Below are 72,089 nucleotides of genomic sequence, written 5' to 3' on the forward strand. Positions count from 1 at the left end.
CCCCTAGTCCTTCTTTTCTCTAGACTGGCCATACCCGATTCCCGCAACCGTTCTTCATATATTTTAATCTCCAGGCCTTTCATCATCACGCCCCTGATACCTTTAATAAGAACAACAACTTTATACCTTTAATAAGATATACCTTTAATACGGTACCTTTAATAATGACTTTAATACCTGTAATAAGAACAGCAACTACTGCCTATTCCCAGGTCTTTGGGAAGCACTTGAGAGCTGGATTAAAATGCCAAGTCCCATCTGAACATCTGGCTGACTGTGCAATGAACCACAATAATAATCACCCCAACCTGCTTTCACAATTTTGACCCAATCATTTATTTAAGTGATGCAGACTGCCGCTTTTTGTAGCAAAGAGGAAAGCTCGCACAAGAGTTCAAAGAAGGAAAAGGTAGGCTTGCGGTGATTTGGTAAGTCACCCGGATCTTAGAGGTTTTGCTTCTTTGTCTTCTCTCCGAAATCAGTGCCCCGAGGTGTTCGCAGGGGAGAGCGAAGGAAGACAAAAACATCTGTGGGCCTCTTCAGCCTTTTTTTCAGCAGCTTTAGGAAAGAGGAAAGACCTCCGTTTTGGCAAAGATGGGAGGGAAATAACTGACCCCTGCACAACTGTTGGCCACTATCTCCAGGTCATGGAGGATTGTGACTCAGATTGTCCTCCTGGCCATCCCTCTTCCCTCCACGTCCCAAAGTCACAAAAGTTGAAGAAGGCAACGGCTACTTTCAAGTGGATAGGAAGGTGACAGGGAGACGTTAGACTCCTCTCCTCTATCTCCGACTTTGAAGGAGAAGCTCCTTGTGACCGGGACCTTAGGAGATTGTCCTACAGGTAATCCTCAACTTACAACCATTCATTTAACAACCATTCAGAGTCACAACAACACTGAAAAGAATGACCCGCAACTGGTCCTCACACTTATGACTGTCATGGGATCAACATTTGGGAGCTTGGCCAACTGGCAGGTATTTATGACAAGTTCAGCATCCTGAGATCATGAGATTGCCATTTGCAATCTTCCAGCAAACACAGCCAATGGGGGAAGCCAGAGCCACTTAACGACCGTATGTGATTCACTTAACAACTGCACCGATTAATGGCCATAGCAACATTAGGTTGTAAAATGGGCGCAATTCACTTGCTTAGCGAGGGAAATTCTAGGATGCACCCATGACATCGCAGGAGGCACAGATGCAAAAAAAGGGAGAGAGGGTCTCCATTCTTTACGCCTCCAAGTTGTCAGAGGAGGCCTAGCAGCTGCCCTAGAGCTTGGGCTGAAGAGCTGCCTGCCTGCCTGCCTCACATCAAGAACAGGAAGCTGGATTTTTAATACGGCGTGCTTGGCTGATTTCCTTCATGCAATATTGAAAGGGTGCTCTAGGAGATGCATCAGTGGCTTGGGCAGGGCCCATAATGGATTGCTGAAGTCTCTTAAATGTAACAACTCTACTCCAAGATCTGTTATGTAGCGTGGCTCACTCCCAAGGCAGCTCAGGTTTCCAGCGCTGGGTTTGGTTTAATTACTGGAGGTGAGTGAAGCCAAATGCGAGACAGGCTGGCATCCGGAGGGTTGCGCCAAGGCAGTCCGCGTTAATTTATCGATCCCTTAATTTGGAGTCTGGGAAGGCGACAGGGAACAAGCCTGTTTATTTAGGGTGTGTCTGGGTGGCCTTGTCAATCTGCCTCCCTCTCCCCTTCCTTATCTCCCAAGACGTGGGTCCAAAGTTATGCCTTCTGCTTTGGAGGTCCTATGCAGGAGGGCTGGAAGAGCTGAGACGCTTCGCTTCAAAGCTTCCGGGTGCCAGTTCAGGAGTCCATTAATTTGCAAGGCTGCAAGTCGAAGCCTTCGAAGGTGTAAAAAGTCATTTATTTCTTCTCCCTGGCAGCGGGCAATCAACTGTTTAGCATGACTTCATTCTTGTCTGTAATAAAGATTCTAATCGAGCCGAATCCTGTCTGGCAGACTTCTGCCAAGCTGGTCTGGCTGTGAAAGAGCAGGAAAGCAGTGATTTACTGCTAAGTCCAGATCCGGGAGGCTGATGAATGGAGTTATAAAATCCACCCGTTGTTTTGCATGGGAGAAAAAAAAAAGACCCGGGGATTGTAGAGAGCAAAAATGAAGGGGCGGTGGGGGGCTTAAACTTGCCAAGCTTTAAAGCCTCTGTTTTATCTCCTGGCATTCATGAAGCCTTCCCAAATGAGGTTCTCTGTAGGGCTAACTCTGCCCCTTTGTGGAATACCCCCTGTTTGTCGAGAGCTGTATATCCCAGCTCAGAATTATTGACATGATCCAGCTTGGCCTCAGAATAACGAAACCAATGTGGTCCCATTAGCTCCGCCTCTTGTGTGGGTGTGTGTCTGAAGTCAGCACATAAAAATGCAGTTCTGCAACGATGTTTGGGTTCCTTCTTCCCCTTTGCAGGGTGTCTGTCCTTGCCATAAATGAAACAGAGGTATGAAAAAGGAATGGACCCAGCCAGATGCACCATTAACATCAGATTGGTATTAATCAAGGGCAAACATAGGTATAGGTCCTCCTGCTTGAGCAGGGGGCTGGACTAGAAGACCTCCAAGGTCCCTTCCAGCTCTATTCTATTCTAAATTGGTCCAGGCAGAAAGGTAGACAAAATTAGTTTGTCAGATAGTTCCAATTTGCCCCCATCTCTCCAGGCTGCATAGGATGAGACATGTGCTACCTGAGCACGACAGGTGCGCAAGGACAACCAATGCATCAAAACCAGCCTTGTTTTGAATCATGTGGCTTGGCAGGACATGGAAGATGATTGATGACAAATTGCAGGCTTAGAGCAAATGAAAAATTCAGAAGGGTACTCAGCTTCTCCTGGACCGGGATACTTTTTACCCTAGGAGCAATTATTCTCCTCTGGGGAGGGTCCTCATTTAATTCAGTTGTTATCCTTGTTCTATTCTTTTCAACCTGCCATTTCTCAGTTAGATAGATCTTTTACCTAACTGAAAAAAGTAAAATTTGGCTATGTGCCTCTGATGAGTCCCCATCCAAGATGAAACAGCCCAGCATCCTGGTGGCTACTATCAGTGGATGAGGGAAGACTTCACCCTGGAAGGTTTTAAGAAGAGATTGGACAGCCATTTGTCTGAAACGGTATAAGGTTACCTGCCTGAGCAGGGGGTTGGACTAGATGGCCTCCAAGGTCCCTTCCAACTCTGTTATTCTGCTATTCTGTTACATCCACCTAAAGTCAGTCAGCACAGCTTCCTTTGTCACATTGTCATTCCCTGAAACTAATGCAACACCTAGCCATGGTTAAATTAATCTCCCTCCTGAGCAGGGGGTTGGACTAGAAGATCTCTGAGGTTCCTTCCAAGTCTGTTACTGCTTATTCTATAACGGTGGGGGGAGTGCAGTAAAAAGCAAGCCCATTGCATCAAGCTCCCTTCCTCTCTGCCCCACCCATTCATTTCAAGGAGCATCAAATTTATGGCCGGGACATTCTTGCTTGTGCATTCACGGCTGGGAGGATGGAGGAAGAAGAAAGGGGGCAGGGAGAGAGAGAGAGAGAGAGAGAGAGAGAGAGAGAGAGAGAGAGAGAGAGAGAGAGAGAGAGAGAGAGAGAGAGAGAGAGAGAGAGAGAGAGTGTAAAGGATGAAATGCAGACCTGACACCCATCACCCAATACAGGAGCTGCAGGAAATATCGATTTCCTAAGCCCCACCGCCCTCCAGCCTTGATCACTTTCACAGAAGGACAGTTAATCATATTGGCAGTGGTGTGAAGATCCTGGCAAAACAAATTAGATTCCCGTGCCCCACACGCACGTGTGCACAACACACACAAACACGCACACGCACACACTCGTTCGCAGAATGTCAGGAATGCGTGGGCAGAGGAATGTTGAATTGCTCGCCTCTTTCCTTTGAGTTTGGTTACTTCTTGTTGATTGCCTCTCCGTCCTCTGAGAAGGAAGGCAGGTGATTGGAAGCCCCATGGTTCTCACATCTGGGGGAGGGCGAGGCAATATCTTTTGGGGGGGGCTTTGGCCCCTTGGAAAATCTATCTATCTATCTATCTATCTATCTATCTATCTATCTATCTATCTATCTATCTATCTATCCATCATCAATTATCTTTCTTTATCTCTCTCTCATTTATCTCTCTATTATCTCTCTATATCTATCCATCCATCCATCCATCCATCCATCCATCATCAACTATCTTTATCTATCTCTATCTCTCTATCATCTATCTCTCTATCATTTATCTATATCCATCTATCCATCCATCATCAACTATATCATCCATCATCAACTATCTTTATCTCTCTCTCTCTCTCTCTCTCTCTCTCCATCCATCCATCCATCATCAATTATCTTTCTTTATCTCTCTCTCATTTATCTCTCTATTATCTCTCTATATCTATCCATCCATCCATCCATCCATCCATCCATCATCAACTATCTTTATCTATCTCTCTATCTCTCTATCATCTATCTCTCTATCATTTATCTATATCCATCTATCCATCCATCATCAACTATATCATCTATCTATCTATCTATCTATCTATCTATCTATCTATCTATCTATCTATCATCTATCTATCTATCTATCTATCTATCTATCTATCTATCTATCTCTCATCTCTCATCTATCTATCTCTCATCTCTCTTTCCAACCCAAAATAGCAGTCAAAAAAATAAAGTTTGAGGTTACTGTTGAGAACCTTAGAAGGTGGGTGATCAATCTGGAGATCAATAACTGAAACAATCAAAAATTTGAGAAAAAGAAGAGCGGGTTTCTCTCCCAAGGAAAGTCATCCTCACTTCCTAACTGGGGACAGAATGGTGTGCCACCATCCAACTTTTTGGAAACACGTGCAGATGCTCTTCTGAGTTTGTTTCATTGGGTGCCTCAGTTGGGGTGAGACAATTCACCCAGTGATGGATTTGGGGATCAGCTGGTTGAGCAAACAGGAGTTGGATGCTCTGTAGAAGCAGCTGCAATTGGGAAAAATGGTCATGCTTTTCCAAATCCTTTTCCCAAGAAAGCTGCAGGTAAGGATACAATAGGAAATAGCCTGTTATTATCATAAACTTTCCAGCTTATCTCTATTTTTGCACAATGCCCTCTGACTGACCTTGCCTGATCTTGAAAAAAAGATTATTGGAATCAGCTCTGCTTGGTGCTTGAAAGCAAAGCCGGGAGGAAACGTTAGAAGTGAAAAATAAAAACAAAATCCTGAAAACATGTAGCAGCAACCCATTTCTGCATGGCTGACGAGAACACGAGAACACCGTTCCATCCATTAGCTCCTCAGGAGCTGAGCAAATCCTGAGGCTGGCATTCCTATTCCCCTCCCTCCCAATTTGCAAGGGCTCTTCTAAGAAAACGAACAAATACAATTTAGAAAGTTAACTCAGGAACAGCCAAAATCTTGGTGAGCTGACCAGCTTTTCCTGCTACTGTTGCCCTTAATTCAGGTCCTGTTAATTAAATTGGCCTGAACAAAAAATCTCCAATTATATCTGAGACCATAGAGTATATAATTTGCCAGACTGGCGTGCCCGATTTCTCTTCCAGAATGCCGGATTGAACCCAATTGAGTGCTTATTTGATAGAAGAGTGGAGCAGAGCAATGTATTTTGGAAACTTGGAAAGCAAGTTATAAATCTGGCATCTGTTATAATCTAATCCAGCATCGCTCAGTCTTGGCAGCTTTAAGATGGCTGGAGTGCAACTCCCAGAATTCCTTACCCAGCACATTTCCCCAGTTTTGCTTGTAAGAAATCAGCTGGGAAGGCCACATAGGGTGATCACATGACCCCGGCATGCTGTAACCATTGTAAATACACACAGGTTCCCAAGTGCCTGAATTTCTGATCACCTGACTGTGGGAATGGTGTGACGGTTGTAAGTTTGAGGACTGATCATAAGTCGTGTTTTTCTACTGTAACTTTGAATGGCCACTAAACAAATGCTTGTAATTTGAGGAACACGTTTATATCAAAGTAATGTTGTTCATTCTTTTGCATAACCTAAGCGAAACGATACTTGAATCCTTGGTCTCTGGCCAAGACCTTCACACCTTGAGATACTAACTGGAGGTTAATGTCCATCCCATCCATCTAGCAATGGGAATATACTTGAGTAAATAAGCTTATTTGAAGCTTAGGATTTTTTATTTTATTTTTTTAAAAAGCCAACCTATCTTTTTTTTAAAAAATAAATAAATCTCAGTCTTGATACACAAATGAGAGCCAACATGAAGGATCAGAACCTCTTCAGATAGGCTGTCCATGCTGGTTAGTTTCCCCACTTCCAGTTTGGGTATAAAATAGATCAAGAGAAACAATATTTGTTTTTTAAAAAATCATTATTTGCTTAGAAGTACTAATTATATGAATAATATTTGACCAAACAGCCAAGGGCGCTGTTGTTTGATTTATTGGTTTCATTATGCTAATTAATTCCTTTGTTTTTAAAGGCTCTACTTTGTCCTCTTTTAGCTTCTCTGTAGTTTTCTTAGAAGAATTCTAGATCCTTCTTTTTCTCCCCAGAAAGTTCCATGCATAAAAAAGAAAATTGCTTTTGAGGAGGAAGGGAGGAAAAAAAAAGGGAGAATTATAATTTTGCTTTAAACATCCAGTCTTTTATCACCGGCTGTTTAAAATGTTCTTTGATAAAAAGAGTTTGTCTTAGCTCCTCTTGATTTTCCAGGCAGATTGGAATGGAGTCCTCCTCTTCCTTCCTAAGTAGGCAGCTGAAGCCGGGAGAAGCATCTGGGACTTGCTCAAAAAGATTTCTCTTATTTTAAACTCACACATCTGTTTCTACGGAAACTGCTTCCCTGGTGCCCTCTCAGCATTAACGGCTCAACTGCTAGGCAAGGATTTCCTCCCTGCTCTGGAACTCAAACTTAATGGACCTTTTGCTGGAAGTTATTGATAGAGCCGATACAGAAAGCAATCGCATTTTTCCAAATCGTTATTTCTCCTTCCCCTTGTAATTCTTCCTAACCTTGTTGCAGCATCACCTTCCCAAGACATGTTGGCTGGTCCTGCCTACTCTTACCTACATCCTCTTTTCTTCAACTTGAGTACTGAATGAATATCTTTGCTTAGGCATGAAAGCCCGTTGGGTGACTTTAGGCCAATCTCTAGGAGACGGTGAGTTCTAGTCCCACCTTAGGCATGAAAGCCAACTGGGTGACCTTGAGCCAATCACCAGGAGACTGGTGAGTTCTAATCCCACTGGCTGGGTGCATTCTCTCAGCTCCACCCACAGGGTGGTTATAATAAAGACAGGATACAAATAAAATACATAAAAATAAAATTGAGGAGGTCTTGGCAGGCAACTGCCAAGGGCTTTGCAGCATGTGTTTGTGAGGCTGCTGTTCAGCCATGAGGAGCAGTTGCCGTTACGGTGTCTGATCACTATCCTCTCCAATGCGAGGATGGCTTTAATCCTCTCTGGGATTCAGCAGCGTCTCTAAGCAACAGCGAGGGATGACTTTGCCAAGACTTTCTCTTTGGAAAGAGTCTCCCGCGTATCCATGGATGAACATCCTCAGATGTTGACTGTTAAGATTCCCATGGATAGGAGATACATAGAAAAAAAATGGGGCAAGCTTATATACAGATATACAGAGAAAAAGAAAGAAAGAAAGAAAGAAAGAAAGAAAGAAAGAAAGAAAGAAAGAAAGAAAGAAAGAAAGAAGGAGGGACAAAAGGAAGGTCTGTATCTTTCCACCTCCCTCTGTTTCTCTAATGGTGAGGACTTTCAGTGACCCCATGGCAAGGCCCAAATTCTCTGTGCATGGTGAAAAGCTACCAAAACAGAGAGGAGAGAGAGAGAGAGAGAGAGAGAGAGAGAATTATTGCTGTGCTGTAGGATAGATTTCCACCACTGCATTGTTTACCATCACACAGCAAGCTAAATTAGTCCAGTTTTTGGTTTTCCATACATAAGGAGGCTTACAGTAAGCTCACTAGAGAGATGGATGCACCCAGCTTGCTAAACTTAAGAAAGCTAGCCAGGTTTAACCCTAACCAAGCCTAGCTTCCAGCTCTTTCACCAACTGTGAATTTCCCACAGTACATAAGAGACAATATGTAAATATTATCCAGATTTAAGCTTGCTTATTTGCTCCTTTCCTTCATCAAAAGCAAGAAAACCAGAAGCTCACCATTTTGCAATGCCTAGAGAAGCTTCAAAAAGCAGAGACATCACCCTGTCAACAAAAGTGTGTATAGTCAAGGCTATGGTCTTCCCAATTGCAATGTACGGCAGTGAAAGCTGGACCATAAAAAAGGCCGAGCGCCAAAGAATTGAGGCCTTTGAACTCCGGTGCTGGAGAAGACTCCTGCGAGTCCCTTGGACTGCAAGGCGATCAAACCGGTCAGTCCTAGAAGAGATCAACCCTGACTGCTCTTTAGAAGGCCAGATCCTGAAGCTAAAACTCAAATACTTTGGCCACCTAATGAGAAGGAAGGACTCACTGGAGAAGAGCCTCATGCTGGGAAAGATTGAGGGCAATAGAAGAAGGGGACGACAGAGAAGGAGGTGGCTGGATGGAGTCACTGAAGCAGGAGGTGTGAGCTTAAATGGACTCCAGAAGATGGTAGAGGACAGGAAGGACTGGAGGAACGTTGTCCATGGGGTCACGATGGGTCAGACATGACTTCACAGCTAACAGCAACAACAACAAGAGAAGCTTGACGCTTGGACACAAAAGTACTTGTTCAAATTTTTGTCTGACCACCTTAACCTTTGTTTGTTCGGTAGACTGTTGAAAGTCTTGTTTTGTGAATGTTGTTTTTTCCCAATCCTGCTGATTACTGATACATTTGACTTGATGGGAGAGGCTTCTGGGGCTGACATCTTAAACATAGGATTGGGATGAGTTTTGTGTGATTTGCAGTGGAATTTATTCCCAGTTAGTGGGCAGGAGTTTTAGCCAGGCCTAAGGAGAATGTGAATCCAAATACTATAACATTTGCACTTTGCATGGGACATCCAGGTCTTGGTCCTAAATAAGGTGAAAGGAATAACATGCCCAAGGTCACCAAACTGGATTTGATGCCGAAATGATCTATCATCATGAGTCCTTTGGTTTTGGCTAATGTGTTGCATGACTCAACCATCTGATCATGATGGTCAATGCCTTAGCATGGTGTGTGAACCTAATCAAGTGCTTCTAATTCATCAAACATTGGATAAGCAATCTGGGACTTCATCGTATGTGGTGGATCCCAGATTCTTTGTCCATCAAGCCCACAGTACCACAGCCTCAGGCAGAAGCTTCTCCATCTATTTCTCCCAGCTCCATACTAGCTAGAAAAATCAGATGCAAAGGTCCTACAACTTGGCAGATCTGCTAAAATAAAAAATGTACAGAAGTCCTCTAGTGTCTACCACGGAGAAGTAACCTGCTTCTAGTTGGTTAGGGGACACAAGCAGAAGGAGATGTAGGAAATGAAATCTGGAACTGTTACAAGTATGGTTTATAGGATGCAATTTTCTGCTTCTAATTAGGGCTTTTCCAGCATCTGCAATCAACTAGCTTACGAAAGAACCATCTCTTTGAATCTTTGCCAACCTTTGAGTTTTAAATAAGAGGCTGAATGTAGCTTGTCAAGAGCCTTCCAATTAACTGCCAGTTTATGCATGAATATGACTAAGGATTTGAATTGTTGTCACATGTCAAAGAGTCTACCAGGGTCCTTCTTGAGATATTCTGGCCTGCTAAATTACCGATCTGCTCTGCCACCATCAAAATGTGTGAGATGCTGTGAAATTCCCACTCCATGCAAACAAGGATTTGCCTTTTTCTGATATTTTCTTAAGCCACCCCCAAGTCTTTGCTTACTTCTGTAGGACAAAGGTTGGACTGAGCTCAGTGGATGTTATATACTGTAATAAACAACAACATGAATACATTATACTCTCCTTAGATTCAGCTCATCTGGTGACTGTATTTGCACATATACGTATGTAGTTTTTGGGACAATATATAGAATGAGTTTCCCACAAAGTCTTGGAGAGTTTTCAACTAGCTATTACATCTTTTATTTTGTATGGGTGGAGAGTCAGCCAAAACTGATTAGGGATAATTATTTGCAATAAGGCTTGAACAGGAGCTAGGCAGAACAAGGAGAGCATCTACTCATATCAGATCTTCATTCTGGAGCTGAGGCCCCAAAAGCTCTTCTCTCTAAAAAGGCCCAAGTTTCAGGACATTAGTTCTCCCACGGTCATTTTCAAAGGAAGTTCTTCATGTCCCAAAGGTGCTTTTCCAAAAGGAAATAGGACTATCCTGGGTTTTTCCCCCCTTGAAAATGTTTCGCTTCTTATCCAAGAAGCTTCTTCAGTTCTGAGCTTCTTGGATGAGAAGTGAAATGTTTTCAAGGAATAAAACCAAGAAAGTCCAGGTACCTTTTGGAAAAAAGCACCTTTGACCTGGATGATTGAGAATCTCCCTAGATGTTCTTCATGCCACTCTTACTTCAACCTTCTCCAAAATCACCTATGAATGGGCTGGATTACAACTCCCAGAATAATGCTAGGATGCTAGCTGGGAATTGTAGTCACCATGGCTTAACACATCTAACTTGGGAAAGACTCGCTGAAGGAACATGATGAATTTAAGTGAATGTCAGCGGTTGAAAAGGAAAGTGAGTCGTACTTTGCAAAACGTATGTCGGGTTCCTTAGATATTGATTGATGTTGACTTATGAAGGTTTTTTTTCCCTCTCTCAAAAGTCAAGAGAACAAAGTGATTAATCTTTCTCAGTTCTCTCCTCCCCCGAAAAGTGACTCATGGCTTCTGATTCCAGGAGGCCACGTTTTGCTCTGGCCGGCGAAAGCTACAGCTTGTTTGAAGACCAAGTTGTTCCAGCAAGAGTGAAGATGTTCTTGGAAGTTGGTGGCCAAGAGTATGGAAGATCTTGGCTTCTTCTCCATTCTGCCATGTTTCTTGAAAGCTCTCCAGCCTCCTCTTAAATATGGTTTTAGTAATAATGAAAACATCTCCTTTGGGGTTGATGGAAGATGGGGAGATGACACCAAGTTAGGGGATTTGGAATTGGAAGTCTTTTGGGGAGGGAGGGTTTTTCTGCACCTGCCATCCATTCACACCTGAAGAACAGCTTTCCCCTAACAGTTACCTTAAAATGAAAGGCCCCCCCTTATTCTGTGTCCCCTATGGTTATTGAAACTGACTAACCAAGAGGCTGTGCAAAGCTTCTCAAGTGTTTTTCCAGCTCTCCTTGGAGATGTTGATGGAATTCATCTGCAGATCTTCTACAGCTCTTCTACTAGCATCTTGAAAGACCACAGGATTCCTTGCAGTATTCAAGGGTTTTCTTTTGCAAAGGACCCAGCCCACTTGAGAAGCAAGGAAAGTTTGAGATTGAAGTTCTGTAACTTACAAAACTGTCTTTCCTCTCTGATTTCTCCAGATAAGAAGCTCTAGACCTGAATGAATCCACGACCTAGGCTTTGTTATTCTTTGCTTTTCTTTTTTTTTTTTTAGAATGGACACCTTAATATAAATTCGTTTATTCAGTGCATGGTTGTATACAACAAATAATAAACATCTCCTCTGCACAAAGCGACAGGAAACAGCTCCTCCTGGCCCATATCTGCTTTGCACACATTATCTTTGACAGAGAGCAATGCACAAAATCTTAAAACAGGTCATGCAACTTCTGAAGCCAGTATCCAACTTCCTCTCATGCAAGAGATATGATGAACTAAACATAAACTTAACTTTCTCTTCCTCCCTGGTTGCATTACTTCTGTTTCCTTAAAAAAAAACAAAGAAGGAAAGATACAATTCCAGCCTCTTGCAAATAGAAAATAAGGATTCAGGAAGTGGAGTCCTTGGTGCTCTCCGAGCTTGTTTGTTTTCTTGTAGATGTGTCATGACTCAACTAGATAAGATCATTGGTGATGGATGATGGAGATGCCATCTGCCCTGATGATGTTACCAGGTTGGATCATGAAACGTCTGCAAAAAAAGCCCCACCAAGCTCAGAGAGCACTAAGCACCCCACAGTTCAACCCTGAGCTACAAATATTCCCTTCTCTTGGATTCAGAAAGATTCCATGTGGTGATGCTTATACCTTTTCTTCTTCCATCATGATCTACCCCATTTCCAGCCAGATGTCATGAAGTCCCCCAGTCCTTTCCTGTCTTAACAGCTTCTCCGCTCTCCAGGCAAGGCCAGGAGAGATTAACCACCATCTCATTTCCTTCCATCCCAGTGACCTCAACAGGCTGGATTGCAATTCCTTTCCGTGTAGACGTTTTTTTCCCAACTTATCCATGAATAACTCTTCCTTCTCCACCCACATTTTCAGGGAAGCAAAAGGAAAGATGTTTACAAATAAGGTGTCATGGTTTCCCTTATAAAAATGTAGTTAAGTCACTTTAGTTCCACAGTTTCTGTCTTTAGAAAAAAGAAGGTATATGTCCACAAGTTTTGCTTTTTGTTTTTTAGATATGATACACAAAATTTAATCAAGAGAACAGGAGGGGGGGGAAGGAATCTACATTGTGGGAAGAACTCGATTCAACCTGTTTTAAAAAAATAACTATTTTCCACAGACGGGGAAATTAACACACATCTCGGTTCCTACAGACTGGGGGTTTAGCATGAGGCCTTGAAAAGGATGACTACAAATCTATTAAAAAAAAACCTGTATATATCTCAGTTTGTGTTAAAATCACAAGAACACCTTTTTTTTTGCTGGAGCCTAAGATCTACTGCGATCCGGTTCCAAACCTGATTTATTGATTATTTTTTCCTCAAGGTTACACTAGCATATTAGCAGGATTTTGCTTGGCTTGTAAAGACACAGCTCAAAACCCCTTCGAGAGAAGAGGCACAAAATAATGCCAAAAAAAAGGAGATATATTCAGATTTCTTTTCCTTACCAAGCTTTATGATATATAAAATAGTAAGTTGAAAAAAAAGCAGAGGGTGTACAGAGTCCCCCTTCCCTTCTCTGAACCATTCATATATAAAACACTAAATATTGAAATTCCCTTCAAAGAGCAAAGAAAAAAAAAGAACAAACTTTGACAGGGCTTCTGTCTCAGTTTGGAAAGCAAAAATGTGTTTTTAAATGTTGTGGATTTTTTCTTTTTTCTCCCCAAGAGCGTACGTGAGGGGGAGAAGTAAAGGCAGAAGCAATGTGAGGCCATTGCTTTGTGTTTGTCTGGCTAGGCCTGAGTTTGCACAAGCGCATTTTACATCATGGGGGTGGGGTGGGGTGGGGTGGGTGGAAATCTTTCCTTTGACACGAATCATTTACGGTTATTTGGGGACCTCCGGAAAGTCCAAAGTCGCGGATAAAAGGCCAAGAGAGCTATCCCAGTTTGTTGGCTTGTCGGGAAGGGCTGAACGGTAGGTGCAAAAATCAGGGTTCCACAACGGATCTAGAGGTAAAAGTTCCCACTGATGCTGCTTCTCTCCTCTCGCTTTTCCGTCCTGGCTACGTCGTTTCGTTTTGGCTCATAGATTTGCCGCCGTTCAAAGCTCCGGAGACGCTTCTGCTTTTCGTCGGGGTGCCACTGCCAGACCGTGAGAATTCGGTAAGGTCGTGGAGGGAGGGTTCTTTGTACATGGCCACTGGTTGGAAAGGAAGAGAAAGGAAAGTCAGGGAAGAACCACAGACCGCTCTGCTGCTGGAGCAGGGATGGGGGTGGGTGGGGTTGGACTAGACCTCCAAGAGCCCTTCCACCCTTATGATTCTATGTTCTATGTTTTTTTAATTATCATCATCTTCATCATCATCATCTGAAGCCACCAGGTTGCATCCAGACCCCAGTTTATCCCCTCCAACCCAAATTGCCAAAATCCAGCGGTCTCCTTTCTTGCCCTTTTGAGCCCAGCCACAGACAGAAATGGAGGGTAAACAGCCAAACCTTCCCAACTTTATAGGAAAATGGCAACAATCCTGGCTCGGTCTAGGTGTGCTACATGTTGCTTCCATTTGGGCCTTCTCTCCACCCACTCATTGCACACACACACACACACACACACACAGAGAGAGAGAGAGAGAGAGAGAGAGAGAGAGAGAGAGAGAGAGAGAGAGAGAGAGAGAGAGAACAAGACTTGATGTCGCAGAAGACAGAGAGGCAGACTCTCCAAAAGGCCTCTAGGGAAATGCAAAAGGGATCCTCAAGCATCCTGAGAACGAAACGGCAGGAGAGAAAAAAACAAAACAAATGGTATTCAAAAATCCTCTACAAATAGCTGAGGAAGTCTGAATGCTGTTACCTTTGAGTGGTTTGGGAAGGAAGTGCGCAGCGGGTTTGTTTTTCTTGACGTGATTCCCTTTCATGACTTCGCCTTCTTTGTTGAGACCCAAGTACCAGCCTCTTCCTGACTGCATCTGCCGGTAGATCATGGAAGAATAGGTGACGTAATAGTTTTCAAACACGGATTCTTTGAACTTGCATTCTGGTGTGAAGTGTTCCTGCAGGGAAGGGTGGAGGAAGGAAAGACAGGCAGACAGAAAGAAAGAAAAGAAGACAGAAAAAAGAAAGAAAGAAAGAATTATATTTGCACAACGTCCCATGGCCGTAGCCTCTGCCCCTCTCTGTTCTGCTCTGCTTTCCTTTCACCATAATCTAGTTTGGGAGCATGTCGCCATTGCATCTTAAAGCAATCATAACATCTAAAGTGAAGAAATATCGATCTGGAGAAGAATTTTGCTACTCCAGCATGATTGGCAGATCAAGCGGGATCCTGTGTGGAGATGGGGAAAATGTGTTTAGTAGAAGGGCGGGGGGGGGGGAAATTAAGATCAAAGGATGGACGTTGAGAGTAAATGGTCTTTTACCAAGTGACTGATGTTAAAGCAGCATTTACCAGCTACCTCATTACATTGCTATTATTTATTTATAACGTTTTATCAGCCTGCCGCAGACCTGGGTGCTTTTGAAAGCTCATGACAGGGACTGGAAGCTGATACCAGGTGAACCATGATGGTTTTACACCATGGGTCTCTAGGAACCTTCAGGTTTCTGTAAGAAACAGTCTTAACTGGAAGAACCTCCATGAAAAATGTTTCATCAGACAAGTACTTATAAAGTCACCTCTCAAAGCAAAGGTTCTTCAAACTGGATTTCACTTGGCAATGTAATTCTAGACTTGGAAGGATCTGACAACTCAGTACTGGACATCTGTGTATACTTATCCCTAGTATTTAGTACTGGGAACATCTCCTAGATATTCTCCTAGAATCTTTACATTGAGGTAGATCTCACTGCTGTACATACTAAGGAAGGTGGCCAATGGTAACTTTTCAGAAGGTCTGAAGCCCAATTTCTACAAGTGTGTGACTCTGGCCTTAAGAGGATTGGAAGTTCAAAACACATATAGGACTTACTGTCTCCTGAAATAAGGCCTGAATGATATTCCTAACATTATCCCATGAAATCCAAGGACACATGGTTCTCTCAGAGCCAACCTTGTTGGATTGTGAAGTGAGATCTGAAAGAAGAACTAACTTGGGTTTCAAGGTTAAGAAAGCTCTCGTGGAATTGAAGATTCAGTGTCCTCACCTCAGTTATGTGGTGATGGCAGAAGTGGTAGAATTAGGTGGTCCATCAGAGCAAAAAAGTAGGTTGGCTGTCTTATCCATTTGGAAGCTAGGTTTTGGAGGTCTAGATTGCAAAAATCCAGATAGACATGCTGGATGGCCGTAATACCACTTTTTCCTCCCCAATTTATTTTCTTCCACTCCCAAAACAACCCCTACTGTATGTCTCAGGTGGACTACAGAAATTTTTAACTGTTCTCCAAATCACTCAATGAGCTTTTCTGATAGAATTGGACATTGTTCTGGGAGTCCTTGATCCTAGTCCAACAGCCTAACTGTACTCCACAAACATTTTAATTTGACAACATTTTAGATCCAGGGGTCAAATAATATTAGTGTTACAGGTTCAGATTTTGATCAGCCAGTCACAATGGGTTTCCAGCAATACAGAATGTTGATTAGTCAGACTGATTTTGACTTGGTACTTATAGGTGCAGTGTGTAGTGGATGTGCATATACTTCAAATGCTTGCAAGTAGATATTTCTTTAAGACACAGCATAAAGAGGTGATGGTGGTATTCTTGAAGTCACAAAAACAACAGAAGAAAGCCACGCACTGAAGTGAACTGGTGGGAAAGAGATGGGACACCATGGTGTTCATCATCCAATTAAGAGCAGTAAAAAAGAACCCTGGAGTGTGTTGAGAGGGTGATTATAGCTTTGGTACAGTAATCGGCTGTGTTTAGGGACTGCACAACTGGCTGCATTCAGAGATGGATGATCAAATTAGGAGCTGAGCCACTCTTCCATCATCAAGCCAATTCTTCCGAGGGCCCCTTGCAACAATTGCAGCCCAAAGAACCGTTTTTGTAGACCTGCATCATTTTGAGTTTGGTTCATGCCCAGAACACAAATGCTTGAAGGCAAAACTACTTGAGGAAAGGTACAATCCTGGCCACATTGGCTGGATTTCCAGAGGAGCTTTGGAGAGACTGACCCTATGAGCTGTCATCTGGTAGAACAGCTTGCCACCCAAAGAGGTGGGTTTTTTCTCTGTTGGGGATCTGAAGCTGGAGGCTGGATGGTCATCTCTCAGAAGTCTTCTGCAAAGCCTGGTATCGAGCTGGAAGTCATACTGGATGACCTCCAAGATTCTACCCGATGATTTTATGATGTTTGAGAAGAAATGACCAGGGAAGTTTAATTAGAAAGAGCCTATATGTCCAACGGGCTTTTGGAGCTGAACCAGCAGCAAAGGTCCCCCTCCAGACATTATTCTTTGAGTGGTGTTGGGACATCCTCCAAAGCTAAAATAAGCAAGATTTGCTCCTTTGGGGACACCCAACTGCTTCTCCTGATCAGTTGCCAGATTCCAATGTCAAACGGTCCAGCAGGATGGTTGGCAATACTCAAGTGCTTTAAGTCTGAGTTCCTTGAATAAGGTGGGAAGTGGTGAGTGGACCTCTCCCCCCAAAATCTGCCCAGCATAATTTTATGAACTTCCAAAAGATCACTGAGTAATCCATCATGGAGTATCAAGTAGCAAAGCTGATGTTCTCCACAGGATCTTAATCATGGTGGTACTTTGAGTCATTGGGCAAAAAGATTGTATATATGCAGTGTACTCTGAAGACGGTTGGCCAGAAGGTCCAGCATGATAGAAGTCAGGAGATTTGTAAAAGGAGAAATGGCTACAGTACTTATATACTGCTTCAGAGTGCTTTGCAAAACTAAGCGGTTTACAGAGTCAGCAGGTTGCCCCCAACAATCTGGGTCCTCATTTTACTTGACCTCAGAAAGACTGAAGACTAAGCCAACCTTGAGCCGGTCAGAATCGAACTCCTGGCAGTGGGTAGAGTTAGCAATATAATAGCACTTAGACTTAAATACTGCTTCACAGTACTTTAAAGCCCTCGCTAAGCGGTTTACAGAGTCAGCCGATTGCTCCCCAACAATCTGGGTCCTTATTTTACCGACCTTGGAAGGCTGAGTCAACTTGAGTAGTCAGGATCGAGCTCCAGACTGTGGGCAGTTATCTTACAATGCTGCATTCTAACCACTCTGTCACCAGGGCTCCTTTCCTGAAAGGTTGGAAAGCCTTAGACACTGCTTGAACATCTTCAAGGCAACAGACATTGGGAATAAAGCAGATCAAATGAAAGCAATGTTGGAAAAAGACAATTAAGAAAGCGACTGAAGATTCCTCTCACCTCACCTCGCCATATCTGATTTTGCCATGGAAAATTAGACAAAAACCCATATTGGGAAACAATGAGGGTGTCTCATGGCAAAAGAAGCCTCCATTGATATCTAGGAAAGAATATTTATGAGAGGAAAGGGAAGAGAGATCAAAGGTAACGGCCTTGATGTCAGATACCTTTGAAAAATGAGTCCACAGATAATCAAATCTTCAAAAGGAGATAGGTCACTGTGGCTTGCAAATTTGCAAAGGAGGCTAACCTGAATCAGGGAAGTTCTGATCGCCCTCATGCCAGCCTGGAAACATCTCCTTAAAAATGACTTCACCAAGTTCATTTGCACTTTTCCCCAAGAAGTACATGGTTGCCTTTCCAACCTCTTTTGAAAAAAAAATGCAACGTGGCTTGTCTGTTCTACAGTTCACGTGGCTGATTAACCCAGGCTCCTAGCCCTTTATTCATCAGAAATCAGACAAGAGCTTTAATTTAAAGTGTCACAACATTGCGCAAATGCTTTGACAGAACGGTAACAAAGCTGAGAGGTTAATGAGGAATAGGTTAATTTCCTACAGTAGCAAAACGTTCCATTCCCCCCCCCCCAAAGTGATAAATCCTAAATTAAATAAAGTGTGGGATGATAAACTCAAATGAAGAAGTCAAATTAACAGTCAAGAAAAATGAACGATAGAAGAGGCAACACAAGCAGAAACTTGAGATGTGACAATATGCAGCAGACAACCAGTTTAAATAATTAAAAAATGAAAAATATGGAACCCCCTGGCTTGGATGCTCTTTTTCCTCCCATTTTTCTTGGCAGTCCTCTGTAATCTCAAAAACCTATTTTCTTGAAAATAAAATGTTTCAATGGAGCTAGATTCCTGGTAGCTTAACCAACACAATAGCAGTAGAGAAATGGCTTGTCATTCTTTTCTGGCTGAGATTTTTGTGTGTGTGTGTGTGTGTGTGTAAAAAAAAAAATCATGTCTGTCAGCCCTGATATTTCTCATCCAAGTTCCAAACAAGGGTGAAAATCAGGGATTCTCCTTGGAATTGAACAACTGCTAAAGATCTGACTGCCTTTTCTCTTTAGAATTGTAAACCACAAGACACCAAAACTAAATTTAAGGAGCCCTTTCCTATTTCGTGGGCCATTACACAGCAATCTATAAGATTCTCCCTTTAAAAATTAGGCCTGCCTTTATCTCAGTGACATTTTAATTTCATTGTTCAGTTATATTCCAAACAACGGCACTAGACGGTTGAGGCGCACAGCTGAGGACCATTTGCCCAGTTGGAAGTTACAGAAGTGATTAGCAGATTCTGATGGAAAATGGACTGTTTAATACTTTGAAGAAGCAGAAGAGCCCTCCCACCCTCCATTCCTTCCTTCCTTCCTTCCTTCCTCTCCCTCCCTCCTTGATTTCCTTCTTTCATTTCCTTCCTCTCCCTCCCTCCTTCCTTGATTTCTTTATTTCATTTCCTTCCTTCCTTCCTTCCTTCCTCTCCCCCCTCCTTGATTTCCTTCCTTCCTTCCTTCCTTCCTTCCTTCCTTCCTTCCTTCCTTCCTTCCTTCCTTCCTTCCTTCCTTCCTCTCCCCCCTCCTTGATTTCCTTCTTTCATTTCCTTCCTTCCTTCCTCCCTCTTCCTTGATTTCCCTCCCTCCCTCCTCCCACTATTCCCTTCTATTGACTCTGTGCCCCAATATGCAATTGGGATTAAAATCATATGCATCAACGTGAAAACAACATCTTCATCATCTTTCCATAAAATAGCCAAAAACAATCCATTGGCCTGAGGGGCTGTCACAACAGTCCTGCTCCCAAGCAGCTTGGTGAAATAACCAAGTTTTCACCCGTTTCCTAAAAAAACCAAACAAACATACGTATGGACTTTCTTCCCTCCCACCCCAATCTGTCAGCCTCCATCTGGTTAATTCTGTCCCCAAATTTTCTTCTGTCTCCTTCTGCCTTAATCACCATCTAACTTGTTTCATCATTGAATTTCTGCAAGCTAAATTATAAGTTTGGCAGATGAGCTGTTGTTACCAACGTCAGGGGTACAGAAGCAAAGGAACAATAACAATAATAAATTACAGCTACCAAGAACAGGTGGAATTTGTTATTTAAATTGGACTGTGGCAACCAAAGTATCATTTCAAGCAAACAAGATTAAATGAAGAGGATATGCCAACCAAGGGAGAAAAGATCAATAGGATGTCATTTGAAAATATGAAAAGATGGCCTTTGTTTTTCCATCTCAAGATGAAAAAGTACCGATTCTTTCCGTCTTGTTCTTCTCCTCACCCCAAGTGCCAAGGTGCAGTTATAAAATTACAGGGGTGAGTGATCTTTCAAAATCTGTTCTTAAATCACCTCCACTCCAAAAACATCAGCATCTCCAAACCAGGATCTCTAGTGGTGCCATTGCCAATCTGTCTTGGAGGGTGCTGGCATCGTCAGGATTCCACCATGGATAATAGAATTTACGGGATTCAGAGCAAAGGGGATTAGGTCCCGACATCAAATCCTAGGGTCTTTACAAAGGGCTGTGAAAACCCTGGAGAGAAAAATATCCAGTCTATATAGACCAACCTTCCTCAATGAGATGGTTTCCAAATGGACCAAAGGTACATTCCCAGAATCCAACCTACTGAGAACTTAATAAGAAAGGCCTGCCTGCCATTAATGGCTCCAATCCTTTAGGGTTTTCAAGACAAAGGCTTGGGAGCATCTGCAACTGAGATTTAGTTTTTTTGTCTGTTTGAAAATTTAGGTAATTTAGTTCTCCTGGTCCGGTCTGAGCAAGGCTATGGGGCAGCAATTCATCTCCCATTGTCTCAGCTATCCATCTTAATGAATCCCCTTCTCCAAACCAACGCTCAGCAGCTACAGGAGAAAAGGGGTACCTTTGGAATTCCAAATACGGGCTTGTTCTCTCTCATTGAGGAATCTCGGTTTGCCTTTATGCAGGTTTCCTGTTTGGGAGAAACCGTGGCAGGCTTCAGTCTTGGAGCGACAATAAGAATAGATTGATTAATTTGAAGCCATCCTTTGCTTTTCATTTCCTGTTCTGAATGAGTAGCAACAACGGCAAAGTGGGAAGGAACGCAGGTTGAAATTCTCTGAATAAAAAAGAGAGGGGGACTAATCTACTGGCAGAGGTTTGCCATTTAGGCATCTTCTCCCTCCCTCCCTCCCTCCCGCTTCAATCTCTTAGACATTGGCAGCATCTTAAGTTATGAATCAATCTCCATCCAGATCTTGTCACATCACAGGGATATATTCATTAGTCAATTTCATCAAACTCTGTCCAAGCTTGCAAAAGCTTTGCATGCAGATTTTTCTGAAGCCGCATGATTTTTTCCCCTACAAAACTTTCATCCAATAGTTTTTATTGTCCATCCTCAGATCAATCCATTTTCTTCTTTCTCTCATTTTTCTCTAGGCTGGCCTGGTCTTAAACTTGTGAGCCTCACCATCAAAACTTTGCAAAACAGGGAATTATTACTTTCCTTGGATGGACTGAGGGAGGAAGGCATTGAAAAGAATCCAAGCTGCTGTCCCGTTAACTATAAGCTCCCCCTTCCTAGGGTATTACATGCTATATATTAAAAACACAACATTTTCTCTGATTTGTTTATAAGAGATGACAATGTTTGGTTGACCTTGACTGGGATAGGCTACTATCAGGAAACAGCAATGAGGAAGTTAGAAAAAAATATTCCAAACAAGGCAGTGACAATCTCTCTATTGCTGCTACCTCCTGGTAACTATGAAGTTAGGAGCTCAGCCTGAATGGGTCTAGAGTTGACTTGTAATCTCCAGCCCATTAGTTGTGCTGGCAAGTCACGGAACTATGACAGAAGAAAAAAAAATCTACTTTTTTACTTTACACCAACTATACTGCATGCATTTTTCTCCAAACCCTTTTTTTATCCCTCCATTTAAAAGCAGAACTGGGCAGAATTAGGAGGAGGAGGAGCAGGAAGAAGGGGGGGGAGGAGGAGGGGGAGGAGGAGGAGGGGAAGAAGGAAAAAAGAATGAAGGAAAGTAGAGGAAGAAGAAAGAAGAAGGCAGCAAAGGGAGAACAATATACAGATTTCAGTATGGATAAAGATTTATAAACAAGAGAGGATCGAAGAGGAGATGCTTTGCTTTCCTCTTCAAAGGAATTGGTGCCAGCTTGGCAGACACATAGGGAGGAACAAGAGAGGATGAATTTCATATACCGATTGATCTAGTCTATCTCCAAATGTGAGCAGCAACCTCCCCGATTTTCCCTTGGCTTTTAGCCTTACGAGTAAAACTGAAGTCAAGTAAAAAGGGTCAATGGGGAATTTTCAGGGTTGGCAATTACATGACATGTCATGGGTATTTTTTTTTAAAATCGACTCAAGGGAATGACACAAAGCACAACAACTTTTGCATTGCTAGTCCTTTTTGAAGGCCTGTGCTGATGGATAGCTGCTGTTGACATAGGTGGAGAGGGAACTCCAGCACACAACTATACTAATGAGGGTCCAAAGATTATCTGAGGAGTTCAGAGATTTCTGTACTTCCAACCAGCAGCTGTGTTGCTATTCTTTTCTCCCAGAGTCAAGAAACAAAGCTTTTTTTGTGTGTGCAAAAATTTGGTCTAGTGATGAAGGTACCAGGGTACAAACCAGGAAATTGTGAGTTCCAGTTCTCCGGCCTGAGGTACGAAAGACGGCCGGGTAAGTTTCTGTTAGAGTCCCTCTTTCTCAGCCCAACCTGCCTGAGAGGGCTGCTGCTGTTGTTGTGGGGAATATAGGAGGAAGAAAGAGGATTAGGGATGTTCGCTGCCTTGAGTTAATAAAGTAATAAAGGCTGGATTAAAAAGAAGTCTAAAAAGAGAAATGTTCCCAACATTGTAGAGTCTTTGCGCTGCAGATGGTTACGTTCTTGTTTTATTGTCTACCTATAAGCTGTTAAGAGGTGCCTGGTTGTAATAGAGCATAAGAAAAATGGATAGGATAGGATAGGATAGGATAATAGAATAGAATAGATGGAAAATTAGAATAGAATAGAATAGATAATAGAATAGAATGGGAGGGAGGGAGGGAGGGAGGGAGGGAGGGAGGGAGGGAGGGAGGGAGAGAAAAAGAGGAGAATCTATCAGGGAGAAGTTTCTATTAAAATTGTCTTCCTTGTGGATCACTTAGTTACAGATCAGACAGGTTTTTCTTTCTCTTTTTCAATGCAGGGAAGCACAGACAAACCACACATGCCCGCCCCTCAATCCCTACTGCAGAGGTGCTTTAATTGATGCTTTGCGGCCTCCGTCCACTCCTCATGCACCAAAGGAGTTTGCAGGGGCCATGGCCCCCTCAGACCATTCAAACAGCACAGGCTGCTCTGTGTGTGTGTGTGTGTGTGTGTGTGTGTGTGTGTGTGCGCGCGCGCTCCTATGCAGTTGTGTGAAAACCAGCCTTTGGGTTTGTCACATGCAGAAGGGAGAAATTTCTAGCAAACCAAAAGGTCAGCGACTGAGTCTCTGGCCACCCACGGATTGGATCACATGCTGCCGCAGCATCTTCGTTCAGCCTGTTTAGAGATCAGCAATTCTGGGGCTGGCTGTTTGGATTGACACCCCCCCCGAACATCCCCCCCCTCGGTGTGAAGGCTCCTCGTCCAGCCTGGCTTGGTAATTGTGATGCATTGAAGGTGAGGCACAAGCAAAGCAAAGCATTGGAACGGAACCGAATGAGGAATTCTTCCAATTAGCCATCTCGGCAGGAGAAGACAGCCATTTCCTTAGGAGCCTCCAACAGCTGGGGTCACCCCTGAGACCTTTTATTTATTAGCTTGTTTTTCTGCAAAACGAGGAGGTTATGGCAGGAGAGCAAGCTCTCCACCTCCCTGTTTGGGTGGTTGAGGTCAACTCTTCCGGCCAAGAATCATCGGGAAGGTCAGAAGCAAGACCCAAAGGTAGCCTTAGCCCTTCCTTCATGGTCTGCTTCAAAACTCAGGGCTCACATCACTCATTTGAAGGATGGTGAGATTCCCTGTCCCATGCTGCTTCTGAGGAACATCTGAACATCACAGTCAAAGGCGGGATCCAAAACATTTTTCTGAACTTCATCACTCAGTGGCCCTGATTGTATTCCCCTTATGTCGGATTCACGTGTGTGCCTTAGCCAATCCAAGGTCTTATTTTTACCCCTAAAGCTAATTTGAAGCCAGGTTCTTGGAGACAACATCTGCTCTCCAATGATCTTGTTGGTTATTTCTTTTGAGGTCCCCCTATAAAGAGAGACAGGCTGGATGGGGGATACTAATTTTATTTTATTTTATTTCTCTACTTATTAGTTAGAGTTTAGCCTGCCTTTTGTTCAGGGTGATTTAGGTTGAGCCGAGTAGACAGGGATTGGCCCAAAATCACCCAGGGAATTCAGTAGCTAAAGATAGTCTAGGTTTCCTTGAGGCTAGTCCAACACTTTAACTCTACGACACCAGCTTTCATATTTACTTGTAATTTAATGCTAGCTTCTTCTCCAGAAATGAAAAGATGCCATGAATAATTCATCCCAAACCTGCCCGATCTTCTTGATAACTCTGCAAGCTAGATTGGGGTGGATGATGCTGAAGAGCCAATGGTCAGCCAGGCATGGCCGAGTGGGCGATGAGAACATGAGCATCAAACATTAACCAAATTTCCTTTCTTAAACAGACATGTACAACATCAAGATTTATTTGCTTCAGGCTTTAGCCCTTCCTGTTTTTTTTTCTAGAAGTCACCCTTAAAATTAATTAATGAATTACATATCTCAAGAAAGGCAACCCTTTAAAAATGTTTCCTTCCTTCTTTCCTTCCTTCCTTCCTTCCTTCCTTCCTTCCTTCCTTCCTTCCTTCTCCTCCATCATCAAGTAAAGATGATTGCATTTTCTTTATTAAACATGTAGAAGGAAGATCTGAAGTCAAATGCCACACAAAATATCCTCTGAATATCAGATCAGAAGCAAACCATGAATCTACTTATTGAGAGCCTGGATGCAGCCTGTCAGAGCTTTATCAGACAAATCTCTTTAATATCTCATGCGCCTTCTCCTGAACACTGCAGATGCTTATTTTAATCATAACTCATAGCCACAAAAAAGTGGAAATAATATTCGTATCAGCTTATGACATTTCCCTGCTTAGTTACCTTTAGACTGCCACAGTTCAGCCATGGTGAGGGATTCAACATTAATTCAATAATCTTTTGCATTCTCCAGATAAATATACTTGAATAAACTTAGGCATGCTCTAAATAAATTGAGGCATGCTCTAAATCTTCCAAAAGAAATATGGAATTTAGAATGTGGAATATACAATCCTAGGGCTGCAAGGCACCTCAGAGGTCTTCAAGTCCATCTCTGTGCTCAAGGCAGAAGACCTTACAGCATCCTGGTTAAATGGTTGTCCAATTTCTACAGGTAGTCCTCAACTTACAACAACCATTCAAAGTTACAACACCATTGAAAAAAGTGACCTATGACCATCGCCACATCCTGGTGGTCATGTGATGAAAATTCACACCCTCCGCAAATGACTCTTATTTATGACAGTTGCACATCCTGGATTTTGTGACCTTTTGACAAGCAAAGTCAAGGGGGAAGCCAGAGTCACTTAACCATCATGTCACTAACTAAACAAATGCAACAATTCACTTAACAACTGTGGTCATAAAACGGGGCAAAATTCACTTAACAAACATCTCGCTTAGCAAGAGAAATTTTGGGCTCAACTGGGGTTATAAGTCGAGGGTCCAATGCAAGGCAGACCATTCAGCTGAAAAGAAAAAAAAGAATGGACACTTACTGATGTGTACAAGTAGCCTTCGCTGTTCATCGCTAAATACAGCTTTGTCTGAACTCCTTGGATAGCCACCACTCGTAAGCCCACAGGGATGAGGTTAAACAAAGCTAGGAGAAAAATGGAAAGAAGAAAAAAGTTAGTCCCTCAATCTGAATTGGGGAAATCAAATCAGGTTTTCCCATAAATGGGAAAAGCTGTAATGTCAGTATAAGAGAGAGAGAGAGAGAAAAAGGAGATGTTTTGGGTGTGCGTGCAAAGTTCACAGAATTTAAAAAAAAATAAAAAATCAACTGACAAGAATCTCCTTGGGAATTTAACCAGAATGTTTCTCGATCAACTTGACTCTTGAATAAGTCTTGTGTTTCCTAACCCATTGGTGGGCTTCCAGGATATTTTGGACTACCACTCCCAATGTCCTCAGCCAATGCTCCCAGGAGAAGACAAGAGTAGCAGATAGCAGATAGTCTTCTATTTGAAGGCATTGCCAGTTTTATTTTCCCAAACCCATCTACAATTTTTCAACTCCATCAACCCCAATCTACCAGCCGAAGGGAGAGGATGAAGTCACCCATGCAATGTTAGCATCCGTGCAACAAGTGACCATCTTCTTCCACTCTTTGGAGATCCAATCTGCTCCCTAAATTAATTAATTATCCCAAGTACAGAGAGCAGCCCCAGAAGGATAGCACAGGGGCAAGGACAATCCTTCTCACTTTTCTTACATCAAAAAAGGGACATGTGCATCAACATGAAAAGGCCCTTTAACAAATTCAAACCAGATATTCCACGGGATGTAGCTAAAGGATGACCTTTCTGCAGAAATCAATTCATTTGGCTAGTTCATACCCAGGCATCATGCAGCCATCCAAACCAACAACTCCACCTTGCAAAATTCCTTACACTATTGAAACAGTTCAGCAATATTTCATATTCATGGCAGAGGAGGTGGTGTTGGTTGGTAAAGCTCATGTAACATCAAGACATTACGTTATTTAGCAGTTGCCAAAATGCGTTAGTTGCTCTCAAACTTTCCAGAGAAGCTAGATAAAGATCAAGAATTTTCAGGAGAAACTCCTCCAGTGCCAAAGCAGAGTAGCCAGAATTACGAATTGTTGAAGTTGTAATTTATGGTGTATGGCTTCCCAATCACTGGTACTGTCTATGCCTGAACTGGACAATGTACAAGGGCCAGATCAAATTCATGAACTAAGACTACATTTTCTGCATCTCTCCAAGATTTTTGGAGATATTTTTAAACTTTTCTGAGGGCCGGCTTTTAAAATTGTGTTCAACCCTATTCTAAATCTTAGGTTCCATTTGCTGTGTATTTCTTGCTTCAGATTGTTAGGCAATCATTCCACAAACTTTAGAGTGGTTTCTTGATCTACAAGCAGATGGATGGATGGATCAATGGATAGATGGACGGAAGGATGGATCAATGGATGGATGGATGGATGGATGGCTGCATGGGTGGATTGCGGGCAGATCTGACATTCCAGGTTGCCCTTTGACAGCAGTAGCTCTTCAGCCTTTCAGATGATGATGTTTCCTAATCCTTTCCACAGGAGGGGAAACTAAAAGTGGGACCTTCAGCACCGAATCAGCCGTTCTCTGTCATTAAACCCTTAAAGGTAGCCGAGAAGGCATTTGCATAAAGCCCACACAAATTGGCCACTGTTTACTTCTATCAGAGCATGCAACCCCTAATAAAAGCTGAAGATGTTTTCTTATCTTGGCTGGGCATACAGATTGACTTCTGTTGGGCCTCTTTGAAATTCCACTGTCTCATCTTTACTGGAGAACTGAAGAGAAAGGAAATATCTGAAGCATTTGTTTTGCAGAAGAGATGGCCATCTTATCTCTGTTCTGAATTTTAGAAGCTGGGAAGCAGACAGTTCTATTTGAAGCCGGGTATTACTTGGGTGAGAATGATAAGCTCAACTTTTTGAAACTGTAAATGAGGGCTTGCATCAGAGGGGAAGAAATGAAATAGTTTCCTAATCTGTGCACCACCACACTCAAAAGGTTATTTGCCCCCAGTTCATACACGTCCTATTTACTGAAATACACTAATGCGCCATTGCACACCGTAATGCTGTGGAAGGGGAAGGCAGACCAATGGAACTGAAGCTCAAGATTTATGGAAACAAAACAGCCATCAGGATTACTAGCCCTCACCACTGTATAAGTGGGAGCATTTAAGTCTCCTTATTCTAAAAGGAGAATAGCAGTATGGTTTTACGTCAGGTAAAACGGGAATGGGAAAGGAACCTTTCCTGATCAGATCATTAAAAACCTGACTCAAAAAAACTGAGGATGAATACATCCATATATGTGCATGGAGATACCCTCTGGGCCAGTTTTGCAGAAAGCAAAAGTATCTCTGCAAGCTTTATCTAAGTGTTTCTCTTCGGCAGGTTGAACAGCAAACATGAACACAGCGATGATGTCACGGCCAAATGAGCCTTTGAAAAACACCCATGCATATGGACTAGCAGGCTGTGCAAACAAACCAAACAGGCTCTTTTATGTCTAACAATATACTCACTATATGTGCTTTCTTCCTCTTTCGTTCCATCAATGGTTCCATCTGCTTGCAACTGCAAATGATATCCTTGCCGGCTGTAAAGTTTTGTGATGATGCCTTTCAGCTGCGGTTCTGTAAAGCAAAACAAACAAGCAGAAAAGGTTAGAAACCTGAGTCCGTTGTTGTATTCATGATGGGTTCAAGCAGACCAAAAGCTGTGCCTCATTTTTTTTCCCCAAGGAGAAAGAAATGGGATTAGAAACTTTCCTATGATTTGAGATATAGATAGATAGATAGATAGATAGAGAGAGAGAGAGAGAGAGAGAGAGAGAGAGAGAGAGAGAGAGAGAGAGAGAGAGAGAGAGAAATTTTAAATCAGCACCTTGGACAGCATCCAGTCTTCAGGCTATAAAGCTCTGTGGATGACATTAAATCCTGAACAACTTCATAGAGAATCAAAATTCCAACATATTACCTGGATGAAGGAGCAAAGACTGGATTTCTATTAAGATGAGAAAGACAGCTAGAAGGAAACTTAATTTTTTAACGATCTGAGATTCATTAAGAGAGGAACAGGGAAAGGCTTGCTAAAATGGTTGCTGGTGGATCACATATGGCGTGGCAGACTATGAATATGTGACAGCACAGATAGGTGTTTGTCTGAGGCATAGAGCATTGTATGAATCTGACCATTTAGGTTAATAACCTTTGTTTATAGAGCAGCTGTGAACCCAGCTAATTGTAGCCCAGGCGATAAAATCTTAAGAACCACCACGACTTTACTAAGGTTGGTCATGTCCAAAAACTCAAGGGCAATGACTTCAAAGAATAAAGGTTTTAGGATTGTCCACAAAAATATGATTGTTACTACTGCTCAGGAAACATGCTTATCTTTTAAATATTTCTTGGCTGTTGGCCACATTAATCTTAAGAGTCTCAACATTTCCATGCAACCTTCCCCAAGCTGGGGAAATTCACCCATACCCCAATATTTGCACGGTCCTTCTAACATGGAAGACACTTAATGGCACAGCCTTAAAGCCTCTCAGCTCCACTCCATACACCATGGATGTTAATTCTGCTGGAAGAAGCGTCTGAGGTTAAAGGCAGGTCCTCACTGAACCAAATCCATGGAAATAACCAGAGGATCTTAGAGGACAGAAACCAAGATTTAGACCACCCTCATGTAAAAACATCAAAGGAAATCTCCTTCCAGAAAATACCAAGACGTGCATCATAGTTAGTTTGACATGAGCATGAGGGTTTGTCTTAGATCAAAACTCGAGCCCAATTAGGAAAGCAGAAGCCAACTCCAGAGAATTGCAGGAATTGCAGGTTCTATTCTCAAAGCGCTGAAATTAATCTTCTCCCATGTCACCTAAGCAAGGTCTGAACAGACACAACCTGCTGCCCTTAAACAATCTGGCTGTGTGAATGCTGCACACTGACCAAGCGATCCTCTTAATCTGATTTCCACCCAGAGCACAGGTAGTCCTCGAATTACTACAGTTCATTTAGCGACCATTCAAAGTTTACAACATCCACTGAAAAAGTGTCTGATGGCCGTTTCTCTCCCTTCTGACCATTGCAGCATCCCCATGGTCAGGTGATTTATATTGGGATGCTTCACATTTACAACTGGTCACCGTCTCCCCTGGGTTCACCTGATTCCCCTTTTGCGACCTTCTGACCAGCAAAAGTCAGGGGGAGGAAAAAAGCCAGTTTCACTTAACAACCATGTTACTAAGTTGACAACTGCAGTGATTCCCTCAAAAATTGTGATGAGAAAGGTCATAAAATGGGGCAAAATTCATTTAACAAATGTCTCGTTCAGCAATGGAAATTTTGGGCTCAATTGTCATAAGTCGAGGACTGCCTATCGAACTTACTTATGACCTTTCATGCCACCCCAGCTGTCGAGTTAGTAACACAGTAAAGTGAAACGGGGTTTCCCCCCCCTTGACTTTTGCTCATCGGAAGGTCTCAAAAGGGGGATCACGTGGTCCCAGGACACTGCGACTGGTCCTGAATGTGAGTCAGTATATTTGAGGAAGGGGACAGGATTAAGACATAAATAATATCTACGACAGAGGTATAAAGTGTGGGTCCCCCGGTTGCGAAGAGCCGCAAAAGACCCCCACCCTGCCAAGACTCCCAAAAGTTGTTTCGATGGACCAAATGGACAAATAATAAAAGACACGCCAGGGGTGTAACTATATCACATCTATTCAATCCACCTAAAATGACAACGAATTGACGAGTAATCTGGTTGTCCACGGAGATTCTCAGCCCTCCAGGTTACGGTGGTTCAAAAGGTGGTTTTTCCAAAAGACAACTGGACATTCTTGGTTTCTTTATTTTTTCCCCCTTGAAAACGTTTCGTTTCTCATCCAAGAAGCTTCTTCCCTTCTAATTGACTGGTGGGGAATGGAAAGATTTACGCTCTTTGCAGTCATCTTCGCAGAATGTAAATCCTTCTATTCCCCACCAGTTGTTTAGAGCTGAAGAAGCTTCTTGGATGAGAAGTGAAATATTTTCGAAGAAAGAAAAGTCCAGTTGTCTTCCCCCCCCCCCAAACAATGAATCTGGTTCTTCACCTAGAGTTAGGTCTACTATTCCAAGTAGGGCTGTTCCACTGGAAAGTAAAAGTTGTGTATCCCTCAGTTAAGTGGCAAACAGGGTTTTAAGCACACTTGCATTACGTAGCTGTTCTCCTTGGAGGGCAGCTCTGTAGCAGATCCAGGAGACTGTGTTCCCTGGATAGCAAATTTCTTTGCTGCGTAACAATTAAAACAGCCTGTAGTTGCCACCAAATCTAGAACTGAGCCCTCCATGTGTTGTGCAGGCTGATGGGGGGGGGCAGACCTAAAGGAAGCCCAGATTTCTGTTCCTTTTTCTCTTTTCCAATCTCTTCATAAACCCAGTTTATTTTATTTTTAAGCATGCGTGGACAGTGCTTTTGTTTGCGGATCACACGTGGACACGTGTATAGGCATATGATTGCGTCAATCGATCGATCAATTCATCTTAGGGTCTTGTTTATTTTTAACCAATCTGGAATTGCAAATCATTAAATATGCAAAGCCACATTGTTCCTCCCCCCCCAGATGTTTCTTTCCTCTTAGGAAGATTTCAGAAATGTTTCTGTTAGGATGTTCCTTCTTTAGAAGAAAAAGGCTGGTTTACATGTAAATGTTTTCGCGGGCGAAGCTGCTCTCCTTGTTTCTCTAGCTTTTATATTTTAACCATGCAGTAGGGTTGGGCGAGGGCGACGACCAAGGTTTTACTCTTCTTAAAGCAGAGAATGTTGAAATCTTGTGAAAAAATTGATGATTTCCTTGGTAAATCACCTTATTCCCACCTCAAATATAAAAGCAAGGGTTTTTTTTCTTTTTTTCTTTCTTTTTAGAGGCTTCCTCTTCCACCAAATGAAATTACTTTGTGAACAGCAGATGAGGGAAGAAGACAGGTGAGAATCAGAAAGAGAACTATACATTCCTTTTTAAAAAAATTTAATACCATATAAAACCACCAACTGAAGGGGTTGAAGTTCTTCATGTTCTGCTTGTCTGCTTGTTTTTAAGCCCTGCGCATGTTTGAAGTGCGATGCAAACCTTACCCCATCCTAATTTTCTTTCTGAATTCTGAAGAGCAAAGAAGAGGAAACCTGGGTAGATTGTCTCCACGTAGGAACATTGGTCAATGTTGCTATTCAGTCTGGCATTCGGGAAAATGGATATATGCAAAGTCAACACCAGTGCCAACCTAGGCTTCCCAGTACAAGGCACAATCGTATCCTATGTGTTGCGAAATCACCACACAAATAATATCACAGTGAAACATGGTATTATTCCCCTCCTCTTGAGCATCAGCTTCAAGGCCGTTTTAAAGCTTGCTTGTGAGATATAACACCAACAGTGATCTCCTGGTTGTATGTTCCTGGTGTTCTGAACACAAAGTTCACTGTTCCTGCACATGAGTTCCATGGATCATCTCATCCACAGATTTGGCTCATTTTCCACATCTTTGAGTCTTCTCCAAAGCCATCAACAGCTGTCCTCATTTCTTACAATGGTCCCATGACATAAAGCAACCACCGGGCTTGCTATAACCTTTGCAAGAGATCTCACCAAAGGTGGCACAGGGATCTCTTTAGAGATCCACCATTGGATCGCTACGGGACTATCAGCCTATTCAGCCCATTCAACACTGCAAAACTGTAACTTAAAGAGATGGCTCACCTTGATTTTGGGGGAAAAGGAGACCATTGAGAAAGGAGACGCAGGTATGACCTGTGTCCAATCTTTTGCAGTTTCTGACTCAAAAAAAAAAAAAAAAAGACTTGGAACAGCCTCACCATCTCCCCAGCCCACATCAATTGGACTACAGCTCCCATGGCCAGCCAATGGTCCAGACAAACTTTGGCAGAAGGCGTCCCTCGCAATTCAACTCACATTTGAGAGAGAGAAGAAACCAAAACACCAAGCAACCACCCTTCTCTCAGAGTCCAAGCAATACTCCATGTAGCCCAAGACTGTGCCCAAAGGAGAAGACCTCTTAAGAGGCCCCCTGTGATTGAGGACCTAGAAGGCGCTGCTTTTGCAACATCTAAGCATTCCAGTTGACTCCAACCTTCTTCAACCTCTGGTTTCTCCCTCTGAGAGGTGATCTGGAGAAGCCACTGAAGGTCTCACCTCCTCTCTTGCTCCTGCAGCTCAGAATAGACCATCTCCTTGCCTCATTCACCACTGAAAGGAAAAAGTCATTTGGCGGAGGAGCCTTCCACCCAAAGGACTGCTGGCCCCGCTTTTTCCAAGAACTTAGCTTCCTAAGACCCCCGGGGAAGGGAATTGCTTTCCCTCAAGATATGCTGGTGGCTTTCTTGGCAAGAGCCCTCACCTCACCCTACCGACAGGCTCAAGGTACCCCATCAAAACGCAGCTGGCTCCTTTGGGCCAGGAGAACTCGTCCCAGTGCTTGGGAGACTGCAGCACTTTCTACTTGAGCCAGCTGGCCAAAGCTTGGACCGAAGGAGGACAAGACCGATGGTGCCCACCATTCCAGGGAAGGAACCGTCCCAACGGGACCCCCTTGCAGCCAAGCAGCCTTCACACCACCACTCTGCCCCCCCCTCCCAAGCCGGGGCCAGGGCGCAGCCTCACCTGGTTTCCACCGCCGCCGCTTCTTGGAGCCGAAGAGCTTGACCCGGGAGAAGACGCTGAGCTTCTTCTTGTCGGCGCAGCCGGTCTTGGACTTGCTGGGGCTGCTGACACACTTGCAGGCGTTGGACTTCTCCCGCTCCCTCGCTTGTCTCTTCTGGCGGATCAGGGAGCTGGCGATGGCTGCTGCCATAGCCGCCACCCTGGAGGGTCACTCGGCGAGGCTGCGGGCGCTGCCTGCGGGGGAGGCCCCCAGCATGCTGCTCTCGCTGCCCCTCGGAATCTGGAAGAGGCTAGGCCGTCTTCCCCGCTCCCGGGGCCCGGCTAGGACGCGGGCGGAAGGGAGGCGTGCGCCCTTGGGCGACGGAGGGACGGGCGGGGGTGGGTGGTGGTGGTGGTGGAAGGAAGGGACGGCTCCCCCTTCCCCAAAGGCGCCGGCCCGGCCGCTGCAAACCCAGAAGCTCCCGCAACTCCGATGCCGGGACGCCAAGTTCCTTTGCCTTCAGCGAAAGCGGAGCGGGACACCCAACAGGTTCCCGGACGGTTCCAAAGGCGCCCGGGCGCCCTGGCGCAGCGGCGGCGCCGGCACTTGCCCCCCCCTCCCCCGCTTTCCTGTGTTGAGTCGGCTCTTGCCCTTGCGCCCCTCTTCGTCCGGCGAGCAGACGACCTGTTAGGACCCCTCGGCCCGGAGAAGGGGCTCTGGCTGGGCTCCGGAGGGGCGCCCTGACGTCCCTGCTCTGGACAGCGGCTCCTAAGGCTGCTGGGGGCGGCCCCCGCCGCGCGACTCCCCCGGGGAAGCCAGCTTGCTTGAGTCCCGCTCAGCCGGAGAGCTTTCGCCGCAGCATCTCCCGAAGCGCCCGGACGGAGCGAGGCTTTGGCGTCTTTTGGACGGCGAGCGCGCGCTCTGCCACGGGAGAGGAGGAGCAGGAGGAGGAGGAGGAGGCGGCGGCGACAAGCGAGCCAGCGGTCGGTCGGTCGGTCGGGATTTTCCTTCAGACAGCAGCGGCAGTAGCAACAGCAAAGGCGAGCGAGCGAGGCTGCGCTCTCCTCCAGGCGCTGCGCGGCGGCGAAGGGAGGAGAGGAGAGGAGGAGGAGGAGGAGGAGGAGGAGGAGGAGGAGGAGGAGGAGGCGACGCGGCAAAAGCCCCGGGCGGCTCTGCTCCCCCCTCCCCCCCTCTGGCAGGAATGCAGATGCTGGGCTGGGTGCGCAGCGAGGAGGAGAGGGCGAGGGAGCGCGCGGTCCGAAGGGGTCTCTGCGCCCCCGGGGTCCTCCTTTTGCCCCCGCGATACCTCCCGACAAAGAGGAAGCCCCCCACCCCCGAACCGGCGCCAGCAGAGATAGGCTCCCAAACCAACGAGGCTTGATCGGGAGGGCTTTGAAATGCCGGGGATGGCGAGGCGGGGCGATACCGGGGCGATGCCCGAGAAGCTACAGGCAAACGCCGGGAGGAGGGGAGAGAAGCCGGAGAGCGAAATAGGAGATAAAGGTGGGACTGGAGTCTCAGGCTTCCCTGCTGGGCCTGGGAAAAACTCGGAGCGGGAGGTGATCCGGAGAATACTACCTTAGCAATCATGGAAGCCTACAACAAAGGCCCAGGTGGCTGTTTTGTCCGTGAGGATGGCAACCCTACCAGCTGTGACTCACTTAGTTAACACACCTTCCATCCTTCTGCTTTCTTTCTAAAACAGGTCCGTGCTATGTATAAGAGAGTCCAAAGTCCAAAGTCAAGCCAAACTAGAATCCTTCTTGTTATGTGCTCCTTATGTGCAACCTAAATACCCATAGAAGAGAATAACTGTAGCTGAAGATTGGACTAGGGGGCCCCTGGTGCTCTCTGAGCTTGATGGTTTTCTTGCAGACACTTCGTTGGGTAATGAAATGTCTGCAAGAAAAGAACCAAGTTCAGAAAGTAGCCCACAGTCCTCCTTCTCCTCTCCCCTGTACACCACTCTCCCTCCTAGCACTGATGATATTACCTTGTTGGGTAACGCAAAGTCCACAAGAAAGCAACCTCACAACCATATTCCACTTCTATTTATGGAATCTAGAGCTGTCCAACCACACTATCGATAAATCACAATTGGTGGTACCAAGACACACATTTAATTTATGGTTTACAAGCCCCCACAGTCTGTTTCCTGAGAACAGATCACTGGATCCATCTCCTTTAGAGTATTCTCACAACCACACACCCCCCCATGAAGAGCAACACCAACAAAAGTTGTTGACAGCAGAAAATGCTTAAATGGCACCCCAAGTGGTCAATTCCACATTGCAATGAAGCACCACACAAAATCTTACACCTGCCAAGAATTAAGACCACAATTATTTGGAGCCAATGCAGGAGGGAATGCAATGAAGGCCGTTAACAAACACATTTGCGGAATTCTGGATCACGGAAAGAAAACTTTCTTGCAGATTTGAAATGGGATCCAAAGCATCCAGCATTCTTGCGCCTGGAGAAGTTTGAAAGAGAGGACTTGTGTTCCTCTCCATTCTGTTCTTTTTGGAAAAAAAAGAGAAACTGCTTCCAAGTTCAGAACGCAGCTGCTCCAACACCAAGTCGGCCTGCCCACAACAGAGTTTCTCGTTGGAAATTATTGGAAAGCCAGACCGGCGATAAAAGTGAAAATTTGGTTTGACATCCAGCAGAAAAGTTGCAAAACCCTCTTTCCTGCTATCTTTTGGCTCACCTCCAAGAGCTAAGCAGATCGGATTAGGGATTGGATGGGGCACCACAAGGTAATTCCAAGGACAAGTGGGGAAGTTAAGAAAAAAAGAAAAACCTGTCCAAGGAAGACAGCTGGACACCACTTCTATGCAGGTAGTCCTCGACTTATGACCACAATTGAGCCTAACATATCTGCTGCTAAGTGAGGCATTTGCTAACTTTACCCCATTTTATGACCTTCGTTGCCACATTTGTTAAGCGAATCGCTGCAGTCATTAAGTTAGTAACACGGCTGTTAAGCGAATCTGGCTTCCCCATTGACGTTGCTTGTCAGAAGGTCGCAAAAGGGGACCGCATGATCCGCTAGGACACTGCGACCGTCATAAACACGAGTCAGTTGCCAAGCGCCTGAATTTTGATCATGTGACTGTGGGGACGCTGCAACGGTCGTAAGTGCGAAAAACAGCCATTAAGTCTCTTTTTTCAGTCCCGTTGTAACTTTGAATGGCCACTCAAGGCACTGTTGTAAGCCCGAGGACTGCAGAGTCCTACAGAAAAGTACAGGCCTGGCTCTGAAGTTGATTCAAAGAAGATTTTGGAAATCATGAAACCCCTGGAAAGATCAGAAAGCCAGCTGGCCCAGCAAAGATTTACTTGGGGCGGCACTAATTGGCTAGTCTAAGAAAAGAAAAAACAGTATCTGAGGGGCTGCCACAAAGAAGAGGGGGCCAGGTTGCTCACCAGAGCACCAGAGGGCAGGATGAGAAACAATGGTTGGAAACTGACCAAAGAGAGAAGCAACCTGGAATTCAGGAGAAACTTCCTGACAGTGAGGGCAATTAACCAGTGGAACAGCTTGCCTCCAGAAACCGTGGGCGCTCCATCACTGGAGATTTTTAAGAAGAGACTGGACGGTCACTTGTCTGAGATGGTCTAGGTTCTCCTGCTTGAGCAGGGGCTGGACTAGAAGACCTCCAAGGTCTGTTCCAACACTGTTATTCCATTCCATTCCATTCCATTCCATTCCATTCCATTCCATTCCATTCCATTCCATTCCATTCTATTCTATTCTATTCTATTCTATTCTATTCTATTCTATTCTATTCTATTCTATTCTATTCTATTCTATTCTATTCTATTCTATTATTCTATTCTATCCCAACCTATTCCATTCCATTCCCATGTCAATTTATTGGACATAAACCTGTAATGTTAACCTTGCATGAGGGTTTAGACCTATCAACCTTTACAGATAGCATAGGCAGTCCTCGACTTATAACAGCTTGTTTAGTGACCATTCAAACTTACAAGGGCACTGAAAAATGGGACTTACGACCGTTTTTCAGAGTTACGGCCTTTGCAGCATCCCTGTGATCAGATGATTGGCAACCAGTTCGTATTTGGTGACCTTCTGACAAAGCAAAGTCAGCAGGGAGCGGGGGAAGCCAGATTCACTTAACAACCGGTTAACTAATTTATCAACTGCAGGGATTCCCTTAACTTAACCTTAACCAAGGTCTCCCTTAACCACAGAAATGTTGGGCTCAGTTGTGGTGGTACGTCAAGGAGTACCTATAAGTAATACATGCATTTGATCTGTGGTTTACACACACACACACACACACACACACACACACACACACACACACATAGTCTATATAATGTGTACAGATCACTGGATCCATCTCGTTTAGAATTTTCTCCCAACCTCCAAAGAAGAGGTTTAACACCAAGCTAGGAATCTACATTCAGGTTCTGCAAAAGCCCTTATTTCTCACCTATAAGTTTTGTGGTCCACAGAATGGATAATCTTTTGAGCTGAGTTTTCCTATCCTAATACAGCTGTCATCTAACCCAGAACAAAACACCCCTGGCAGAATTCAGCTCCCAATATCAACTTCGCTTTAACAACAACAACAATAGAGTTGGAAGGGACCTTGGAGGTCATCTAGTCCCATCCCCCTGCTCAGGCAGGAAACCCTATCCCATTTCAGACAAATGGCTGCCACTCTCTTCTTAACAGCCTCCAGTGTTGGAGCACCCACAATTTCTGGAGGCAAGTAGTTCCACTGGTTAATCGTTTTCACTGTCAGGAAGTTATTCCTTAATTCCAGGTTGCTTCTCTCCTTGATTAGTTTCCATCCGTTGCTTCTTGTCCTGCCTTCAGGGGCTTTGGAGAATAGCTTGGCTCCCTCTTCTTTGGGGCAGCCCCTGAGATATTGGAACACTGCTATCATGTCCCCACCTCGTCCTTCTCTTCATTAAACTAGACAGACCCAATTCCAGCAACCGTTCCTTATATGTTTTAGCCTCCGGTGCCCTGATTATCTTTGCAGTTTAATGCTGTTTATCTTGCAATGTGTCTTTGATACTCAATGTAAGCTGCGTTAGCCACACCGTTGGCCCCCAACCTTCTAATCTGATCACAGCTTTCCTATTTTGAAATAAAGCACAGGATTTGAAGCAGGGTTGAGGGAAGAGAAACATCCGGAAAATAACTGATTTGTATGTCAGATGATACGCTATCCCACTGGTTGTCAGGATGAGCAAGCATTACTATTATTATTATTATTATTATTATTATTATTATTATTATTATTATTATTATTATTATTATTATTATTAAAAATAATACTGAGAAAGGGGTGGGGTTGGTAGCTTTTCTATCACAGGGCATCAGTTTGTAATTTGAGCATTTCACAAAGCCAGATGGACTTCTTCTGTCTTCAAGAAATCTATCATCATGACATGGCTAGGGATAAATCGGTTTATTTTGCCAGGAAAACCTCCCCACTACTTTGTACGTAAAGTTTAACTAAACACACAACAAGAGCAACAAACAAACCAGGGTAAGAAGCAACCTGGTTGCAAGCAGAGAGCTTTTACCTCTAAATTTTGCACAAAACATTTCTACAATTCAAAGAAGTTTGGGATAATTTACAGCCGGGAGGTGCAAGAGAATTCCAAGCACTGCAACAGGATTCTTGGTTGCATCTGGCTGTTCCCTGAATTATTATTACTTTTTCCTGGAAAGCCTTTGCTGCCACACAAATGTCACAACTAATTGTGCACCATCTATGAAGGCCTGCTAGAATTCTGCTTTACCAAAACCAAGGCAATGTTGGCACACTGGAGAACAAATTTACCACCTGAGCAAATGTAATGAAGATCTCCCAGGTCCCTCCCGACTCTGTTATTCCGTTAGCTGCTGGTTGATATTATGGCATCCCCAAAGACTGTCTGCATGCAACTCCATCGTTTATTGACTTTATTTTATTTATTTATTTATTTTATTTTATTATATTTGTATACCGCCCTTCTCCCGAAGGACTCAGGGCGGTGAACAGGGCACATATAAAAATACAGAGTACAAAAATTAAAAAAGAATTAAATAGGAGCCCGAGCTAAAACAATAAATAGTAATATAAAAATCCACAATAAAAACCCCTTTGAATTTATAAGTAGTATAAATCCTCTCATAGTTGCTCACTGAGAATGTAACTGTGATATTGCTTACAGTTACAGATATTGATACAGATATTGATAAGCTAAATAAAATAAATAAATATTATTGGATGGAGCTTCTGGATCAAAAGAGACGGTATAAATCCCCCCTCCCCCTAAAGAACTAAACAGACTTGAGAAACGTCGAATCTAAAACTCCCTTTCCATTTGCAGACCCCAGAAAAAGCTACCCAGCTCACTTCCCCAAGTTAACCCCTTTCTAAACCACTTCTGCTCTCCTTCCTTCCTTCCTTCCTTCCTTCCTTCCTTCCTTCCTTCCTTCCTCCTTCCTTCCTTCCCTCCTTCCTCTGTTTCTTTCTTTCTTTCTTTCTTTCTTTCTTTCTTTCTTTCTTTCTTTCTTTCTTTCTTTCTTTCTTTCTTTCTTTCTTCCTTCCTTCCTTCCTTCCTTCTTTTCTTTCTTTCTTTCCTCCTTACCCGAGTACGACTTCCGTAACCCCAACGCCATCCTTCTCCTCCGTTGCCGGTGCTGGCCCTTTCAATGGCAGCCTGCATCTGCGAGCAAGCTCAGAGAAAGTTTAACGATGGATGGAAAGAATTCTCCAAGGTATCGGCTAGAAACATCTTTGTGGTATGCACGGATCATTAATGGACATTAGGAGCTGAAGACCATTACGACTTTCAGCGTGCATTAAAAATGCATAGCTTTGAAAAGTTGTCTTCTGGCAAAGTTGGAGATGCGGCTTTGACGTCCTCCTCCCCTTCTCCTCTTGCTGCTGCTGCTTTGTCTTCAGTGTGATTTTTCATTTTTCGCAAAATGGTGGGTTTTATTTGCCCATCTAAGATCACGAGGGAGGAAAATTATCTTCAGTGTAACCAGATCCCCCAGTATCTGAGGCCTTGGCTTTTTAATGTTTCCGTTGGAAAAAAACCCACAAAACAGTACAAAAAAGCCTTTTAGAGGGGGGAAAATATCCAAGCTGGTTTTGTTTAAGCTGAATTATTGATGATCTATGAACGGAGTTGTAAACATTTACAGGAATCATGTTTGCCCAAACTCCCGAGAGAATTGCCACTTTGATGCATCTCTTACTGGGTGTGGTCGCTGCTGTACCAGAGAACAGGGTCTTCAGCTTCTTGAGGAGCAAATTGCTAACTTGTGTTGTGGACAACGCACATTTTGGGACACACCCCAAATAGGCAGATGTTGGCTCAAGGAGTACTCAGAGCTGGGATAACAACCAAATGTCATTCCCTCCTGTCTACATGTCAACCATGCAATCAAATTGGACTGATTACAGAGTCGGTAGGATTGCTCTCCATATATTTAACAAGCTTCCTTTTCCTGCAACTCAATAATGACAGTTTCAAGGCAAAGTTTGGAAGTTTCTTCTGGAAGTAACCCTGACATCATCAATCAAGATTTGAGTTCTGTGTTTTTTTAAAAAAATCCCATTTATATCCCGCCCTTCTCCGAAGACTCAGGGCGGCTTACAATCCAAAGCACAAATCAATGTGCTTAGCTATAATGCTGAGATCAAGGTTTATGTCGGCCACATTTTGAAATCCTGTGTTTTTCTCAAGGAAATCTATGTGTCATCAAAGATCATGAGTATCACTTTGAATGTCTTAAAGTAGAATGAGAATAGGGTGGCCTTGTGTTCTTCTTTTAGTCAAGTCTCCTCCTCCTCCAAAGAGCATTTGTCATTCCCAAACACAGTTGGATGGCTACATAAAAACCAGGATTCACTTAATTAAAGTCTCTGTTTTCCATAATGGGGCAAGTCAGGTTGCCAACTGAATTCTTTGCCATTGGCTTGGAAGACCTTCTCAGCTAAGATCTTTCTTCTCTTGTTCCTTCACAAGGAGGAAGGAAGAGAATGGAAAAACGAAGAGACTGTGGCTGTCCTTGGGGCTCTCTGAGCTGGGTTGTTTTCTGGCAGATGTTTCATGACCCAACCAGGTAACATCATCAGTGCAAGAAGAGAGGAGGCAGCAGGGAACACTAGAGAAGCTCCCAGCATCTGCAGAAGGCAGAAGCAACAGGGGTGGTAGATCTTCCCCACTTGATTTTTCTTCCTCCTTCCATGCTTTATCATGACTGGGCTGCCAAAGATCTAGACAACCATTAGATGACATCATAGAGATGACATCATAGATGACATCATAGAGATGCTACCATTAAGTGGTTGTCTCAGGAGGGGGTTATTATTATTTTTTTAAAAAGTGGTGATGCTTTCTAGGGATTGTGGGGATTTCAACAACCCAGATCTTGTGGCTGTAGTGCACATAATCAAGTTTGTTGAAGGTGTGGGATAGAGAGAGCACAACAAGAAGGAGCTCAGGGCTTAATCCCCTCTCCCCCCCCGTGCCTAAAGACCCCCACCCAAATGCTGCCTCCCTTACCTTCACCATATTTACTCCACCTTGTTCTACACAGAGCTTGAGATCTGAAAGCGTCCTTACTGCTGACTGCCAGCTGGAATGTAGGAAGCTGATTTATACAAAATGCTACCGTTTGTCCAATTAATTTAGGATTGTCTCACTCAATGGGGCAGAAAGTCTGTTTTCTTCCTCCATCTGCTGGCTCAACCATTTCACTGGAGATGCCAGGAATTAAATCTGAAAACTGCTCGTTGAATAATAATCATATGCGAAGCAGTGTTTAAAATACCCACACAAACACACACACAGAGTTATAATCCACCTTTCTTTTAGAATGAAACTTAAGGTGCAATATGCAACTCCGTGGTCCAAACACCAATGAACTTTAACTTCAGTGCATTGGGTCCAATTGTATACACTTTCCTGACGTACCTTACCCGGCTCCTTTGGTACAATGTATTTTCACCAAGAAAATTAAATTTTATCCTTAAGATCTGAAATTATGACAAGAAGAAGAAGAAGGAATAAGTTGCTTGGATCAGACGAATAACAATACCCAAAAACAAATAAACTATAAGGAGGAGGAGGAGGAGGAGGAGGAGGAGGAGGAGGAGGAGGAGGAGAAGGAGAGTATCAGCTTTATGCTTCCTTCATTTTTCCCCTCTATGTCTTTATTGCTGGCACAATATTAAAGGATGGAAATAGTAAGAGTTTGCTTTATGAAACCAGAAAATGGAGCGCAGGAACTGTGCAGCTACAATTAGGTTTTGCTGCTATCTGATCTTGCCATCATCCCAATAAATTCCTAACAAATCAACTTAGAGGGTTTTTTAGTTACAGTAGCTAAAATGTGATGCTTTCTTTCTTTCTTTCTTTTTTTCCTTCCAAATTTGGTTGCTGGTTCCATTCTGCTCTCTGGTGGCGAATAAAGTCCATGCCGTAACAGATTGTCATTGTAGCCTTTTTATTTATTTTAAATCAAAGCTTTAAGAATGGCTCATGTAATGCTGATTGTTGGTGTGAATAATTAAAGAAGCAAATTTTTTAGCATTGGTGGGCATTTAACTCAACTGCCTGGCTAATGCAGCAATATAAATATATATTGCTAGTAGTCCGTCACAGGTAGCAAATTTATAATAATAATTTATCAATGCTCTTTATTTGACATCTGAATATATAATCTGTGGTTTTTCAATCTTCATTTGGTTTTGCAGGCTTTATTAAATGGCAGTTTGCTCAGCATCTAAAGATTACTAATACACCAGCTGAATGTTTTTGTAAAATTTAGGGCTTGTTATTTTATTTCAAGATCTGGAATGAATTCTGACCTGATTATACAATATATTTCAGTGACTGAAAGTCGGTGGTGGGATTCAGCCAGTTCGCACCACTTCGGCAGAACCGGTAGCTAATTTGGTGTTGCCCAGGCCCAGAATGGACTTCTGGAAGCGGCATCCATGCACAGAACCGGTTGTTCACATATTTGAAACCCACCACAGCTGAAAGTATATCAGGTAAGATCAAATAAATAATTGAGAAGTATAAAGGGGAACCAGGAATGAATAAAGGAATTGGAAGTGGGTTTGAATGAAAACACCAGCAATGGGATAGCTGCATGCCTTGATTACATTGCAGATCAATAATTAATATGCAGGTATCAGGAGGTGAGCATCATTTGCTTAAATGAAGACCCTTAAGGGACAAGTGACTATCCAGCTAACAGATATAACAGAATACCGGAGTTGGAAGGGACCTTGGAAGTCTTTTAATCCAAACCCCCTGGTCAAGCAGGAAACACTATAGCATTTCAGACAAATGGTTGTCTGATCTCTTCTTAAAAGCCTCCAGTGTTGGAGCACCCACAATTTTTGGAGGCAAGCAGTTGCACTGATTAATTATTCTCACTGTCAGGAAAATTCCCCTTAGTTCCAGGTTGCTTCTGTCCTTGAGTAGTTTCCATCCGTTGCTTCTTGACCAGCCTCCAGGTGCTTTGGAGAACAAGTTGACCCTTCCTCTTCTTTGTGGCAGCCCCTCAGATTTTGCAAAAAAATGAGGTTGGTGAAAGCCGAAACCTGCAACCGAGGAACTGCTTTATAGAGCGGTCTAAAGCTTTGGGGAAATATGTGTCTCCATGTGTGTGCCTCAAGTTTCCTTTAAAACAAGCTGAAATGATGAGGGTTTCACATGGGATTATTTTTGGCAAGGGGACTTTGGTGGTTTGTTCTCATCTTCTTCTAAAAATGTTGAAACTTTCTCAGTTTGGGCTAGAGACAGGGTGGTCTCCCTTCCAAATATTAACCAGGTTTGACCTTGCTTAGCTTCCAAGCCCAACATCAGCCAGGGGCTACCAGCTAGCAACCATTCATGGTCTGAGAAGGATCTTCTTGAACTTCAGCTTGGTGCACTCAAATACCACAAGATGGCAGCAGTTCCTAGGAAATCTGAATTTTTTCATGTCTATGGAGATTCTCAGTCCTCCAGGTCCTGGTTGTCCCCAAAGATGCTTTTTTTCAAGAGGCAACTAGACTTTCTTGTTTTTCTTTGAAGATGTTTCGTTTCTCATCCTAGACTACCTGATTCCAAGGTCCCTTCCGACTCTGTTACTGTAAGCTTCTTCAGCTCTACTGAAGTACTTAACCTAAATTCTTTTTTAAAAAAAAACATAGAAATATGATATATTTTGTAAGTAGGGTTGCAGATGGAACTAATGCCCTCCAAATTCAGAAAGGATTGGACACATATCTTCCCTAACAAAGTGGACGAGAAGCTCTGCTGAATTTTTCATGGTGCCAAAAAAGTCTTTTCTGTGAATTATGTTTTGTCTTTTCTTTGCAGGATGGGAACTGCGATATTTTTCTGTCCCGAGAAAGACCTCCCCAAAGCAGCGTTTCCTAGACTCACACTTCCCATCTTCCCCAGCCATGTAGATGGACCATACCTTCCATCATCCCCAGCCAGAGGACTCCTGGACAGAGAGAAGGCATGAAATCTGTTTCTTACTCCAGCATTCGCCAATGCCCATAATTCCCAAACAGAGATTGCAGTCCACTTTCTTAGGGAAGGCATGTTGTCTGATCTTCTGTGACTCTGGAGGCTGTGAGTTCCAGCTGGGTCCCTTCACCCATGGCTGCAAAGACTTACAAAATATATCATATTTCTATGCTGGAAAAAATAATTTAGGCAAGTACTTCAGACACACGTTCCCCAAATGCAATCATTTTTGGCCTTATGACAGGCTTTTAAGAAGAGACTGGACAGCCATTTGTCAGAAATAGTATAAGTCTCCTGCATGAGCACGGGGTTGGACTAGATGACCTCCAAGGTCTCTTCTAACTCTCTTACTGTAAATTCCCAGTTCTCTTGAAGAATCTGCATGTAGGTCATGTTGTCTTCATGTGGTGTCCTTTTCATGGGCGTCTGCTCAGAATTGGAGGGGGTGGGGGCTGTGACCTGCGATCTATACCGTTTTCTGACAAGTCAATTATTTCTCAGTTCACGACTTGAGCCCAAGCTGCGATTCTGACAAAGCAGCCAACGCATAGCTGCAAGAAACGGTGGTACGAATTCTACTTTCCTATCTTTCTTCCGCCAACGGCTAAATCTTAGCAAAGGAAAAAGAAAGTAGCAGATGGTTAAAATGTTATATTCATACTGAATATGAACGATTCTATTTTGGTTTTGTGAGTCTCCTCCTTGGCTTATCAGGCAGAGAAACGAGTGGACCGGCTGCCTGCTGGCAGGGAGAAAAGATTGGGGTTGGCAACCAACTTTGAGATACGGCTCAATGGCCGTTTGGTTTAGTGGTTAAAGAGAGAGCCAGCTTGGTCTAGTTGGGAAGGCACCAGTCTAGACATAATTCTACAAAAAGGGCCATTTTGTATATTTCAATTATTCAGTACTCCCTTCTTCTGCACTTCTTTTTAAGATGATGAAGTGGATGGCGCTGTGGATGAGGTTGCCATCCTGTGAAGACAAGGCCCTCAAAGTCTACAGGTAGTCTTCAACTTACAACAATTCCTCCCTCCCTCCCTCCCTCCATTCCTCCCTCCCTCCCTCCCCCCTTTCTTTCTCTCTCTCTCTCCTTCTTCCTTCCCTCCCTCCCTCCCTCCTTCCTTCCCTCCCTCCCTCCCTCCTTCCTTCATATATATATATATATATATATATATATATATATATATATATATATATATATATATATATATATATATATATATTTAATTCCATTTATATCCCGCCCTTCTCCGAAGACTCAGGACGGCTTACAAGCTTAGCAGTAGCCTTCATTCTATGTATATGCCTGCTTATTAGGGCTTTCACACACACACCCAAGCGGCATTATTACAAAGTCAGCTTAATTGCCCCCAACAATCTGGGTCCTCATTTTCTTACGTTCCTATTTTTGCATTGTCATTTAATCTAGTTTAAAATGCACGGCTATCTTGAATCATTTTTTAAAATAAAAAAAAACTTTTTTTTGCAATTCGAATCTGCAGGCTGCCAGATCAACTGATCATCTTGTGACTCCTTAGGCGTCTTTCACTTCCACAGGGGAAGAAGCAAAGGGTTGTCAGCAGGGATGGTTTGGCTGTTAGAAATTCTCCTATTGGCCCACCCCCTTTCAAATGTAGCTGTTTTAAAAAATAAAGTGAAAGACAAATGTCAAACAAACGCAAGGCCCTGCTCCTCCTCCTCCTCCACCACCACCACAACTCATCTTTTCCTTCTCCACCCATCTTCTCCTCTTTCTCCATCTCCTTCGCCTTTCCCCTTTTCTTCTCCTTCTCCTTCTCCTTCTCCTCCACTCATCTCCTCCACCCATCTTTTCCGCTTTCTCCATCTCCTCCTCCCCCTCCTCCTCCTCCCCCCTAATCAGACTGTTATGAGCATTCATTGAAGACAACAGAATTGAGTGAAAACCTCTCCCCATTAGATACTTCAGCAGAAAATAACAGCAGAGGATCAATTTGTTCAAGAGCAGATCTCCAAACGGAAACTGTAGATTTCAGTCAGTCTTGAAAGTAATTCTTTCCCCTCTCCAGGTTACCGTAGAATTTGCTCTGACTGTCACTAGACTTGATTTCAAATTTGCCACAGTTGCACCAAGTCGGGGAAAAAGATGTTCAAAATATGTTTCCACTAAGCTGAGATTGGCCATGGTCTGTTAAATAAGCCAGTTAATTGGCTCAGCATATAAAACTGAGCCATAAATCATTGTTCATAAAGCACATCAAACAGATCACATTATAATTTCACATATTGGGGAACTCCACCACAAAAATTCTGTCCGAATTGAAAATCTGGTGCAGGCACATTAGTTCAACCCCTGCTTCGGTCATAACCAGAGACAAGCAGTATGGAGAAAGAGAAGCTCTTGTGTCCATCTTATGGACCTCTTTGAAAGTATTGGTGATGGTGCCACTACTCGTAGTAGTAGTGCTGCTACTGATCAGATAACGTGACTTTTTAGCTCAAAACATCTCCTCTGATCATCGTCTTTTCCAAATGCATTTTATTGAAACCTTTAACTGACCTACAGCTACATCTTCACTTCTTTCATTTGCAACCATCAGTGGCACAAGAATCCTCCTGAGGCTGCTTCAAAGACTATTGGGCTGTCCAGTTCTTCACCCCCAAATCTGGGCTTTTCCCTCTTGGAAAAGCCCAAATTTTGGGGTTTCCCTACCTCCTACTCTAGGAATGTTGAACTTCAATGCACAGAAAGTCATTATTCCTCTTCACTCTAAATTGGTCTGATCCCATCTTGAGGACTGTGTCCAGTTATGGACGTAGTTCTTATGGGTTGAATAATTCCTTTAGGCAATCATGAGGTTTAATTTAGGCTTAGAATGTTGAAGCCACCTAATCCCTGTGCTTTGCAAACCATGACCCAATATTATACCTAGCCATAATTCAGAAGGTCGGCAGTTTGGCGGGTCGAATCCCGAGTGCCGCATAGCAGAGTGAGTGCCTGTTACTCGTCCCAGCTTCTGCCAACCTAGCAGTTCGAAAGCACGTAAAAATGCAAGTAGAAAAATAGGGACCGCTACGGTGGGAAGGTAACAGTGTTCTGTGCGCCTTTGGCGTCTAGTCATGCTGGCCACATGACCACGGAGACGTCCTCGGACAAGCGCTGGCTCTTCGGCTTTGAAACGGAGATGAGCAGCGGCCCCTAGAGTCGGAAACGACTAGCACGCATGTGCGGGGGAACCTTTACCTTTTTACATGTAACATTGGTCATGGTTTGCAAAGCACAGGGATTAGGTGGCCTCAACATTTTAAGCCCAAATTAAACCTCATGATGCCTAAAGGAATTATTTGTTTATGTGGTTAAACAAATAGTGAGTTTTTTTGGAATGTGTGAACTGGGAAGTCCTTTAAGTGCTAAACAACATGTCATTTTATCCACTCCCTTCTGACATTCTCAGTGCCTGACTTTTGAGCTTCCTTCTTGTTTTAACACTCCTCAAGACTAAGACATCTTGAAAATCTCTGGGGCTTCTAGAGAAACAATGGATATTAGTGGAGCACAAACAGCTTCAAATTCCATAGAATGTGAAGGGATTCAGTTGGTGTCTCTGAAACAAAAGGAAAAGAATGGAAAAATGGTTGGATTGGTAGCAGAGAATGAAAGATGGAGATCTTGGCACCCATACAGGAAAGTGCCAGTTCTCATGAGCAATATGGGCTAAATTTAGAAGTTGCTGGCAGTGCATAAGTCAAGAACCTTCTGTCGTTTGAAGCCAGAAATGGACTTTCAAATTCAGTTAAAAAATTGGAAGATTCAGCTGAATTTCTTTCAAGCTATCAACATGGCTCCTTTTTTTTTTAAAGGAGTTAGGTTCAAGGACCAGAAATCTGATAGCAACAAAAAAAATTTGGGGAGGAAAATTATGAGCCCAAACTCCTAATTTCAGTGCCTCTTGGTGGGAAAACAAATTCAACTTAAACATCACCAGAAGAGAGGAGGAGGAGGAGGAGGAGGAGGAGGAGGAGGAGGAGGAGGAGGAGGAGGAAGCTAAGATGGTCTTCTTGGGCATCTCTAAGTGTTTGACAACCAGGTGTTTAGAAAGCTATTCCTTCCACGTTTACTTTTTTGGAGGTGGGTGGAGGAGGTTATCTTGTAATCTAGTAGTATGCTAACTGATTTCCCAGTTCTTCCATGCAGCAGCCCACAGTGGTCTGGATGAAATATCCCTAAAGTGTAATATGTAGTTTGGCAAATAGGTCAGTTTAAAGATATGGGGAGCAGTCATCTTAACTGATTCATTAGAGGAAGTGTAGATTTTGTTTATGTTTAGGAAGACCATTGAATTCCACATGGGCAAGAAAGCTTCACTTGATCTGATCTATCTGTTTCCAGGGACCTTCTGGAAGCTCATATACAGGTCAGGAATGCAGAATAAGAATAAAAATGCAGAAGAGCAGAGTTGGAAGCGACCCTGGAGGTCTTCCAGTCCAACCCCCTACTCAGGCAGAAGAACCTATACCGTCTCAGACAAGTGGCTGTCCAGTCTCTTCTTAAAAACCTCCAGTGATGGAGCACCCACAACTTCTGGAGGCAAGCCGTTCCACTGATGAATTATTCTAACTGTCAGCAAATTTCTCCTTAGTTCTAGGTTGCTTCTCTCCTTGATAAGCTTCTATCTGGAAGTCCATACCCATCCTCTACTATTGTCCTCTCCAGGATTACAAGCAAGAGGGTCCTGCTGAGGGCTCAGAACAAAGACCCAACTCATCTTGGAATCCATTTCAGGCCAAATGACATTTTGGGGGAGAAAAAGTTAATTACTCCTTGTCAACTCTGCTGCTCTGAAAGCATGAGGTTCTATCAAGCCAACTTGGCTGGCCAGTTTATAGACCTCCCTTCCTTCCATGGATTAGTCTGGTCCTTAGGAAGGAGCTGGGTATGGGCATCTCTTTCATGTTCCACAGCAACTCTCAAAAACCTTTAAAAGGTACAAGGAAATTATTCCAGAAAAGAGTCTGGGCACTACTGGAGATTCCCAGTAATGCCCAGAGAGCTGAATTTTCCTGATGCAGCGATGATCAGACTTCCTTGAAAGAGGACCGTGTGTGATTTGGCATCACCCAACGACTGATCTGGCCTGTCTTGTTTTGTGCTTGTAATTTTAAGCCAGTATCAAAAAGCCGCTTTGTGTATTTTGGCACAAACCACAGTGCACATTTATTTCTCTGGCACTCGCGTGTCGCAAGATGGCATCTCTTGAAAAAAAAAGAGCAAAACACGAGGCGCGCAATCCTGCAAACATCAATTAATTCTCGATGGAACAGAAACCCAGCTCTTTTGCTGACTGAGGTCCCCTCCTCCTTTTCTGTTCTGAGCTACGCTCATCCCACACGCACTGCAGATACTAGCCAGCAAAAGCAGTTTGTTGTTAGTTTGCAGTCTTTCTTAAATGCCGTTCTGGAGCAATGCAGCTTCATTACTTCTCTCAGCTCCCAAGGCTCCGTGCAGCATTTCTGCTGGCCAGCTTGAGGAATTTGGGTGGCGTTAGGCCAGGTGAGGCCAAATGCACACCTGAAGCTAGAACAGTGGGAAGGCTGGACATCTGTTGGGTCTTTCATCTGGGGTGTTCACTGTCAACCGGATCATTAGCAACAAACCTATTACTGCAGGCTAGGAAAGGTGATCTCTGCAGTGCTGACTGTAGGCAATCATAACTCAGTGGCTAACTGCTGCGTGATTGCAGGATCCTGGCTTCTTCAGCCAGAGATTGTGAACCCTACAGACTGAGCCTCACTGATCTGCTTGGATCTCAGTAACCATCATCTAATAAGTCTTGGGTTCAGAAAGACAGACTGTTGTCATCCGTGAAACCCAGATAGGTTGTAAGACTAAAATATAATGAATGACTGTGACACGGTGAATAAATGCATCTTTGTGAAATGAACATAAAAGAGCATTGATGTTGTTACCTAGCTGAGTCATGAAACATCTGCAAGTAAACCACCAAGCTCAGAGAGGACTCCACAGTCCTCCTCCTCCTCCTCCTCCTCCTCCTCCTCCTCCTCCTCCTCCTCCTCCTCCTCCCTTCTAGCACTGATGATGTTCCCTAGTTGGGTCATGAAACATCTGCAAGAAAACCACCAAGCTCAGAGAGGACTCCACAGTCCTCCTCCTCCTCCTCCTCCTCCTCCTCCTCCTCCTCCTCCTCCTCCTCCTCCTCCTCCTCCCTTCTAGCACTGATGATGTTCCCTAGTTGGGTCATGAAACATCTGCAAGAAAACCACCAAGCTCAGAGAGCACAAGGACCCCTCATTTCAACCCTGAGCTACAAATATCCTGGTAGAACATAAAAGGAATGCTTACTGCAGAACAGTTGATTGAAGAAAGAAAGCACAGCGATACATTTCCATTTAAGCCATACCTCAGGGGCTCTAGAATGGCTTGTAGCCAGAGTTTTCTGGGCTCTAACCCTAGTCCCCTCTAATTTTTCCCCCCAATTGTAATTTTCAGTTTTGCAGAAGGAATGAAGTATTGAAGATGTGGGCAATCACTGTTATCTGTTCTATGTCATCTAATTTTGATTGGATTTACCTTACTTTTTAAAATCCCAGTTTTGTCGTGATGTCATCTATTTACTGAAGCTGGTCCTGCCCCTTTGGTGTGGGGGAAGGACAGAGTGGGAGAAGGAGATAGGGGAATACCTGGCATGATGTAGGATGCCAGCCCTGGCCATTAGCCCCAAAGAGATGTGCCATTTGACATTGCATTGATAGATTAGATTGTTCTATCACCTCTTCCTTTGAGCTAAGAATTTTGATGGGGTGCTAACAACCAGTTTTTGCAAAAGGAGAGAGAGAGGAAAAAACAACAACTGCAACCCAATACACCGTTTTTTAACACCTTCAGCTGAGTTCTAGCTGTGCATGGTGGTTGGCTCACACTCAGGTTTCACACCTGGAAAGAAATGTGTGTGCCGCTAAAGCTTTTGTACCGAAGTCTAAGAGAATGAAAACACCTTTCACTAGGAGATGATTGCAGTTGGAATGAAAAGGAAGTGAGATGCTGGTCATTTACAAGAGGGCCCCAACATGAAACTACAAGTAATATCCTATTAAAATTAATTATGAGCTAACACACAAAGCGTCCGCTTAAGGCGTTCTGAAGCGCACCTCCTTGGAAATAGATTTCCTAAAATGAATATCCGTAAGCAATTCTAAGTGAAAAGAACTGAGACGGATAAAAATAAATCGGCCGGATGGCTCAAAAGATTGATGTCAGGGCTGGTGTGGGGAAGATCTGATGGCTCTCTTTCCTCGTAATTCGGCCTTCCCTTCCCTTCAGGTCTAAGTAACGGCTCCTGTGTTGGGAAATAGTTTCAGCTCTCTGACATGACCCGAGACAGCTTATGACAAGAAGCGGAGCAGGGCACTGTGTTAATAGCCGATGTCTCCATTTTTCCAGTCCAGCTGAAAGAGCTTCGAGAGGTCAACCTCTGAAGTACGGAGGAGAAAATTGACAGGGAGGGGAGAGGATGGAAAGATGGATTTCAGTTAAATGGATTTGAGTCAAAGAGGGATCTATTGCTCAATTGGCGCCAAGGCTCCTGGATGTTGAAGATAAGTTCTGGTTTTTTTCCACGGCCTTCCCAGGTTCGGCCGGCTTCCTAACTTGGAATGCTCGAAGGCCAAATTCCATGTGGCTCTTTTCATTTTGTTCTCACACTAAGGATCAGTACAATTCAGCTGAATAGCAGAGTTGGAAGGGACCTTGGAGGTCTTCTAGTCCAACCCCCTGCTCTTTCCGAAGACCCCATAACCATTTTAGACCAAGGGCCTTCCAATCTCTTCTTGAACACCTCCAGTGTTGGAGCGCCCACAACTTCTGGAGGCAACCAACTTGGCCCCACCATTTCAGACAGACCTCGACGTACGACCGCAATTGAGCCCCAAAATTTCTGTCACTCAGTGAGGCATTTGTTAAGTGAGTTTTGTTCTATTTTATGAGCTCTGCCTCTGTTGTTAAACAAATCACAGCAGTGATTAAATTAGTCTTAGGGTGGCTTCCCCATTGACTTTATTTGTCAGGAGGGGGCAAAAGGTGATCGCAGGACCCCTTTTGATCACAGGGATGCGGCAACCATCATAAATATCAGCCAGTTGCCAAATGTCCAGATTTTGATCACATGACCACAATGGCTGTAAGTGTGAAAATAGCCATAAGTCCCTTTTTAAAGCACCGTTATAACTTCAAACGGTCACGAAATGAATGTTTTAAGCCAAGGACCACCTATACCGTACCCATCCCATCTATTTTAGCAGGAAGGGCATGATCCAGGTTGTATCAGCAGGAGGGTCCCAGAAGACAGCTTCTTCTGAATGGAACACCATCCCCTCTGGAGATCAGATTGGCTTCATCTACTGAAAGGTCCTGAAGATGCAGCTCAATGGCCATGTCTGGGCCGTTGACTATGACCCAACCCTCTGGCTCTGTTGAACATCTGAGCCTGGCTTTGCTCTCTTTTCTTTCAAGCTGCTATGGAATTTAACTTTTGCCCGTGATTTTATTCTTCTCAATATTCTAAGCCACCTGCAATTAGGTATGTGGGATGGGCAGCCATATCACTCCATTAAAAAAATAAAAATAAATGTTAACGATGCGTCTTCTCTTGTCTTCAAGACCTTGGCTTAACAGTTTAGAGACATCTAGTTTAATCATCACCGCTTCAGCGAAATAGTTTTAGATTCCAATTTTCATGTTTTGGGAAAAAGGGGGGGGAAGTCTAACAGTTACCCCCCTCTCCAAGGTCTCGCTTCTGTTTGGCTTCAGAAATACACTAAGCCAACCAGCCAGCCTGTTGGTGAATGCTCAGTTTTGGCTGTGCTGTTACACTGATTGCTTCTGCAAATGTAATGGGCCATTTGACATTCATGATTTTGTAATTTGTGATTCAGAAGTGTCTGCTGTGGTGGAGAAGGATGTTCTATCCCTTGTTTGTTTATGCAGCTTGTGCTGTGATGCAGTACAGAGGGAGAAAGAAGACTGGAGCGAACATCTCGGGAACTAGCAGGACCAAGGACAGCTTGCAAATCAGCCCAAGCTATAAAGGGAGGTAAGCATGAAGAACATGGAATTTAAGGCAACCGTCATCAAGCTGGGATTTTCCGTATGTGTTGGACTACAACTCTCATCATGTCCAGCAGTTGTGGGCATGAAGGTAATGGAGGATGATGGGACTTATAATGGTAGAGATTTGGAGGACCTGAGGTTGTAAGTGAGGGGTCCTTGGTGCTCCCTAAGCTTTATGCACAGATCAGCTTCTTGTGAGGCAGAAGAATCACAATGAGTAACCAGCCATCATCCTACTACTCATGGTAGGATGTGAATGATGTCCATATAAGATAGCATCTGCTTCAACTTGTAGAGTCCATCCCATTTCTTCTGAGCTGTTTTGCTTCCATGGGAAGCTGATGGCCTTCATTCCCCAGACAGACCTGGACCTGCTAGGCTACTCTGCCTTTCTGTACAAACGGTTAGATGTGCCTTGAGGGAGACTACATGGAAAGGGAAGCAGGAAGCAGGAAGAAGAGATAATCCTATTAAAAAAATATAAACAAGCTTGGGCTTCATGCCAAAGGAGGGATTGTAGAACTACAGCAATCCAAAGGACATGCTTTTGTTTCTTCATTTCTTTTTTTTCAAACAAGCAACCAGACACCCCATACAAAACACACCACTTCATTAGAGCTTGTCTGCTTTGAATGTATGGATACAAATTACATTTTCAAAACCAGACTTGGCTTTGCAGCCCTTTCCTTTTCAGAAAAAAAAAGAACAGGGACTGACCTTCATGTATTTAGGAGAACAAATCATGGTTAAGAGGACATGCTGGTAGCCCTTTGGCTGTTGCGTCTCTGCTCGAGAAGAGCGGTGCATGTCTTCTGCACATTTGCCTCCAGCTAATGTAGAAGAGACACACAAACGTCTGGGGAATTTATGGTGTAGCAGGCCATGGGACGCTTCCATTTATCTTCCTCTCTGGAGAATTTAGGAGAATGCAAAGGTTGGCCACAGTCATGTTAGAAGATGGATGAGCTACCAGGACATTCTAGGGTTCAATGGAGCAGTTTGGTGTCTGTTTCATTCTACAAAAATACTCCAATAACCAAAGACAGGTCATCTCCATCAGTGAGCTGATCCAGAAGTCTTGGCCAGAACATGAAATGTTATTTCTTGATATATTTTAATAGAATGATTATGGTTTTCTACCCAACTTATCTTATTTTTCCCCCACTGGATTTATCCAGGTTCCCAACTGTGCTCACTTTTGGAGTGTTACCTATAGCCCACTGTATATAGATAATTTTAGCAAGGATAACAGTTGAAGTGGGGAAGGACACCCCACAAAAAGCATGTGTTGAGAGCAAGGAAGATGGCCTTGATGGAGGTAGTTGAGCTCCATTGCCAAGGGGGCAAAGGATAAACATGTTTTGAAGTCTAGAAGGTCCAGATAACACCTGGAAGTGGGTGCGACAAACACCTCCCTCATTCCCTGACTATAAGGAGGAAGAGCTACTATAAGAGTACAACCAGGCTTCCAGCATTGTCTCATGATAACCAACCTGAAGTGACTTTTAACTTTTCTGGGATGTTGGTTTCATCACTTAGTCTACCGCATGGGCTTGTACCCTTCTTCAGTGACCCATTTTCTGCGCTTCCACAGCCTGTTCATGAGAGAGAGAGGATTGCGCTGCCAAAATTACCATTGGTGAATCTCTATTTTCCCCCCCATTGTTTTGTTCTCCAAAATTAAGTGGAGGGAGAAATGGAAGCAGTTGATGGTGGGAAGACCTACAATTACGTTACCAAAAGAAAAAAAGTGGCCCCTTTGATGTGGAAACTATTTGCATAGGTTTGGGCTATTCTCCTACAGGTGGAACAATGGTTTGCATCCCTGAGCTCCTTCTTCTCCTCACCATAAACTCCTCCAAAGTCCACAGTGAAAGAGTGGAAGGGAAATGTCACTCCAGTAGTGTCATCCTGCAATTTTGGGGAAGGCTGGAATGCAGGTTTAAGGCCTCTCCCTTCTTCAGACATTGCCCCCCCCCAGGTTAAAACTGTTTCAGGCCTTTCAGAGTGGAATTAATGGAAGGCTACATCTTAATATTGCCCTACATCGAAATGTGTCAGACAGCGATTTCTGCTAGCAAAGGTCTTCTAGAACAAGCCAAAACAGATCTCATGGATGTCAAAGAGAACCAACACCCCCCCACACACACACAAACACAAAGAAACATTCCACCTTTAGAAATGTTGGAGGAATAAAGCAGGGAGAGTATTCATGAATACGTATTTTTTCCCCTTCAGACTAAGTCTACTCTCCTGCCTTACACTCCCGGCTGCCAAATGTATAATATTCCTGCAATCAGCACCGCTTGTTTCCACTTCTACAAGATCAATATTCATTCAACATTTGTGATTAGATAATATTATCATTTTCTCTTTTCTTGCCCATACTCCTTTGTGAATAGCCAATACCAATCAGTGGAAGGAAAAAGGCAAGAAAAATAGCACTTGTCCTTTGTTATTCATTTGTGCCTCAGAATGAGGCTGAGGGCATCTAAAACATCTTCGGGAACAATGATTTAAGGACGACATATATCCCTGAAACAGCAATGGAGCTGAGATGCCTAAGGAAAAAAAAAAGAGAAAAGAAAAGAGAAAAGAAAATGCTTTAGGATCCATCGTGTGTGTGTGTGTGTGTGTGTGTGTGTGTGTGTATCTTTGTGTGTTCGTTTGTGAATAGGGAGGGAAGGAGGGTGGGAGGGAGAGAGAGAGAGAGAAAGCTTCTTTAAAAAAGAAGGAACATTTGTTAACATTCAGGGGAAAAAAATCAGTGAAAACGTTTGTATTTGAGGGCATCAAGTTGAGTTGAACAAACATCCCAGTGTAAAAAGGGAATTGCTGTAATGTTCTGTGGCTGCCAAAAGCCTCAACTTCATCAGCATGTTGGTGGCATTTATTTACACATCTGAGTCCCGCATCTGCTCACCATTACACAGGGCTACTATCACTCCTCTGGAAATGCGCAAAGCAACAGGACAATTGGATTCATTCTAGTTTGTTAACATCCAGTCATTGTAGGCCATGTTTGTGTCCTTCCTAGAAGTCCTCTAGCAGTCGGACATCTGGTTATCTTCTGATGTTGCTAGTTTCCAGCATTCTTTGGATTTGGTCATGTTTGCCAGATAGCTGAGGTGCAACTGATATATAGACGCCTCCCTTTAACCAGAAGGACACTAAGCCAGGGATGAACCAGCTTAGTAAACCACTTCAAGCTTGAAGGTTTCCATTTGCCAAACAGATTATCTCCAGTTTCTGTCTATTTCTGCTGAACCACAACTGAATAGACATGGGATGGACATGGGCAGAGATGGTGTATGCTTGGCTGATGTTCATGTGCTCTCCATCATTTATGGTGCACCATTTGGGCAAGTCTGTGTCAAATTCCTTTTGCTTTCTTTCCAGTAAAAGACATTCCTCATCTATGGGGACACATTTACAACACAATCTTGTCCCTGTGTATCAGGCAAAAAAAACCAAATCCAAGTGGACAGCCTCACTGGACAGAATGTGCATGACAAGAGAAGCTACTGTTAAGCCGTCGTGAAAACATACGTCTCTTATGTCAACAAAATCCAATGAAGTAACTCAAGAGAGATGTTTAGGAAGTCCCTAGATAACTGCAACGAAGCGCTAAACAGCTGAAACTTCACAAAAATAACACCCATCACTAATGAGACTGCAACCTGTAGCACTGTGGGGATATTGACCCTGGAACATTTGGCAGTAAATGACACAACAATACGTGGTAGAAATTATGCATTCCAAATGAAAGTTGAATGTAAAAGACCCAGAAGTTGACAGATTTAAGAACTGTTTGTTCATACTTTAATCACAAGAGATTAAACTTCAAGGACGTTCTATTTTCTGAAAACCTGGATATCACAGTTGAAAACATATGTGCAACTACTACATCCAGGTTCATACCAGTTCCTCTCCCAGTGCTATCAGTTAGCCTTCCTTGTTTGTTGGACTCAAAAATCCCATGATCCCCAACCAACATGCTGGCTGGGCTGATGGGAGTTGTGATTTAACAGACCTGGACACTAGGCCTCAAGTGAAGGCTATTACAGAGGACATTATTTGAACAGTCAACACAGCAAAGATCTATGCTTTGGGAGAACACTCACATATGTAAGAGCCAAGTAAGAAATATTTGTCCAACTGAAAGTGACTGGAAACCTTTTATGCAACCAGCCATCCAGAAGATTGGACAAATGCCTTCTTCATTCAGATACATCATCACTATTCAGAGTTCATAAACCTGTTTGTCGAAGGATGCTTGCATCACAACTAAATGACGGAAAGAGATGCCAAAAGTTTGAATACTTTGTTGATGAAATAACAACATACTACCTCTACTTGCACTCATCTTGGTTGGACCCATAGTAGGTTAGTTGCATTTAAGCATGAGCAAATATGGGAGTGGAACAATTTTGTGTAGCTCAAAACCTAGATGTTCATTTGGGAAGGAACAGAAATATAGCAACTTTAGTAGATAACTTGAATGGATCTGAGTGATTCCTTAAACCTAACTCTAACCCAGACTCAAAGGAAACCACAGTTTGTTCATCACCAGCCAAAACCATCTACCCTTATATACCGAATCAAATCCACGTATGTAGACAATCCCCCAATTAATTCATTAGCTAAATAACCATATATGGAAGCTGGTGTAAAACATGCAAAATCTTACCAGGTAGAATTGAGGCAGTAATAGAAAACACATAAGAGAAAACATTACAGAAATACCAACAATTCAGTTGTCCCAAAACCACAGCAACAAAAAGGAAAAATTGTTTAATCTCATATACCAACCCGCAGGCAAGTAAGACCAGAGTTTTCTCTTCACAAGTCATAAACAAGCAAGTCATCAACCATCAACCAATATCTGATCCCATCTCTGGAGAATAAATTAAACAGAGGAGAGGAGAGGAGACAGACACATTCCAGTTTTGCTCTGCAACATGCAAGAGACTTTCCAAAGTGCAACTAGGCATGCAGAAAACCTTACCCCGCTTTGGCAAACTACAGCTCGTATAAGCAATTTTGGGAAGATCAGCAGAAGCAATGCACAAACAAAACTTTCACGAAGGACCCAAGAAATTAAGGTTCAACTACAGGGTGATATTAATTCTCCCCAGCTCAGGACAACGTTAAAGGAATCAAGAGAACTGCAGGGATTGGTGAAGGAGCTGGAGCTGGGAAGAGTCTCCGAGATGTTCTTTTAGAAGAGCAAGCAAATTTTGCAGCCAGAAGGCAACTCAAATGACATGAACAGAGAGTCCTTTTATTAATGCCTCGAAGGGGGACCAACAGCTTCTTCACAGTGATAAAAGCTCCCAAACCGTTTTGTAAAATTAGCGGGTCTACCCCACATTTACAAGCAAGCAAAAACAAGGAGAGATGAATTCTAGGCAGCTTCTCATATCCTGTAGCGTCAGATGCAGGCCAGAGGTGAACATTAGGAGACTCAACAGGCCAGGCGCAGCCTTTCCAGAAAACAAAGCAAAGAAGAAATGAGGGGGAAAAAAAGGAAAGGGAGAAGGAATCAAAGGAGGAGAAGGAAAACCAAAAAGGGCAAAAGGAAAGAAAAGATGCATGGAGCACAAACCTTCCAGCTCTGTGTTCTCTTTGAGGTGGACTTGCTTCAGAGGGCAACAGAAGATTTCATGGCATTTAGTTCGGAAAGGGGATTGTCTTTTCTTTAGCTCCGTAGATTGGATGGAGTCTTGCCGTAACATAATATATTCCTGTGTGCCAGGAGAGGCGTCATCCATAACTGCGGTTACCACACAACAAAATGAACTAAAGTTAGAATGAAAGGGTAAAACAACAAAAAAGAAAAAAAAAAGAAAACTTAAGAAAAATTTAGAGGAGGAAAATCAAGTTTGTCATGATCGGAGGAAGGGGGTGAGGATCAGGGAAGGGACAGAAGGGAGAGAACATTAGTAGAAGGAAAATTAAAATGCAGTGGATTAACATACTTGGTCGGGTGATGGAGAGAGAGAGAGGAGAACACAAAAGGCAGAACAGTCCACTCCTACATACTTACAACGGGCTTACTTGCTGCTTCTATGGGATCGTGTATTTTAAACTGTTATTCTTCCAAATGTAGGCTAAGTGAAATATTTACCAAATGCACAACGTTTCCTTGGGAGCCCTGACTTTGGGAAACAGGTATGCAGATTGCAAGGGTGTAGCAGGAAATGTTTTTTTAGCTACCATTCTCCTACATTCAACAAAGCAAAACACGATCTGGTCAAATCTCCAATACGGCAGGTCCAAGGTAACAGAATAAGAGGAGAAGAAAGTTGGAAGCAACCTTGGAGGTCTTCTAGTCCCTTCCCCCTGCTCAGCCAGGAAACGCTCTACCCTTTCAGACAAATGATTGTCCAATATCTTTTTTTTTTTAAAAAACACCTCCAGTGTCGGAGGACCCACAACTTCTGCCGTTCCAGTGGTTAATTGTTCTCACCATCAGAAAATGATGATTTCCTGAGAGTCAAGAGCAGATATTCTTCATCAGGGGATGTAGAACATCTGCTCTTAAGATCTTTTGTGCAGGAAACCACCCAGAGTTACCTTGAGGTAAGGTGGGCAGCCTGTAAATTTTACAAACAAATAAGAAGGATTCTATTAACACAGCCATCCCAGAGAGTCTCTGATAACTTAGGATTAGTAAGGGGAAACTAAGATACAACATTGCTAGAGCTGCATCCAGGTTTGTCTGGATTTGGGGTGCCAAAAAGAAGGAGGCTTTGATTAGGTTGGACCTATGAATTGTGAAGTTCTGGGAGCCCCCCTCCCCCCAGTCCATCCCTGTCTAGACTAGGTGGGTTGGCGATGACATGTTTACTTAATCATAATTCATTTATTCTTTTCAGTGCCGAAAACTAAAGTTATTGGCAGGTTCCAAGAAGATCTAAAATTCTCTTCAAAACAAAAGAAAACAACAATTGAAATTGACAATTGTGGTGAAGACTTTCGGAAACCACTTTTTATCTCTAGGGATTTTCTGCCCTCTGAAACAAGAGAACACGTTTGTGGGACATCCTTACAGGTGTCTGAGGAGTGCTAGCATATCCTTGTTGTCTGGTTTCACGGCTACCTGTACGGGTGCTTCGCTCTCTGGTTGAGGGGTCAAGTCTTCTGTTCCTCTTGGTTGCCTGTCTCTAACCTTGGCCCTTCCTTTCCCCCCATGTTAACGGACTGATCCCTCCCAAGGAGCAAAGTAACTCAGCTAGGATTCAGATCTATGTCTCCTTCTCTTTGTAATCCAAGCCTCGCATAGCCAGACCAGGCGGTGTCTCTGGAAGCTCCTGTAACCCACTCAAGACATGGAGGTGTTTGATGAAGGCCTCTTCTGTTTCAAGTGCCTTTGGATCTTCAGCTTTCAAGCCTTGAGCTAATTCAGGGCCAGGATGGCATCCAACAGTCTGAAATGCGAGCAGTGAGGAGGGCGAGAAATTGTCACTCTCGCCTAGCCGGCATTCAAAAACTAGCTGGATAGGCAGAGAGAATTACGGTGGGGTTTAATGATGGAACTGGTCCCAAACAGCAGAAGAAAACCGGTCCCCAGATTTTGCAGGCTGAGAAATTAGGTGGGTAATTTCTCCAGGGGAAGCTTTTCAAAGGAATGACATTGTGTCTTTCTTTCTTTCTTTCTTTCTTTCTTTCTTTCTTTCTTTCTTTCTTTCTTTCTTTCTTTCTTTCTTTCTTTCTTCTATCATCTCTATATCTAATCTATCATATCTATCTTCTGTCTATCTTCTGTCTATCTATCTATCTATCTATCTATCTATCTATCTATCTATCTATCTATCGTCTGTCTCTCTGTCTGTCTATCATCTATTTCTTCCATGGTGAAAGCCGAGGTATCAAAGCTGAAAAATCCTCCTCTCTACTCATTTATGAGAATATGATCATAAGTGAAGAACTCTCTGTTATCATCTAGCTGGAACTGCAACTCAGTTCTGGAGAAATCTCCCAGAAGGTTTGGGTCTGGGTATCTGTAGGCTGATCTGCTGATCCCAACAGCAGACCAAGCTTTGTTCCTTGAATGCAGAATATGGCCACATGGGGACTTCCTTCTCCCATGGACCTCCTGGTGCATCAGTCACCAGGCCAAAGGAGGATTCCTTTACAAAAATGCTGGCCTTCCTGCTTCTCAGCTTCATCAACTTCAAAACAAAAGCAAAGCTGACTTCTTTTACGGAACAGATGCTGTCTTCCAGTTGCTAGGGGACCTGAGAAAGGCTACTGACATCTGGTTTTCTGCCATTAATAGTAGCAAATTAAGTCTTTCAGGGTAAGGATATAGGTTGCTTGGAGAAGACAGGAGAGAGTTGAACGGCTAGTTCAAAAGAGAGTTGGCAGCAGATTTGCCAGCACGCAACAGAGATAAATACAATTAGATAGTGTTTTAAAATCTCTTGATAATTATGCATGACTGCCTGAGGACAAATTGTTTGCTGTTTTGTTTCATAGACTGGCATTTGGGCTTACTGGGTAATTATGCCATTAGCAAAATATTGACATTTAGACATTAATGAATTGGCCTGACGGTTATCTATTATTTACTTGTGCTTTGGAATATGAATTCCTTTGCTGCTATTTTATGGATCGTGGCAAGAATTTCTCAGGGAAAATGCTTTTCTCCTGATCCATGAGGATTAGGAACTGTGACGCCTTAAAAGGACAGTTGAAACCATCTGGAGAACTTTGCCCTGGCCACTGATGATGGTCGGTCAGGCCACCAGGGTGAAACGCTCTGCTCCTTTCCTAATTGAATTGAAAGAGGTTGCCTGCCTTTCCCCAACTTTCTTGCCTCTTTAGAACCTAGAACCAATAAGTTGCAAGGCTGGTTTATTGCTATGACAACAGTTTCAGGAAAAGTGCAATGGTCTTTCCCATCTAAGATATATAACCCACCACGCCACCCTTTGGAGCATCACAGAAGCATACAGTTTGTGCAAAGGGGATGTTAAAACTAATCCTTGCTCACCTGGACATTTTTGCTTCTCAACTTGGTAGTTGAGAATTCCCAGAATTCCCCAGTCAGCATTGGGGATTTGGGGGAGTAGAACAGTCCTGGCCCATCTGGAGGGACCAGCTGGGAATAGGTGCTTGAGTTTCTCACCCACATCAACATTAAGATGTATGGATTTCAACTCCCAGAATTTCGAAAGGAGGGGAATAATAAAACTGCATTCTTAGAAACCATAAAAGGAAGTCCTTCCTGCATTTACAGTATTGGAAGCTTAGAAGTAAAACAGCATTCTTAGAAAACACAACATAACAACAACCACAAATGTAATATCTTCCTGCCTTCATTGAATAATTTTTTAGAAAATGACATGGACGTTTGCAAACAAAGAAGTCAGAGAAGAAAAAAAAACCCCATCATTGCAAAGTGAATTTTCCCTCTTTATAATCTGTTTCCTCCTAGTAACTGTTTTCCCCCCTCCCATCTTGTCTATGCTGCTGACATCATAATCTGTTGCCATGGCACTGGGGCAACCATCAGAATAATTTTGTTCAAGAGCATAACCTTTCAGCAAGGTGAACTCAGCAAAGTGGGACAGAGTGAGAAAGAATTTGAAAAGTAGCATCTCCGAACATGCAAGGACCGGTTTTTAAGATGCTCAAACTCCCGGTGTCTTGCCGTAATCCTTTGGATAGAAGGGACTACAGTGAGAGCATCAAACATAGATGTTATTGATCACAAATGTATTTTTAGCAAAATCTACCAGGGGAAAAGCTTGTGATTAAAAGTGAGATTTTTTTTAAAAAAGAAAGGATATTTTTCCCCCTAATTTGACTAATTTCTTTTCCTCCCTAACCCCAAAAAGTAACTGTCCCTCTAAGTCGTATTTAAGTCTCAGGTTATAGAGGTTGAAGGTCTCCATTTAAAGATACAGCTGCCAAGAAAACAGCTTAGCCCTGATTCATGGCTTATGACTTGAGTGCCACTGATCACACTGTTACTAAGACGGGATCTCTCAGGTTTATTCTAGATTCACTAAAGCCACTCTCAATTTTGGGGTGGTTTTTTTTGTAGATTTCAGAAACACGCTGCAATTTCAGACAAGGACCAGCTACTTCTTCCTTCACTCCATGCAAAAACTCTTGAATTCTTGGCTTAATATAGAGACACAAAATAAAGCTTTTTGGCTGGCCAAAAAAGTGAGCTTCTCTCTCTCTCTCTTTTTTTTAGCAAAGTATCTGGAAGCCTGCACTATCTCCTCTCTGTCTCAGAATTGGGACAGTTAATTGATTCCTTAATTTCTCAAGTCCTCCAGTGGACCATAGACTGTAGGATCTATTTTTAGGGCCCAGGTAGCCAAGCTGGTGTTTAATAGACCCATTCAAGTGTGCCAGGAAATTTCTATAAATTGCAACAGAAGACGCCAAGAAACATCAGTCATGCTTTGTCCTGGATGAGAGCAGCATGGTGAATGGCCAAAAAGGCCACCGTAGATGAACCAGGAAGGAGACCCATGGAAATAGAGGCAGCTACTCATGATTCATGGGGGTATATTTTCCCCCCTACAGCCCCAACATTCCATATAAGATGTGAGCAAATCATGTGAGTTCCCAAGGTGGTTGTGTTACAATTTAAATTAAGCCAGATGAGACCCAGTTGGAAAACTCAACAGGAGTTGATGCCAATGTTATAAACAAAAAAGGAAGTGGTCCCTATCAGTCCCAACGCAGAAATTATCCCTGCAAGAATGGCCTGGTTAGCTGAGACTCATCCAACCGAAGCCCCCCCCCCAAATTAAGAAGGGCCTCCTGTCTCTTCTTTGGGGATCAACGGCTAATAGTCTTGATATCAGTGGGGCTACCTCTGAAGGCCATCTGGTAGAAGACTAGTGGACTTCCATGTCTACTGGGTTGGTCATCATGAGAACAGACAGTGAGGGCCAATCTAGGTGAGCACACCTTAGTTTGTAATGGTGCTGTGTGGGACACTCCATTATGAATATGCAGGAATCCTCACAATCCAAAGGTAGATCTGACAGGAGAAAGAAGTCGGAGGTCTTCTCCAAACAAGGCATGCAAAGCATGCACGTGGGAATCATGTCAGGCATCTCTGTTTATCCTCCCCTGAGCAAAATGCCAAATGTCCATCAGGGCTTATGGCCTCACCTGCTGTAGACATAGCAATGTTGGGAAGAAGCTATTTATAGCAAATGAGTAAATCAGAAGCTCGGCTGGATGTTTGACCTGCCAGAAGCAGCAACAACTAGGTCGACACACTAGCTAGCGCAGGAGAAATTTCTCTGTCGAGTTCTTTAGTAAGGGGGAATCTCACACACTTGGACACTGAAAGAACAATGGCACCTGTATGCAGGAGGTGATCAGGTTGAGCCCAAAGGTGGGGCAAAACACATCATCAGTCATGATATCCCATAAGAGACTTAAGTCCAAACCCTCGTGAATTCCACTGACTCTTATCTATTGCCGATTTGCCTTGGCACTTAATAGATCAGATTCTTATCAAGGAGAATATTCATTGCTCAGGGCTGAAATGAGGGGTCCTTGGTGCTCTCTGAGCTTGGTTGTTTTCTTGCAGACGTTTCATTACCTAAACTATGATGTTATCTAGTTTGGGTATTGAAATGTCTGCAAGAAAACAACCAAGCTTGGAGAGCACCAGAGACCTCTCAGATCAGATTCTTGAATACAGGTAGCATGAAGTAAACTCATAGTACTTTTGAACTCTATCCCAGCTCCTGGTTTCTTGAGGGCCTGACACTGTAATGGTACGTAGGAAAGATCCTGGGAGACTGGAAGAGACGCTGCCTAGGAAGTGATCGGATAAGAGAGAAAGAAAGCATCCTTCCTAACTTCTCAGGCTATAAAAGAGACGGCGGGAGATTGGTACTTCCAGACTTGCAAGATTCAGTTCATGAAGCCTTACAATAAAGTAGAATTAAATTACCTGGTTGGGTTTCCTGTCTGGCCTTCCTGGGAAGACTGATGGTACTGGAGGCAACTAAGCTAATCCTGCTGGGATTATAGTTTAGCACAAGCATTATCCTGCCTTGAATGAAAAGAATTCATAGTTACAAATACTTAAGCACACTTTAATTGTTCCTGTCCATCTCTCTTGTATGCATGGGGACGTCACAACTTCACCCTCTTCTTTTTTTTTTTAAAATAAGGATCAAGGCTGGATCATTCAGGCCCCTTCAAAACACAGGGCACAAGAGGGGAATAAGCCTCTTCCCTCTAAGTGAAATCTTTTAGATCTGAAGGGACTCAAGTGCTTCAAACCACAAAAGCCTCAGGTATCAAGGGTCGGGAAGCACTGGACGGAGGAAGTTAAAAGCTCTCCTATCTTCTGATTTATTTTATGCTTGGATCGCAATCACTTTTCCCAGAGTAGAATGTCTGTGGCTTTAAGGGGGAGGGGGGTGGAGGAAAAAACACCCCCCCCCAAATAACCACCTCCCACTGATATCGAGAGGGAAATTAAAAAGAAGATGACCTCATCAAAACATGACTTAGCCCCAAGACTTTCTCCCTTGATCGCCCTGTGGCACTGCTCAGCCTCCCTGTCTCCAGGTTTATGAGTGAAAACCAATGAAGGAAGCCACTGGCGTGGAAACCCTACGTGGAAGGAGGCTGATCACTCATCCCAACTCAAATACAGGTAGTCCTCGATTTATGATGGCAAATTGGGGTTGCGATTTCTGCTGCTGAGACAGACAATTGTGTTACTTACTGATTAAACTGATTTCCCACCCATCTCATTTCCAACGGCTCTTTGTTAAGTGAGCCACGGCAAGTTTTACAATCTTTTTTTGCTGTGATCATTCTGCAAATCACACAGGTTACTCATGTGACACACACACACACACACACACACACACAGAGAAAGAGAGAGAGAGAGAGAGAGAGAGAGAGAGAGAGAGAGAGAGAGAGAGAGAGAGAGAGAGAGAGGACACTACATCTGTCATAAATACATGCTGGTTGCATGTATTTACAGTATTTCACATCAACTTCCAGGAGTTTGGAAATGCGGAACGCATGAACGCTCCCAGTTGAACTTCTCAAGGGTGATTAAAACAGAAACACGCAAGACGCCGGGAATAAATGAACGAGAGCATCTTCGACAGAGCAGATGGGTTACTGTGTGTTTAGCAATGTTAAGATCTTTGAAAGCTGCCTGTTGAAAAACCATCGCCTCTCGTTCTGCTTCCCCGTGGGGCAGCGTCACCCGGTTGGAACAGTTGTCTTCAAAGGCAAAGAGACTGAACGAGGATAGTGCCCTGCAACTTTTTTTGTTATCGTCATTATAGGTAATCCTCAATTTACGACTGGCCGCTTAGCCGGTGTCCCAGTGGTTAGAATGCAGCACTGCAGGCTAACTCACTGCTCACTGCCAGGAAGTTTGATCCTGATCAGCTGAGGTTTGATGATTCAACCTATCCATCCTTCCGAGGTCGGTAAAAGGAGGACCCAGATTGTTGAGGGGCCAAATACTAACTCCATAAACTGCTTTGACAGGGCTGTAAAGCACCAAGTGACTTTTGAACTGCAGCGACTCACTTAATGACTGTGGCAAGAAAGGTCGTAAAACTCACTTAACAAATGTCTCACTTAGCCACATAAATGATGGGCTCCATTGTGGTCGTAAGTCAAGGACCACATGTATTTCATCAGTGTTTGACTCTTCGCAATCCTGCTTGTTCCCCAGCCTTTTTCTGTGGAGTTGGCAATTTCAAACCGCTGCCTAATTATCAAGGCAACTTTCCGGAGGCCTGGCCACAAAGTGAGTGATAAATCTTTGATGGACGGCATCAGCTTTAGCTAAGCCACAAATCACTTCGTCCTGAGACTATAGGCAGCGCGAGAACACGTTCAAGACAGCCCTGCCTCTCCTGTAGGGCTTCGGCTATTTGTCAGCACCTGGAGATAATAAATATTCCTTAAAAATCAGATGCAAAAGGTCAGGGAAACAGTTCTGAAAACAAAGGATGAGATTAATGTAGCTGTGATGGGAGGCGAGTGGCTGAGAACCGGATGATGGATTTGGTTTTATTTGAAAAAAACCTCCCCTGAAATTCGGGGAAGGGTCTTGCTGGAGGGTAAAATGGATGGGAAAAAGTCTGATTTTTAGAAAAGTTATGGGCTCCAGACAGAAGAAATACCCTACAGGGTGATTCTTCCCCCCCCCAATGATTTATTACTGTAATGGTCTGTCTTTATTCAGGCATAGAAGTCTCTTTTCTCTGCTCTGTTTTCAGCTTCACACATTTATCAAACCTGGAGTTTTGTTGCTGCTTTGTTCTGTGCTAACATCTATCACACTTATCAATGGATCCTGTGTAATGTTCCTATTTTAGTGTTTAATTCAGAACCCCCCCCCCCGAGATTAAGGTTCAGAATGCAAGCATGAGTAAACTCAGATCCAGGAATCTAATGGGAATTTGTATATCTTGTCGGATCTTCACATCTAAATAGGGGGGGGGGAAGATCCCTCGTTGACTTGGGGTTAATTAGAAGAAGCATTAATATCTTGTCTGCCTTTTATTTGCAAAAAGTAAATTATCACTCCCACAAATGGGTGCTAAAAGGAAAATCCTATATGCAAAATGAGAGACATGAGGATCAGATTCAAAACAGTTCAAATTTCAGTTCTATTTTTGTCTATGACAGCACTGTAAATAAACAACCTTTGAAACTTTAAAATAATCAGGCTGACTTCTATTGCCCATAAGATTCAGTTTAATACTGTACATAAGTTCAATTCTCTCTCTCTCTCTCTCTCTCTCTCTCTCTCTCTCTCTCTCTGTGTGTGTGTGTGTGTGTGTGTGTGCATGTGTGTGTGTGTGCATGTGTGTATGTGTGTGTGTGTGTGTGAGAGAGAGATGCACACATGCTCAGAAATGTTCAATCAATTTGAAGGTATCTGATTTGATCTGAACTAGCAGAAAATTGATCAGATGCAGAGATTTTGTTCAGTCGCCTTTGAATGGAAACTTTCTTCTGATGCTTCACACTGACCTTTCCTCGGCAAAGAATCTCATGCTTTTTGTACAGAGCACAGCTTGTCCTGTTTACATCACAAGTGCAAATTCTTTGTGCAACTCCATTGCGTGTTTTTAAGACCATCACTCATAAACACCGCTCGGTCCCTGGGAACACTAGTAGACCCTTCACTCAACACTTGTCTTCTGGTTTCACTTGTCCCTGGCAGCCACTTGATGCAGCCTAAATGCACTTCAGTGCAAATCACTTATCACAGATTTGCTCTCCCCTGAGGAAGAAAGAAACAAAGAAAGAATGAAAAAAAGAATGAAAGGAAGAGAAAGGAAGGAAGGAAAGAAAGAAAGAAGGGAGGGAGGGAAGGAGGGAAAAGGGGAGGGGAAAATGGAGCCTGAAGAAGGAAGTGGATGGAAGAGAAAGAAAGAAAGAAAGAAAGAAAGAAAGAAAGAAAGAAAGAAAGAAAGAAAGAAAGAAAGAAAGAAGGGAGGGGAAAGGGGAGGGGAAAATGGAGCCTGAAGAAGGAAGTGGATGGAAGAGAAAGAAAGAAAGAAAGAAAGAAAGAAAGAAAGAAAGAAAGAAAGAAAGAAAGAAAGAAAGAAGAGAGTGGAGCATGAAGATATAAGAAGGTGAATGGAAAAGAAAGAAAGAAAAAAAGAAGAAAAGAGGGAGAGAAGCCTAAAGAACAGAAGGAAGGAAGGAAGGAAGGAAGGAAGGAAGGAAGGAAGGAAGGAAGAAAACAGTGGGGAGAGTGGAGCCTGAAGACATAAAGAGATGGATGGAAGAGAAAGAAAGAAAGAAGGAAAGAAAGAAAGAAAAGAAAAGAAAAGACAGAGGGAGGGAGGGAGATCTATGTACTGTATATATGGAAACGGAGGCTCAAACGGGGCAGCAATGGACCTAAAAGCCACTCTTTTGGCAACTATTACCTCCTGTGACGTTTTTCTTAAAGAAGGTGCTGAAGCTGGGAGAAAAAGATGTCGAGACTTCAAAGAGATTGCCGGGTGAAAGACCGTCTAGCATCACAGATGAGCCAAAGGGTACCTTATTTCCCTGCTTCGCCACTCTAAGGCAGCGTTTCCCAACCTTAGGAACTTGAAGATGCGTGGACTTCAACTCCCAGAATTCCCCAGCCAGCTATGCTGGCTGGGGAATTCTGGGAGTTGAAGTCCACGCATCTTCAAGTTCCTAAGGTTGGGAAACGCTGCTCTAAGGTATAAATGATCAATTAAAGCTGATATTTCAAGGGGTGAAGAAGACACAGAGAGACAGCAGGACGGCCCAATAAACACCCCCGCCCCCCCAAAGTCAAAAAATGGTTGGATCCTGTAGGTGTGTGCCCAGATTTTTAAAGCCCTGAGATTAATAATTGAGAAAATCATGCTGAGCACAGACATAGATAACCGTTGCAGTATCGGGGTTTTAAAAATGAGATGCGCTCCACATGGAACCAAGTTTGAAGACACCTCTTTAAACATTTATTAAAGCCAACGGGAGGAGGAAGACAGAGAACGTGACTCTCCCCCTTCCCCCCCTTTCAATAAGTGACACCCTCTAGATCAAAGTCCTATCAGTTTGCAGACTTAGTGAAAAGGTAAAGGTTCCCCCGCACGTGCGTGCTAGTCGTTTCCGACTCTAGGGGCCGGTGCTCATCTCCGTTTCAAAGCCGAGGAGCCAGCGCTTGTCCGAGGACGTCTCCGTGGTCATGTGGCCGGCATGACTAGACGCCAAAGGCGCACGGAACGCTGTTACCTTCCCACCATAGTGGTCCCTATTTTTCTACTTGCATTTTTACGTGCTTTCGAACTGCTAGGTTGGCAGAAGCTGGGACGAGTAACAGGCGCTCACTCTTTGTCACGCGGCACTCGGGATTCGACCCGCCAAACTGCTGACCTTCTGATCGACAAGCTCAGCATCCTACTTTTGCGAAAGGAAGCAAGTTTTAAGGGAAGATCAACCGCTTGTCTGTCTGAAAGATATCTCAAAAAAGAGAGAAAAAAGTAAGATGGGAAAAAGGTTCAGTGACTATGGAGATTCTGAGACATCCAGGTGTCCCAAAGGTGTTTTTACAAAAAGCAGCTGGACTCTGTTTTTCCTTGAAGACATTTTGCTTCTCATCCAAGAAGCTTCTTCAGTTCTGAATGGATGGTGAAGAACGGAAGGATTTATATTCCTTTCAGCAGTTCCAAGAAGGCTCTGCACCCATTTGCACTATTCAGGTGACTCCGAGGGCACAGATAAACCTCCAAGCAGCCTCAACAACTCTCAGAAAGAGTACCAATGACCAGATGACTGCAAGGAATATAAATCCTTCCATTCCCCACCATTCAATCCGAACTGAAGAAGCTTCTTGGATGCGAAGCTAAACCTCTTCAGGGAAAAACAAAGTCCAAATTGCCTTTTGAAAAAGCACCTTTTCCTAGTTAGATCAAATGGGACCAGTTGGCAAACGTGGCTACTTGGTGATGATGACTCTGTGTAGCTGCCTCACAGATGTCTAATATTGTCATATTCTCTATCCTTACCCCATCAAATAAAAATTAGGTTTCCCAGGCCTATCATGTTGTTCTCTGCATATTCAGGAGAGAAAAAAATATGTTCTTCATGAAATTTGACACATCAAAGATTAAATTGGGACATTGCTCTGAATAAAGTGCATTTTGAATTTCATGGTGCAGATGGAGGAGGAGGAAGAGGAGGAGGAGGAAGAGAAGAAGGCAGCTTTGGGTTATTTGGTGCTCTATATGTTTGGTTGAGGGACGCAGTGTCTCAGTGGGTTAGGACGCTGAGCTTGTCGATCAGAAGGTCGGCAGTTTGGCGGGTCGAATCCCGAGTGCCGCGTAACAGAGTGAGCGCCTGTTACTCGTCCCAGCTTCTGCCAACCTAGCAGTTCGAAAGCAAGTAGAAAAAATGCAAGTAGAAAAACAGGGACCGCTACGGTGGGAAGGTAACAGCGTTCCGTGCGCCTTTGGCGTCTAGTCATGCCGGCCACATGACCACGGAGTCATCCTCGGACAAGCGCTGGCTCTTCGGCTTTCAAACGGAGATGAGCACCAGCCCCTAGAGTCGGAAACGACTAGCATGCATGTGCGGGGGAACCTTTACCTTTTACGTTATGTTTGGTTGTTTTCTTGCAGACATTTCAGGTCCCAACTAGGGAACTTCATCAGTGCTGGAAGGGAATGCTAAGAAAACTACAGGAACTTCTTCAGGCAGTCTGCAAGAATCAGACC

The 72,089-nt window shown here is 43.6% G+C and overlaps 1 protein-coding gene across 2 annotated transcripts; it reads right to left on the reverse strand.

The window, feature by feature from the left end:
* Window positions 1-11,390: 11,390 nt before the first annotated feature.
* FGF13 (fibroblast growth factor 13) lies at window positions 11,391-59,912 on the reverse strand (the record flags this gene model as incomplete). 2 transcript variants are annotated; one of them, XM_083372028.1, is made up of 5 exons in its annotated part: window positions 11,391-13,630; window positions 14,282-14,480; window positions 25,568-25,671; window positions 28,113-28,223; window positions 59,471-59,912. In XM_083372028.1, 5 exons carry the CDS (start codon window positions 59,634-59,636, stop codon window positions 13,494-13,496), a joined length of 717 nt encoding a protein of 238 aa, XP_083228154.1. In that variant the 3' UTR covers window positions 11,391-13,493. The 2 variants fall into 2 exon arrangements, with proteins under 2 accessions (XP_083228154.1, XP_083228153.1); XM_083372027.1 differs by lacking the exon at window positions 59,471-59,912 and adding an exon at window positions 33,254-33,443.
* Between the last annotated feature and the right edge of the window lie 12,177 nt (window positions 59,913-72,089).

This window comes from Vipera ursinii (assembly GCF_947247035.1).
Source record: "Vipera ursinii genome assembly, chromosome: 12".
Classification (NCBI taxonomy): domain Eukaryota; kingdom Metazoa; phylum Chordata; class Lepidosauria; order Squamata; family Viperidae; genus Vipera; species Vipera ursinii.